At 44.7% G+C, this 70,865-nt stretch overlaps 1 protein-coding gene across 1 annotated transcript; it reads left to right on the top strand.

The window, feature by feature from the left end:
* Positions 1 to 4,668: 4,668 nt before the first annotated feature.
* DCLK3 (doublecortin like kinase 3) lies at positions 4,669 to 38,367 on the top strand. The gene is made up of 5 exons (XM_060280606.2): positions 4,669 to 4,914; positions 27,574 to 29,441; positions 33,217 to 33,349; positions 35,295 to 35,462; positions 36,507 to 38,367. The coding sequence occupies exons 1-5, from the start codon at positions 4,827 to 4,829 to the stop codon at positions 36,701 to 36,703; spliced, it is 2,454 nt and encodes an 817-aa protein (XP_060136589.1). The 5' UTR covers positions 4,669 to 4,826; the 3' UTR covers positions 36,704 to 38,367.
* The last annotated feature ends 32,498 nt before the right edge of the window (positions 38,368 to 70,865 follow it).

A 70,865-nucleotide genomic window follows, 5' to 3' on the forward strand; every position in this document is an offset into this window, starting at 1 on the left:
ATGAAGGCATCCAGTCGTGCTGCTGCAGATGACCCAGGGTGTTTCTTCTCTCCATGCTCCTCCCAGGCGTCATTCCTTCCCTGGTCCCTGTTGTGGATGCACAACCCGACTGACTGTCTCTGTAAGGGATCCCCACATTGCAGGGTTTTGCTGCTGCCTAGTCTGCAAACATCCACAACTCTATTCGAGCATTAAAGGTAAAGGAGCCCTGACATTTAAGTCCAGTCGCAGACGACTCTGGGGTTGCGATGCTCATCTTGCTTTACAGACTGAGGGAGCTAGCATTTGTCCGCAGACAGTTTTTCCGGGTCATGTGGCCAGCATGACTAAGCCGCCTCTGGTGCAACGGAACACCGAAACCAGAGGAGCGCATGGAAACGCCATTTACCTTCCTGCCAGAGTGGTACCTATTTATCTACTTGCAGTTTGATGTGCTTTCGAACTGCAAGGTTGGCAGGAGCTGGGACCGAGCAAAGGGAGCTCACTCCATCGCGGGGATTTGAACCGCCGACCTTCTGATCAGCAAGCCCAAGAGGCTCAGTGGTTTAGACCACAGCACCACTTGCGTCCCTATTTGAGCATTACTTTATTTTTTAAAGGACACAGGAATGTCATGAGCCAGCCCTGCTGACTCCTATGTTGAATGTCATCATCATCATCATCAAATTTGTATACCACCCTTCATCTGTAGATCTCAGGGTCATTCACCTGCTGTGGAGCAGGTGCAGATGGGGCAGACTGAGGTGGGGGGAGGGCAACATTTTTCAAGTTGTTTAAACAGAATAATATCTGAATAGGTGTTAGATAAATCCTTTTCAGCTGGCGGTATTTCAGGGCCTGTGAGGTGATTGAAGTACAAGACAGCTTGTTGAAAAGCAGCAGTCAATGCACTCTGAACAAGATTATATGATTCATAAGATGTCTATAGCACCCAGTGTGTCATCGCCACCAGGCACCTTGCTGTTGGTAGGATCAATATCATAGTACCAAGGAGGATTAGAGCTGGCAGGCACTGATATCACATTGCAACTTGTGAAGGCAAAGATATTGCACCAGAAGAATTTGTATAGCAATGAAATTCCCTTCTGTGTTTTTTAATGCCATAACTACGTATAAATTGGTTTACTACTGAAGCTAATATAACAGACAAAACAACCACTTTTATTTTTATATTGTATTATGTGTCAGGTGTCTGCTGATCAGCAGGGCAGGTGGTAGCTCCCAGGAGCTGCAAAAATTAAATGGGCTAGCTTTAAAGTCGCATCTTGCACACATAGACAGCGGTACTGTATTTTGTAAACAAATCAAACAAACCAAACCATTTGGCCCGTGCTGAGTCTGTAGGCTTGATCTCTGCAAGCTGCTTTCCCCGCTCTGTTTTGGAACAACTATTTGCAATAGGCAAGCTCAAAACAGAGTGGAGGAGGAATTACGGAGGCTCTCCAGAGCACAGGTTTATTTGTGCAGCTCAGTTCTGTTGTCACATTTCGGTCTTCCTGGGTGAGCCTCTTCAATATCGAGGTTATGGCTCAGTAACAGGGTCGACAAAGGGCTTGCCCTATCTCGTGCCATTCTGTTTGAACCTGTCTTTTTGTGGCCATCCTACAGCAGGGCTGGGGAACTTGTGGTTGCCCAGATGTTGCGGGACTCCAACTTCCATCACCCCAAGCCGGCACAGGAATGATGGGAGCTAAGCTCTAGCACAGGCATCCCCAAACTGCGGCCCTCCAGATGTTTTGGCCTACAACTCCCATGATTCCTAGCTAACAGGACCAGTGGTTGGGGAAGATGGGAATTGTAGTCCAAAACATCTGGAGGGCCAAAGTTTGGGGATGCCTGCTCTAGCAACATCTGCGGGCCACATGTTCCCCATCTCCATCTTAGCGGGAGATGAAATTACTGCCTTTCCCGCATCCCTGTCCCCTCCAGAAGTAGCCAGAGATGTGGCGCTGACACAAACCAACAAAAATACCTGGTATTTTCATTCTGGTGGGGCTTCACAAGCCAACACTGCATGGCAATACAGTGCAACACTCTTTGTTTGACTGTATTGTACAGAATGGGGGGAGTAACAGTGTTGTAATTAGTCATCCTTGGAAGGAGAGGAGAGCAATGAAGTGACCGTGAGATGCTGCGTAGAGAAACAGAGGCAGGCGATTGCTATAGTAACTATGTAGGTCAAACAACACCAGGGCATAGCTGCCAAGTTATCCCTTTTTTTAAGGGAAATTCCCTTATGCTGAATAGGCTTCCTCGCGAGAAAAAGGAAAACTTGGCAGCTATGCACCAGGGCCAGCCTTACCATTAGGCAGGGGAGGCAACCCACCACAGGGAGCAGATTCTTTTTGAAGTATCAAATAGAAACAGTTTAATCTATTTACCACTATTGATTGTGCAAATTAGCTGCCCTAGAAACCCTTTTGTGGTTGCAGAATAGTGTTTATAATATTCCTTTAAAGCACATTCAAAACACATTCCTACCCTCAAAGAATCCTGGGCACTGTAGTTTGTTAAGGGTTGCTGGGAATCGTAATTCGGTGAGAGGTAAACGGCAGATAATTCTCCAAGGAGCAGAACTTCAAATGCTTTAAGGTATATCGTGTACACAGGCTAAATAAAAGCTGGATTTTCTACTTGAGTCTCCAAAATGTCTTCGGCTGCCTCTTAATAGCAACATGAAACAGGGCCTTAATGTACATAGATGGGTATTTATTTAAGTTCCAATTAAATGCTGGGTAAATGACAAAGCAAATTTAAAAAATGTTAATGCATAGCCATCATTGCTAACCAGCCTCTGCTCATTAGAAACCGGACAGGTCTCTCAGTGCTGCAGGAAAATGCCCACATTTTACAAGTGGCAATTGAAAATGCTTTAAAAGATTTTTTTAAAAATGTTTCTCTTTTTAAAATTGTGAAGAAGTGAAGAAGAGTTTTGAAAACATGGAGGCTTGGAAACGTGGAGGTGCTGTGTGGCAATTTCACCAGCGGCTAGTCCCTGAGTCGGTTATTTATGGAGCTCCACATTCCTCCAGTTATGTTCCCCAGTCCTGGACTGTGGCTTCAGAAAGGGGTGAGATCTAAGTGGGGGAGAAACAGCAGCGTGATGGAGAACAGAAAAGGTTTGAACTCCCATTCCCATCATCTGCAACTCAGGTTGTACAATTTCACAGATTTTTAGCCAGATTAAACTGATGGATGGGCAAAGTTAAAGGTCCTTTCATCACCAAAGCTGGGTTAAGCCATTCTGCTGCTTCTCGAGAGGGAACAGCACAACACCCATGCGAGTCCGGGTGCCTAGTACTCAACGTCAGTCCAGTCATTTTTGACATTTGAGGGGGAAAACAACCACCTTACCCCTCCATAATAGTCAAAACAAATCAACAGGAAATTAAATAACTAACCATTTGCTGCCCATTTGTGACACCCAAAATCCAGTAGCTACCTGAGGTAGCTGCTTGACTGCCTACTAGGTGGACCGGCCCTGAAGTGCTTGCCTATAGGTCAAATGCAAGCAACTATTCATCAGCAAAATGTTTATTTTATTCACTCATATTCATCATAGAGGATTTATGAGGTGTACTGTGAGTCTTTCAGTCTGGCATTTCAAAACAGCAGGGCAGCTACAGAAAAATAAGAGGGCAAGGGGAAGAAAGGGTCTTCCTTCTCTGCTGTGTCTGCCATGTTGCTAATTTTAAGTGTTTTATTGTTAACTGTTAGTTAATGCATTATCTATATTATTACACACTGCCCTGGAGTATGTTTTGTTGAAGGGCAGTTGAGAGGTGTTTCAAATTAAGTATTGTCCGGTCACACAATTAAAAGGTGGAAATGCTGTAAGGTGAACTGAGTCTTGGCATTAAAATAAGATTGTGTGGCTGAGCAGTGGCTCAAAACACAGGGTTGCCATATTGCTGCTTCCATGAAAGGGAATAAGGGAAACAGGAACAGTTGCTTCTGAAAGTAAACAGCTGTGTAAGAGGCAAAAATTGCTCAGGCACTGGGGAAAGCTGTGCCTCAGCCCTGTTGAATTTCTGCCTGCCACACAGCTGTTGAGGACCCAAACAACAGGAACAGGAAGAAAAGGGCAGCAACCCTACTGCTCAAAATTATTCATCATTGGTTACATTCACAGTCTAACTTGGGCTCATTCATAGAATTGCAGAGTTGGAAGGGACAAGAGTCATCCATGCTTCCCAAACTTGGGTCTCCCGCTGTCACTTCCCATCATGCCTGACCACTGCTTCTGCTAGCAAGGGATGATGGGAGTTGTAGTCCCCAAGCAGCCGAAGACCCAAGTTTGGGAAACACCGACCTCCTGCAGTGTAGGAATTTATTGTCCAGCGTGGGACTCGAACCCACGACCCGGAGATTAAGAGTCTCCTGCTCTACCGACGGAGCTACCCTGAGTGCCTTGGAGCTTTGCTGCAATCTGTGTGTGTGTGCCTGCGCGGTAGGCAGGCAGACATTCAACAGGTTCAGAAGGGCAGCTTTTCCTGGCAACGCCAGAGGAGGAAAGCTTCACCTGTTGGAATTCCGGCTTGGCGCCGGCAGGGTACCGACAGCAACCTGCGCAAAGAACCCCAGCGAGAGGCTGGATGAGATTTCGGAGCCGGGCGTCGAAAGAAGAGCGGTAGGAGGCAGCCAGCCTCCCGGGAAACCGACGCTGCCGGGCGGGGCGCCGCCTCCGCGGGGAGCGCCGGTGCAGCCTCTGGGCGGAAGAGGCGCCGCCTCGCCATCTCGTGCTCGCGTCTGCCGCCAGAGCGCGAGGAGACGGAGGAGGAGGAGGAGGAGAGCGACGAAGGGACCGAGCGCAGCCAGCGGGGACCATGCCTGCTGCCGTGCCGCCGCCCCCCTTGCGCTCCGCCGCGGGGCCCGCGCCCTCCTGCGGCTGCCCCTGCTCCCGCCACCATCCCGGTGAGTGGTGCCTGCCTTGCGCGCGCCGCGGGAAAAAACGCCCCACGCCCCGTTTCCTCAGCAGGGCAGCGAGGGCGACCCCTTTGCCGCCCCTGTGGGACCCCCGCGCGCCCCGTTTCCTCTGTCGCCCCCTCTCCCGGTTTTATATCTGCTGCGTGAGTTTTTCGCACGCGCTCCCCTCGACGGGAGTTTCGCTGGCCCGCGCGCGCGGCCAACTTAAGACGGAACGAGAGAAAACGTGTGAAATCCTCGTCCGCCTGCGCAGGATCCCTTTGAGACTCTACTCTACCCCCTGCCCTACCCCCACCTCACCCCTCCTCTGCCCTCTACCCACACCCTATCCCTTACCCCACCCTTCCTCGCACCCTCTACCCCCATCCTACCTCCACCCCTACCCCCTCTTACCCTCACCCTACCCCCGCCCCTCCTCCTACCCCACCCACCCCTCCTACTACACTCTACCCCCTACCCCACCCCTCTCCTCCTACCTTTTACCCCTACCCTAACCCCCTCCTTATCAGCCTCCTTTGACACCCCCACATTTATCTGCCCTCATTCCGTGTTACCTCAGGTGGTTAAGGTGGCGCAGATTTTATTTATTTATTTATTTTAAAAAGAGGATCCTCGGCTTCAGCAGGTGGTGGGGAATACCCGGTAGACCTGCTCCTTAGAGAATTGATCCACAGTATGTAAGGCTGTCTTTTGAATCCTTGGGAGAATCTTCTCCTGAGAAGGCAATGCCTAGCTGGGGATCGACTGGTTTCTATCCTGGGCAGAGCTTGTTTCAATGCAGGAGGTACCACAATAGTTAACAGAATCAGAGAATCATAGAGTTGGAAGGACCCACGGGGGTCATCTAGTCCAACCCCCTCTAGTGGACGAATATTTTTGCCCAGCATGGGATAGCTAGCTAGCAGGAGTGTGTCAACTTGAATAGAGTATTGGGGGGTTGGGGCATAATCGATCGCATGACGCAGCACACACACACACACAATTTGAATAGCAATGCCCATCAACTTGGAGGGGGGGGGGAAGCCCGCTCAAATATTTTATTGGGGGGGGGGTAGAGGGACCTTGGCCCCCACAAGCTGACTCCTGTGCTAGCAAGAAGTGAGCACACTGACATGCTGTCATTTCTCCATTTATTGCCCATGAAAAGTATGCTGCAGTTGCAAAACAGCGGCAACAGCAGCAAATGGTGATGTGAACTCAACGTCAGCTTCCTTTCGTTGACTGGGATGGGAGTTGGAAAAAGTTTTGTATCTTTTTGGTTTTGGAATCTCTAGTATCCTGGGATAGGAGGAACAAAAGAGCCCTCCTCCCAGTGCTCCCTGATTCTTGAAAGCATGTCGGATCATAACTCGGACTTTCTTCCCCAGGTGGCTGTTAGTGGTGATCAGATACAGTAGTTGTCAAAATTAGGAGAGTAAGCAAGAATGGGCAGAAGATGGACTTTGTGGTCCCTCGGTGACTTACGGTAATCGCCAATAGGGGTAGCAGCACCTGTTGGGATTTTTTTGCAAAAGGATGCCAGACCAGATTAATATTGGCCAGTTCCAGAAAGCCACATCTCTTGTTGCACCAGATTCCACTCTCAGGAGTCGCTTTACACAAATTAAGTGTTATGGAGATCCTTTATATGTTTTCCTGCTTTATAAAAATTTAAAACGCATCAGTAGGCTACGTGGCTGCTATTTTTGGGGGTCACTGTTTCTCTGCCTGCTGCTTATTCTGCTTCCATGTGATAGGCACAGGATAAAGTAAAATTTCTAAGACTTGTTGAAACCAGAAAGCTCTTCCCCTCCTAACTACTGTACGCTACTTGCCCCATCTTGATAAGAAGCTGCCTTGATCTCCCTAGCTACGCTGGCAGGCCCTGTCTACAATGATTGGCCTTCTACATGCCAAGCAGGTGCTCTGTCACTAAGTGATGGCCCTTCTGCCAAGTGTGACTCAATGAGGACCCTTTGTTTGGGAATATTCAACCTTACTAACTAGGTGTAGGCTGGGAGAGGCACCAATCAGAGCTTGCTTCAGGATCCCGCTCTGTCCTAGAATTTATTTCTCACTAGCTGTACCCGGCCACACGTTGCTGTGGCTCCGTCAGGGCCCCCGTTTACCAGGACAGACGTATGACGTAACAACACCCTTCCCTCTGTTCCCCCGGTGGGTGACGTCATATTCCCCCTGTGTGACGTCACCCTCCAGCCCGAGCCCTCTCTCTCTCCCCCTTGCATACCATATGGACATGTTAGGGAGGGTCTGCCCGGTTCTCCCGGTGGATTCTGGCAGGCAAGGGGGCAGGCGGCCCAGCTGCAGGTCCTTAGGGAAGGTGGACATGTCGAGGGTGGAGGGAAGAGCCGAGGCGGCGGAGGGGATCCTGCCCCCGCTCTCCCAGAAGGAGCCGCGGCCACCTGCTCCCAGCACCCTCTGCACACTCACGTCGGAACAACGCCACCACGTTCCCCGCGGTGTCCTGGGAGTAAAGAATGTACTATAGCATCTGTTGCTTTGACATCCAACAGATGGCGCTATTTTTACACAAAATCATGTTTTTACCTGTCACAGGCGTGACATCTATATAATCTAAGTATATGCAAACACTCGCACATTCACATCCAACGTTGTGTCAAAATTTCAAGGCAATCGGTCAAGCACTTTCAGAGATTTTTGGTTATGTACAAACGGACATTTACATTTTTATTTATATAGACTATTAGAGGGTCCTTAGTGGCAAAGTTGTTCTCATGCTGTGAAGGGCAGGGACTGTTTCTGTCAGAAATGTAGGCCTAGGCCTCCATCTTTGCAAGGTAGTGAAGTTTGTGTGTGTGTGTGTGTGTTATGGAAATATCTCATGGATAGTTCTTCAGCAAAGTGGTTAAGACAAGAGGCTGGTCCTTTTTATGTTGCCTCCAGCTGGTTGCATGTTAAAATGGATATTAATGATGTTGGTTGTGTTCAGCTTTGTGCTTCTTAATGAGTTACTTTCTCCAAATGTTTGTATATCTTCCTTTTCAAAACTTGGGAAATATTTAATTAGAGAATCTTTAAGTTGGCTATAGCTGTGGAGGGTGAAATACTTGTGGTTGGAGAGCGAGCTGAATATTATTTCAGAGACTTTTAAAGTTAAGTTTGCATTTAATGAAAAGCATCACAGTATTCTCATTTGCACTGTTTCGAATTCAACAGCTGTATTAAAACTCCTTTTGTGTGTGTGGCAAATCTGAGCCAGGGACACTTGTCCCAGTTCGCATGTCACATTAAACTACAGTTTAAAATTATTATTTTAATATGAATGTGACTTGTGCTAGTAAATGCTACTCAGAAGTTCTCGCTCTAGTCCTCCCTTCTTGCTGTTTCACCAAGAAACATCCACTCTGACTTCTTGTGATAAACAAACCTTGACTCATGGTTTGTTTCTCTCAAAGCCAGGCATCCCCAAACTGCGGCCCTCCAGATGTTTTGGCCTACAACTCCCATGATCCCTAGCTAACAGGACCAGTGGTCGGGGAAGATGGGAATTGTAGTCCAAAACATCTGGAGGGCCGAAGTTTGGGGATGCCTGCTCTAAGCAAACCATGATTGGTAGCCAACAGTTTGGCTTTGGTTTACTGCTTGTAGTTTGAAGAGAAACAAACCATGAGCCACGGTTCAGACATCACAAGCCAGGTTTTGGGAGAAGAGTGAGAACTTTTCAGCAGTGTGGGCGAGCACATTGTTTTTAAATACGTTTTAATGTGAATTTGCAAACGACTGTATGCTTTAGTGTGTTATGAGAATTCGACCACTGTATTTATGTGTTCTACAAAAAAACCCACTATGAAAAGCAACTTTAAAAAAGTTGTTTTGGCTTGTCGCCATGGTACACATTCCCATGGTCTGTGATGGGAGTTCATTGGAGTTCATGTTAGCAACCCTTTCAGCAAATGAGCAAATCATTTATTGCAGGAAAAATAGAATCTGGTTTGTGTATACTGTTGGTTGAGTGCATCATGCTATTCATCCTTTTTTGTTAAGAAAGAACAAAGCGAAGACTTTTGATAAAACTTAGGCAGGTGTAATTCAATTTGCAGGAATCTGGTGGATTGGAAAAACAACCAAACCTTTCAAAAATCCAAGTTGTTTCAGCATTATAGGGAAAACCAAAGATATCTTGATATTTCAATCAGTGTTTGAAATTCCCATTGTGGTGCATTTTGCAATAGAGAATTAGCGCAAGCAGTTTCTGAGCTCTGGGTGCAATTTCAGAGTGGAAGGAAAGGAGGACCGTTTTCTGCCTCCCAACTTCCAGCTACTGTACTCTCTGAAGACTGGAGAAGAGACCCTCTTAAGAATATTAAGGGGGTGGGCAGGGGAAAGACTAGACCACGTGGAAAATGAACATAATATTTTAGCTGCAGTTCATTCATTTTCAGATTTCTATTTTTCCTATTATAAAGCACACCTACCGGTAGACATTTCTTTGTTGCGCCCATAACCTAGGTTTAAGGTGCCATTTAGCTCCTAGCTTTCATATTTCTAACATTGGTTTCAATTCTGCTGAAAATAATCATTTTTATGTTTTTAAAGCATGACTTCTATAATTCAGTAGCTTCAACTGAGAAGAGAAAATGCCATACTTAAATGAGAAAACAGGTTTGGGACTTGACAGTCATTTTTTTGGGGGGGGAGGGGGCATATTTGCACTCTGCATAAAATGAATGTGTTCTAGTTGCTTGAGAAACAAGCAAACAGCAGACCTTGTGAAGGGGCAAGCTCCAGCTGTGTATTTTGTCAGTCATGCATATCTGCCTTTGGAAGAAGCTTAGGTTGTTAGTTTTGGCTTTCGCTTTCAGGTTGCCTAGGTTTTAAATGTTGAATGACTGGAAAGGAGAACACAGGGACCAAAGGGAAAGCATTCCGCGAAGAAGGGGAGGCGGCTGCCATGTGCAGTCTGGGAGCATTTAGCCTGCAGAACTTCTGCCTGGATCTCTCAACACTGACAGTGTTGTCTTTTCGCTTCTGCCATAGTCCTCCAAAAGTTGAAAAGTCATCTCTCTTAGGGACGTGGGTGATGCTGTGGTCAAAACCACAGAGCCTAGGGCTTGCCTCAGTCCCTGCTCCTGCCAACCTAGCAGTTCAAAAGCACGTCAAAGTGCAAGTAGATAAATAGGTACTGCTCCGGCAGGAAGGTAAACGGCGTTTCCGTTCTCTGCTCTGGTTTTGCCAGAAGCGGCTTAGTCATGCTGGCCACATGACCCAGAAGCTGTCTGCGGACAAACGCCGGCACCCTTGGCCAGTAAAGCGAGATGAGCGCGCAACCCCAGAGTCATCCGCTACTGGGCCTAATGGTCAGGGGTATCTTTACCCATAGCTGCCAACTCCCGGATTGAAAAGAATTGAAAGGATTGAAAAGAAGCGACTTCTGGTGCCGGCGCTGCCCGATTTCCGGTGCCCAGACATGGGCAGAGTGGCACCAGAAGTTGCTTCTACACATGTCTGGACATGCGCAGAAGCGACTTCCGGTGCCGGGCTGCCAGTGTCTGCATGTTTGGGCACCAGAAATCGCTTCTGCGCATGTCCAGACATGCGCAGACAGCTGGGAGATGGCCGCCGGCAGGAGCTGCATTCCAAATCCGGGGGATTTATGTGATATAAATCCATTTGGGATAACAGCGGGAAACGGTAACAAAATACGGGGGTTTCCCGCGGAAAATGAGAGACTTGGCAGCTATGCCTTTGCCTTTACAGTACCTTTAATCTCTCTTGGGCTTTCGCTTCTCACTAATGGAGCCAGTTGCCCCTTAGCAACTTGTGCGAATGATGTATACATGCTAAGCTCAAAACTGTGACGTAGGGAGAGGGTGGAAGCTTAAAATATTATAAATAGATGCCTGAACATTAAAGAATCAAGTTGCATGGATTGTGTTAGTGCAGTGGGCGGATAGTTAACATGAGTCTTTTATTTCTGTCAAACACTTCATAAAGAAATGCATAACTTTTTCATTATTTGGAGGTTCGATAGATGTCACCATGAAAAAACCAATGTGAACAGTTAATATGCTTCCTTTTAATAGGGTGCTTATGCTGTGCAAATATTTTTGGTCTTGACTTCAGAGCTATGAGTTAAAGGGGGGAAATGCTCCCTTTTAAAAAAGGCGTCTCCTTTCTGAAAGCTATCCACTTCTCTTTTAATCCATACAAGAAATGTGTACTTAATAATAATAATAAGAATGGAAATTTACTTTGGTATCGTGTTAAAATTTAAGTCGTGCCAATTTGCAAGGGATGGGTTCCTCACCACAAGAGAGAGATGTGGCTGTATTCAGGGTCTGTGTTCTGATTCATCAAGGTAATAATGGTTTGGAGCATTTCAAACATGCCATGGATTTAGGTGCTTTCACCCTCATTTCTGGGTTTTCTTTAAACAATGCCATAATCGCTGAATTGGGCAAACAGTAATTAGTGTTAGTCTTCAAAATGCAATTTGAAACCATGGTTTGAAATAGCATTGCACTGTAAACCAAGGCTTGGACTTGGGAATTGACCATAGCTGCCTTATCAATCACCACTTCAAACTATGGTTAGAACAAATGGAAGAAGAAATTGGCATGTGGGACAGGAAGAAGGATTCTGGTTCAGCCAGACGGAGTCTATGTAGACTCCTTTCTCTTGAGACAGTTCAATTAACAACAAAGAAGAACTGTTGTATGGCGTAAGTTTTTGTGGATTAGAGTCCACAGATTTATCAGAATCTTAGAAATGATCCACTTTTACGAAAGTAAAATGAGCTTCAGTTGTAGCTCGAAGGGGTAGAAAGCTTTGGGGTGTTTCACCTCTAGACTCCAACATGCTTAGAGGTGGTCCAGGCCTCTTCCTTTTGTTTTCAGGGGGAAAAGTGTCTTGTTCTTATGTTTCTGGAAGAACAAATGACCAGGCACAGTCAAGGCAGTTGCCCACCCCATTGTTCCTGGCTGTTTCTGATCCATGTGAAAAGACTGGGATAATTAGCAATGGTTTAAAGTGGTTTTGAATTAAAATGTTTTATTACCTTTAAATAAAAAACACTACCCTTACTGTTTTGCACTGAAGTAAGATGACCCAGTCAACTCAATTTCTACTTACAAGCCCGAATATTTACTTTGTGTAGTGCTTTTGTTGGTGGGAGTTGCCACTGTTCCCCCCCCCTCTCTCTCAGCAAGGTACGGTACTTGCCTTTCAAATATACCAACACATTCCTTTTTTTGTTCTCGAAAAAGCTATGCAAGGAATGGCAATTCACTCATAATGGATTGAGTAGGAGGGTGCTTGAGATTTGTTGAGGCAGACAGAGGGAAATATGAAGAAAAATAAGTTCTAGTAGATCAGTTTGCAGATGGCTTTTTACATGATCTGTTATTCCAAAATTTGTTGTTGGCGTCTGTCTGTGTTAGTAGCACCAAAGTGATCTCTCCTTAGCCTCTTCTCCTCCTCCCAAAGATATCCCGCAAGGCAGCGGAGGTTTAGGATCTGAGTTTTCCTTCTCCTAGATGGGCTACTTTCCCAGGTGGACGAGCCCCATCTGCCCCTCACTTCCCTCTACAACAGGCCTGTCCAACAGGTCGATCGCAATCTACCGGTCCATCGTGGGATGTCAACAACTCTGGTCAACCCAATGGGTAGATCACTGCCAGTTTTTTAATAGTGGGAGTAGATTGCAGTCTCTTTGAAGCTGGACAGCCCTGCAGTCTCCAACATGTGCAGAAACCACCTTCTTGACCATTGAACCCACTATTGGTCTCGTCTATTCATCCTCCATCGCCCGTCTTTGCATGCAAGGGAAGTCCCTGACTCACCAAGGGTTTGAGACCCATCAGCTACCCTCACCTGGTTTAGCTGGCCAGTGGAAGCCATTCCCGGGATGTGACCACTGTCGCATGCTGACAACTTCTAAGAGCCACGGGTGAGAGCTGAGTGCAGGGTGATGACCAAAGGTGGACAAACTACGCCAGAAGGAGCACCCTATTCCAAAATAACTGTGCCTTAACTAGCACCTGACCTTTTTTACAAGGGCTGGAAAAAGTGGGGGAAAGCTTTCAGAATAAATAGTGGCTTGGCCATTAACTTGGATGTGCAAAGGTAGGCCAAACAGGTGCTAGGTTTAGAATGATGCCTAGTACCAACATCTTGTTCAGAAGTCTTTCTCCACCCTCCCTGGAAGATGACAGAAACCAAATGTATTGCATGCACAATATGTTCTTTGTTATGGCGTCTTTCCCCATACCTTATTGTAAGGGGGAGGGGTTATAGAGAACCCCCCCCCCCCGGTCATCCGAAGCAGCCCGTCTCCAAGCAGTCAGGAAAGCACAGGCTCTGAAAGGGTGAGTCAGGAGACGGAGATAGAGTGCCAGGGCTCTGGCAGCATTGGAGAGCCACTGCTCCACAGGCAGGAAGAGAGTGAGGTGGGAAGGGTGGACCAGCAGAAGGCAGACAGTAGACCCTTCCCCCCCCCCGACACCAACGTTGAGGAGGAGGAGAAAAGGGAGGAGATTCACTGTCCCGAGGCTTTTATGTTGGTCTAAGTCGCGAAAAGGGGCAGTGCCGGATTCTGGATCGGAATGAGCAGACATGCAACCAACAGCTTGTTACACTGTAAATAAAGTGCACCAATAAAGACTGTTAAAAGACAAGCATGTGGAAAGTCGTTACTCTGGAGTAGTCGCAAAAACCCTGACACTTATGATTAAAGGTATAAATAAATATGAAGAAAGGGGTTGTGCCTTTCTGCATATGCATATGTAGCCATATTCTGCAAACACAGAGGAATGAATGTGATTGCTAGAATGTGTTATTGGCACGGCAATTGGGGCCCGTTGGTTATCTGCATTTTGCTTAACCTGGGCATTTAATGCAACAAACTTTGTGTTGTTTCTTGCTAACTGCCACCCACGTAATAGAAAATTATGGATGTCAGTAAAATAGAATTCAGTGGATGCTTGGGTTGCGAACGTGATCCGTGCGGGAGGCACGTTCGCAACCCACAGCGTTCGCAACCCGCGTCTGCGCATGTGTGGGTCATGATTTGGCGCTTCTGCTTTGCGCATGTGCAGAAGCCCGGAAGTAACCCGTTCCAGTACTTCCGGGTTCGGCACGGAGCGCAACTCGAAAAGACACAACCTGAAGTGGCTGTAACCCGAGGTATGACTGTAAAAATAAAATCACAAACTGACTGCCTCTGGTGTCACAAGAGCAAGATTATGCCACTTAGCCCCCCTCATCCCTTACTTAACATTTGCGATCTCTGAATAATTTTTGTATCCCTTGAGGGTTGGTCTGTATCAGGCATCCCCAAACTCGGCCCTCCAGATGTTTTGGAACTGCAACTCCCATCATCCCTAGCTAACAGGACCAGTGGTCAGGGATGATGGGAATTGTAGTCCTAAAACGTGTGGAGGGCCGAGTTTGGGGAAGCCTGGTCTATATCATCCTTTAAATGTAATTAGCCATAGAACAATGCAGGGTGTTGAATAGACTCATTTAGAACCTGCTCCTCTTTTAACAACAAAGCCCCGAAGCCAGAGAGGCAGTCTGACTCAATGCAGGCTTCCTATGTTCCCTTTACTTAAATAGTTTATTGAATTATATACAGTCTATGGTGCCTGAAAGTTGTTTATCTTACCTAGGAATAATTTGCTTCGCTGTAAATTAAAATAGAACATTTCCTGACTTCCTTCTGTCCCTAGTATAATTTTATTTAGTCCAATTATGGCGCTAATGTGAGCAATTACCTATAAGCATAAAGGAGGCTTTCAGTAATCCTTGTGAAAATGATCTGTCACTCAAGCAGCTTATTTGCAGAATTCTGAGGTCTAGCAACAATAAAACCACAAAGTTAAGAGAGAGATACAAAGCCTGCACAACAAAACAAGCTCAGTATAATTCTGTGTACAGCACAGAACCGAAAACACCTGCAGGGAGCAGACTTTGGTAATAGGGTGTCCTGAGTAGACAAAATTTGGTGTGTGTCCCCCCCCCCCAAGTATTTCTTATTTTCACAACAATTCCTTTTGGTCCATTTGCTTTTAAAAAGGATCATATCAATAGGTACCCGGATAAATATAGATGTTGTATTATTATATTGTATTGTATTTTATTATGCACCCCCTTGACTTGGTGCCCTGTGTGTGCGAACCACCAGCACCATCCTAAATCTGGCGCATAACACCCGTGAAATGCATACATCAAAACTGCTAACTGTATCATGGGGACTTCAAAATCCAGTTCTTAAAAGACCCTGGAGAACAGAAGAATCTTAACTTAGTGCTTAGTGGTATCTGAGGAAGTGTGCATGCACATGAAAGCTCATACCAATGACAAACTTACGGTAGTTGGTCTCTAAGGTCCTACTGGAAGGAATTTTTTTTATTTTGTTTAGTGCTAAGAAGGCAACAGTTGGGGAGCTTTGCTAGGGAACGCATTCCATAGTTGAGGGGCTGCCACTGAAAAGGCCTTTAAACTGGAAAATGTCATCTTTGGGTAGAAGGCACAATCTCTGTTTTTTTTTATAATATGAATATTCCTGTTTTAACAAATGTGTCCTTTTTGTGTACAAATATGTTAATGTTAAAGCCTATTTCAATATTGCCAGATGTTTTTATTCAGACTGTCTCTATGGATCTAGATAAAATATGTTCCCCCTGAAGAAATGATGAATTACTTGTCCTGTCGTATAAAATTAAGTTGGTCTTGTTCGGTGTATAAGGAGCTGATAGATCTGGAGGAGTATTAAGACCGCTTTGCAAGTTAATGCATAACATAGATTTCCCTTTGTAAGCTGCCTTGTTAGCAGTGTTTGACCTGTATCTCCAGGATTTAACCACTTAGTCCACTTAGAAAAAAATTTATTTTGGGAGTTACACTTCAGTTCTTACCAGGTATTACAAGAATGTGTTGCTCTGGTCTCTTAAGGCATGATGTAGTTGGGACTCTCTTAACAAGTAATCTTGAATGGGCCGCAGAATCATGGGCTCACTACCCGCCCAGGTCAAATTTCTACCCTAGGATTCTTAAACAAGGATTTTGAGCTATACTGGTTACGCAGCAAACTTGCGGCCAAAGTAAGCAGTCTGGCAACCATGGAATTTGCTTGGTTACCTGTATTAATGAAAGTGGGGTGTGAGTTTTCCCCCCTGCCTCACTTGCATTCTGAATAGTGCTGAAGGCTTGGGGGTTAACCACTTGTAAACTGGTCATGATCTGTATTAGTGGTTCATGACACATGATAAAAGAGCAGAGGAGGTATATTATCTGAACTATGGAGTCTTGTGTATGGGTAGGCAACCTAAGGCCCGGGGGCCGGATCCGGCCCAGTTGCCTTCTAAATCCGGCCCACGGACGGTTCGGGAATCAGGGTATTTTACATAAGTAGAATGTGCCCATTTATTTAAAATGCATCTCTGGGTTATTTGTGGGGCATAGGAATTCTTTCACCCCCCCCAATATAGTCTGGCCCCCCACAAGGTCTGAGGGACAGTGGACCAGCCCCCTGCTGAAAAAGTTTGCTGACCCCGAGTAGAGTTGTCTTTAAAGAACCAGGTTTTCAGATTAGAAGTTTAATAATATTTCAGATTAGTGTTGCACATGGTGGGTGTGTGGGTGTGGAGAGAGAGAGAGAGAGAGAGAGAGAGAGAGAGAGAGAGAGAGAGAGAGAGAGAGAGAGAGGTTTAAATATTTGCTTATGTTTAGCATTTGGAACATTCAGTTATGCTTTCCTGTTCTAATAATAACATAAATTGTAAATGTAATCTAGACTTCATTGCAGACCGAGGAGATGTCTGCTGAAATATACAGGATAGAGAGGAAGACTAGAGATGGGATTTTGCTCTCCAGCATCAGCCATCTGGCAAATTGGTACACCTGCATTTGCCCTTGGGCAGCCTTAACCACATTTAGAGCAGGTGCGCTTTCCACCTTCTGCTTTAATCACAATTAAGGAAGTGGACGCAACTCTCTGGTCTGCTCCGGTCTCTTAAATTTGATTGACACCCAGCATTAAATTGGTACAGAGCTACAAGAGACAAGACTGAAGCAGTGAATTGAACTGTTTTGGCAGGATCAGGTTACTCTTCTTCAGACAGGAGTCAGTCTCAGGTTATACTAGCAAGCTCTCAAGCTCTCAGCACAGATGGTTTCCCCCTCCTTCCAGACCCTGGACAAATCTGGATTTATCCATTGCAGAATGGTTAGCTTAGGTAAGTAAATACGTTGCAGGGAAGTCTCCATCTTAAATTTGATCTTGGAAAACTGTGGGTTGGGTGGGAAGCCCCACGTTGCATGCAATCTTGATGTCTTGGTTGTGTTCATAAGCCACTGCAAAGCCAGTTGTACTAATTCTGTATCTGCATTCTAAATATGGCATTCTTAGATGGATAAAAGTATATTTGAGCTCTCAGATTTGCTTCTGTGTGCATTTCCCTCAATTTTAATAATTTTTAAATTATTTTTTTTGAAAATTAAAAACCTTAATGTTTGCTTTCTTAAATCCCTCATTGCTGGCTTTTATTTCTGCTTGCTGACCTAAGGTAAGAAGGCAGGTTTCCATTTCTAAGGTGCCGGTAAACAATGCCAGTGTAAAATTCACGTGCTGTAAAAGGATGCCTGTGGTCACATTTTGTTTCCATCTGACTAATTCAATACACTTGCTGCGTAGTGTCCTGCCTTCTTTGCTCCCCTTTTCTGTACAGTCTCGTGCACACACAGTGTACATTGGCCTTGCAAGTTGCCATTGTGAATAATTTACTTTAAGGAACAAGAGACCGAAGTCAATACAGTTCTAAAAGACTCAAGTTACATCTTACAGATAATGGCTACTTGCGCATTGCAAACCTGTGTACGTTTACGCAAGGGAGCCATGTCATACAAAGGGCTGTTCTGAACTGTGCTCAGCTGAGGCATACATTTGCCAGTGTTTTCTTCCTTTAGTCTGCTTTTACACATACTTGTATGCAGTGATTTGTGGGTCTGTCACAGGGCATACCTTTGTGTACTATAATTTTAGTATGGTTGGGATTAATGCACTGGCTTTAGTTGGGGAAGGGGCAAGAATCAAAGGCACTTGCAAATTCAGTCATCAGCCTCGTAAATTAGCCAATGAAAGGTCTTTTGCATGATAATGAAATAAATAATGGATCACTGGTAATATAAATTCAAACGTCGTTTCGGTAGCTATGCTCTTTCAAAGGCCTTCTGCATAATAAGAATGTGTTTTGAAGGGTTTGTCTACTTGAGAAACTATTAGTAATAGAAATCCCCCCTCCCCCGCTCTAAATCTAAGAAAGCCTCTCTTCCCCTGACCCCACCTTCAGTGAATTGGAGCAGGACTATAAAGAACTGGCTTCACTGTTTTAAAAACAAAATGCCACGTCTGACTGAAAATAGTTATCCTTGTGCCTCAGCACATGCGCCGGGTTCCACCCAACTTTTTTTGAGGGGGGCTTGTCGCACATGTGTGACATCATGTGTTGGCAGGGGGACCAGCAGGGTCCTTTGTAGCCACAGGAAAGCCCAATGGGTACCACTGTGGGAGGGCCTAGCAGAGCCTGCCGCAGCTATGCATGCCCTGCCCCCCTGCTTGAATTTTTTGGGGTGCTTCTGCCTCCCCGTTTCCCCCGGTGGCACCCCAGTACCTGGTAGACGTTTTGCGTGTATTTGAGCAGGCGTCTCAAGTGATTCAAGAAAGTCATGCAGGCAATGCCCAGAGTGTCTTCCTGTTTGTAAGGCTTCCTCTGTCTGTTGGGTATGTCTTTCAAACTTTTTAAGGAAATGCTCTTTGTGAGAAACGTTCCCTAGGTGAACTGACATTTTTGGGCTCAATATATGGCCCTATTTGGGACCTTTTAACATACGTACAATGAACATGCAGGATGAAGAAACTTCACCCCTAAGACTGTACATTCGGACTTCTCTGTGTAATTGGGAACTTGGTGAAAGTCATAGCTCCCAGTTGTGTATAGAGGTCCCTACTTGCATTTACTTGTGTGCTCACAGGTTCTCTTCAGATTTTTAAATGTACATGCTTAGGTGTGAGGTGGAGTCTTGCCTCCACATTTCTCTTCTCCAACCCACGCACTTTTGTTCTTACTACACTGAAAATCTGAAGAGGGTTTGTGTATTGACTTACCGTAGCACATCTTAAAGTTGGGGTATGTCATTCAAATATGGGCATTATACCTAGGCTGTGAGGAACGAAGTATTCCTCCTTTGAGAACCATGTTCACAAATTCTTAGTTACAAGTAGGTAGCCATGTTGGTCTGACGTAGTCGAAACAAAAAATAATAAAAAACATTCATTCCAGTAGCACCTTAGAGACCAAATAAGTTTGTCACTGGCATGAGCTTTTGTGTGCATGCACACTTCTTCAGATACCCCCTCAAAAACAACAACAAAAACCATATATACTACACTAACAAAGTTCATTTGAGAAGAGAAGCCAAATTCTGCAGCCAATGTAAAACGCACACATGGATTTGCTTGAATTTTCAGATTTTGCATCATCTATTCCATAGTTTTAGCTGCTTGGCACCATTTATTCTATTGGTCATATGTAAAAGGTAAAGATATCCCTGACCGTTAGATCCAGTTGCGGACGACTCTGGGGTTGTGGCGCTCATCTTGCTCTATAGGCCGAGGGAGCCAGCGTTTGTCCACAGACAACTGCCGGGTCATGTGGTCAGCATGACTAAGCCGCTTGCCGCTTCTGGTGAACCAGAGCAGCGCATGGAAAGGCCGTTTACCTTCCTGCCGTAGCGGTACCTATTTATCTACTTGCACTTTTGAGGTGCTTTCGAACTGCTAGGTTGGCAGGAGCTGGGACTGAACAACAGGAGCTCACCCCATTGCAGGGATTCGAACTGCCGACCTTCTGATCAGCAAGCCCCAGGCTCTGTGGTTTAGGCCACAGCGCCACCCGCATCATATGTAGGGGTAATTATTTATGAGAGACAGAAAAACCTCACCCTCCCTGTAGAGAAGTGTGTGCAACAACTTTTGTTGTTTGTTGTTGTTTAGTCGTTTAGTCGTGTCCGACTCTTCGTGACCCCATGGACCATAGCACGCCAGGCACTCCTGTCTTGCACTGCCTCCCGCAGTTTGGTCAAACTCATGTTCGTAGCTTCGAGAACACTGTCCAACCATCTTGTCCTCTGTCGTCCCCTTCTCCTAGTGCCCTCAATCTTTCCCAACATCAGGGTCTTTTCCAAGGATTCTTCTCTTCTCATGAGGTGGCCAAAGTATTGGAGCCTCAGCTTCACGATCTGTCCTTCCAGGGAGCACTCAGGGGTGATTTCCTTAAGAATGGATAGGTTTGATCTTCTTGCAGTCCATGGGACTCTCAAGAGTCTCCTCCAGCACCATAACTCAAAAGCATCAATTCTTCGGCGATCAGCCTTCTTTATGGTCCAACTCTCACTTCCATACATCACTACTGGGAAAACCATAGCTTTAACTATACGGACCTTTGTCGGCAAGGTGATGTCTCTGCTTTTTAAGATGCTGTCTAGGTTTGTCATTGCTTTTCTCCCAAGAAGCAGGCGTCTTTTAATTTCGTGACTGCTGTCACCATCTGCAGTGATCAAGGAGCCCAAGAAAGTAAAATCTCTCACTGCCTCCATTTCTTCCCCTTCTATTTGCCAGGAGGTGATGGGACCAGTGGCCATGATCTTGGTTTTTTTGATGTTGAGCTTCAGACCATATTTTGCGCTCTCCTCTTTCACCCTCATTAAAAGGTTCTTTAATTCCTCCTCGCTTTCTGCCATCAAGGTTGTGTCATCTGCATATCTGAGGTTGTTGATATTTCTTACAGCAATCTTAATTCCGGCTTGGGATTCATCTAGTCCAGCCTTTCGCATGATGAATTCTGCATATAAGTTAAATAAGCAGGGAGACAATATACAACCTTGTCGTACTCCTTTCCCAATTTTGAACCACTCAGTTGTTCCATATCCAGTTCTAACTGTAGCTTCTTGTCCCACATAGAGATTTCTCAGGAGACAGATGAGGTGATCAGGCACTCCCATTTCTTTAAGAACTTGCCATAGTTTGCTGTGGTCGACACAGTCAAAGGCTTTTGCATAGTCAATGAAGCAGAAGTAGACGTTTTTCTGAAACTCTCTAGCTTTCTCCATAATCCAGCGCATGTTTGCTATTTGGTCTCTGGTTCCTCTGCCCTTTCGAAATCCAGCTTGCACTTCTGGGAGTTCTCGGTCCACATACTGCCTAAGCCTGCCTTGTAGAATTTTAAGCATAACCTTGCTAGCGTGTGAAATGAGCGCAATTGTGCGGTAGTTGCAGCATTCTTTGGCACTGCCCTTCTTTGGAATTGGGATGTAGACTGATCTTCTCCAATCCTCTGGCCATTGCTGAGTTTTCCAAACTTGCTGGCATATTGGGTGTAGCACCTTAACAGCATCATCTTTTAAAATTTTAAACAGTTCAGCTGGAATATCATCACTTCCACTGGCCTTGTTATTAGCAATGCTTTCTAAGGCCCATTTGACTTCACTCTCCAAGATGTCTGGCTCAAGGTCAGCAACCACACTACCTGGGGTGTACGAGACCTCCATATCTTTCTGGTATAATTCCTCTGTGTATTCTTGCCACCTCTTCTTGATGTCTTCTGCTTCTGTTAGGTCCTTACCACTTTTGTCCTTGATTATGGTAATCTTTGTACGAAATGTTCCTTTCATATCTCCAATTTTCTTGAACAGATCTCTGGTTTTCCCCATTCTATTGTTTTCCTCTATTTCTTTGCATTGCTCATTTAAGAAGACCCTCTTGTCTCTCCTTGCTGTTTTTTGGAAATCTGCATTCAGTTTCCTGTATCTTTCCCTATCTCCCTTGCATTTTGCTTGCCTCCTCTCCTCCGCTATTTGTAAGGCCTCGTTGGACAGCCATTTTGCTTTCTTGCATTTCCTTTTCCTTGGGATGGTTTTCATTGCTGCCTCCTGTATAATGTTACGAGCCTCCATCCATAGTTCTTCAGGCACTCTGTCCACCAAATCTAAATCCTTAAACCTGTTCCTCACTTCCACTGTGTATTCATAAGGGATTTGATTCAGATTGTATCTTACTGGCCCAGTGGTTTTTCCTACTTTCTTCAGTTTAAGCTGGAATTTTGCTATAAGAAGCTGATGATCTGAGTTACAGTCAGCTCCAGGTCTTGTTTTTGCTGACTGTATAGAGCTTCTCCATCTTTGGCTGCAGAGAATATAATCAATCTGATTTCGATGCTGTCCATTTGGTGATATCCATGTGTAGAGTCGTCTCTTGTGTTGTTGGAAGAGAGTGTTTGTGATGACCAGCTTGTTCTCTTGACAGAACTCTATTAGCCTTTGCCCTGCTTCATTTTGAACTCCAAGGCCAAACTTGCCAGTTCCTTTTATCTCTTGATTCCCTACTTTAGCATTCCAGTCCCCTGTAATGAGAAGAACATCCTTCTTTGGTGTCATTTCTAGAAGGTGTTGTAGGTCTTCATAGAATTGGTCAATTTCACTTTCTTCAGCACCGGTAGTTGGTGCATAAACTTGGATTACTGTGATGTTAAAAGGTCTGCCTTGGATTCGTATCGAGATCATTCTGTCATTTTTGAGATTGCATCCCATTACAGCTTTTGCCACTCTTTTGTTGACTATGAGGGCCACTCCATTTCTGCTACAGGATTCTTGCCCACAGTAGTAGATATGATAGTCATCCGAACTGAATTCGCCCATTCCCTTCCATTTTAGTTCACTGATGCCCAGGATGTCGATATTTATTCTTGTCATCTCATTTTTGACCACATCCAGCTTACCTCCACTCATGGTTCTTACATTCCAGGTTCCTATGCAATATTTTTCTTTACAGCATCGGACTTTCCTTTCGCTTCCAGGCATATCCGCAACTGAGCGTCCTTTCGGCTTTGGCCCAGCCGCTTCATCAGCTCTGAATCTACTTGTACTTGTCCTCCGCTCTTCCTCAGTAGCATGTTGGACGCCTTCCGACCTGAGGGGCTCATCTTCCAGCATCATAACTTTTATATGCCTGTTGTCTTTGTCCATGGAGTTTTCTTGGCAGGGATACTGGAGTGGCTTGCCAGTTCCTTCTCCAGGTGGATCACGTTTAGTCAAAACTCTCCACTATGACCTGTCCATCTTGGGTGGCCCTGCATGGCATAGCTCATAGCTTCTCTGAGTTATTCAAGCCCCTTCGCCACGACAAGGCATTGATCCATGAAGGGCCTTTCTTTATATGCGAACTGAATTCCTCCCCCATTCGAAGGGAAACGCAGCCTCCGCCGCCGGCCAGGCCTTGGAAGAGCGAGCCCCTCCCACGCGCACCCTCTCCCGACGCCTGCGTCGTTGCCTAGGAGACCGAATGCTTATTACTGTAACTCAACAACTTACATTCAATTTATTAAACCAGTCAACGTATCTCTCAAGCAGAGTTACACAGACCTCCCTGGCTTCAAACGTCTCCAGGCATTACTGAAACTCTCTCAGATATAACTTTACAAACAAAAAGGCTACTGATTGTTATTGTGTGTGTGTCTGTGCTATTGTGAAAATATTGCATTACCTACATGGACAATGTTCTTAAACTTTTGTCCTTAGCCCTTTTAAATGGGAGTCTATTCTGCTCAGGACTAATACTGACATACCAGTGTACAGCTGGATTCATAATATTTTGCATGTGTCCCAATTCTCCAAATGATGAGAACTCAAGGGGCACAGTGTACGCAGGTCCTATTCCCTTGGAACGAGGTCACTGGGGGAGACTTGCTAGTGTTTGTGGTGTTTGTGTTGGTGATATATACACATATATACAGGTTGAGCATAGGGGAATATATACCGCTTAACTCAAGCAAATGCCCTAAATTCACTGCTCCCTCTTCAAATTCCGAGTGAAACCACAAGCTCCTGTAGGATCATTGCATAAAGCAGTCCACCTTTTTCTGTATGTCTTCTCTCAGCTTAATTTAACTACCGGTAAACTGCTTCTTTCAAACAGACACTGAGTTTGGACATTCTACAGCCAATTTCCAAATTGCTCTCCCCGCCAGAAGGGTCTCCAACAAATCTCTTGTACTTGGCCACTTTTTAATAATAATAATAATAATAATAATAATAATAATAATAATAATAATAATAATAATATTTTATTTATTATTTATACCCCGCCCATCTGGCTGGGTTTCCCCAGCCACTCTGGGCGGCTTCCAACAGAAAATAAAGCACAGTAGTCTATTAAACATTAAAAGCCTCCCTGAACAGGGCTGCCTTCAGATGTCTTCTAAAAGTCTGGTAGTTGTTTTCCTCTTTGACATCTGTTGGGAGGGTGTTCCACAGGGCAGGTGCCACCACCAAGAAGGCCCTCTGCCTAGTTCCCTGCAACTTGGCTTCTCGCAACGAGGGAACCGCCAGAAGGCCCTCGGTGCTGGACCTCAGTGTCTGGGCAGAATGATGGAGGTGGAGACGCTCCTTCAGGTATGCTGGACCGAGGCCATTTAGGGCTTTAAAGGTCAGCACCAACACTTTGAATTGTGCTCGGAAACGTACTGGGAGCCAATGTAGATCTTTCAAGACCGGTGTTTGTGGTCTTGGCGGCCGCTCCCAGTCACCAGTCTAGCTGCCGCATTCTGGATTAGTTGTAGTTTCCGAGTCACCTTCAAAGGTAGCCCCACGTAGAGCGCATTGCAGTAGTCCAAGCGGGAGATAAGTAGAGCATGCACCACTCTGGCGAGATAGTCTGCGGGGAGGTAGGGTCTCAGCCTGCGTACCAGATGGAGCTGGTACATAACAAAGGAAGACATGTTTGGCAGGTTTGACCAATTACATAGTCCTTCACAGCCTCCTTTTTAGAATTTACATTTTTAATATACTGAAATAAGAGGTTTGGGGACCTTCAGTTGGCAACCACAATTTAACAGAACACCTTTTATGCAACCTTAAGTAAACATATCATATACTGTATCCAAGAATTTCCCTTCCTGTTTCCATTTTTTGAAGAGTTACTTTCTCATATGCAGCTAGAGTAGTCATATTCTCTGATCACTGTGCAATTGGAGAGGATGACTGTTTTTTCCCCCCAGTACCAGAATGCTTATCCACCATAATGGCCTTTTGTCCCTCCATCAGGTTCCATAGGGTTGGAATATAATTTCACAAGATATTGATGTCTGAACCTCAGATATTTATCTGAGATATATTAAAACGGCTGACAGTCTCTGCCCCAAACTCTGTAATTTTAGGGCAGGACCACATGTGATCTCTGAGTGGGTGGCACATGGGCAGCATTGCCTGTGCTTCATATCGTTTTGGAAAAGCCATTGTGGGGGTTTGGTAAGCTCTGAATATGACTTTTCGCTGTATAAGGCCCAGTCTGATACCCAGAGAGATCAATCTCATGGATGCCAGCATTGCTTTCCAGGTACCTGATATTCCAGTTGACCAATCCTCTCTCTTTCCATTGAGGTCAAGCTGCCTTGTCCATTCAGGTTCAATGTAAAGATGCTATTGACTTAGGACGTTGTCAAAGGTTATTTAAGACGGGGGTTTCAGAGGCACGTGGTGCTTCCAGCTCAAAGAAAATGGTCAATGGGTGTTTCAGTTGTATATGTAGCTAGCCTGTTGACTGTGGGAGGGCAAGAGTTTCCACTAGATTAGGAAAGGAGAGAAATCACCGGAAGCAATCAGTTGGTCCAGGTCCAGGTCCTAACTTTACAACTATAGAATCTCTGGAGTTGGAAGAACTACAATATATGCTTATAGCCGGGGCTTTTTTTCCAGCCAGAACTTGCTGAAACTCAGTTCTGTCCCCTCTCATGTGGGTGCCATTGCCATTATAAGAGAACAAGGAGGCGTTCGTGGTGAGTTCCAGCACCTCTTTTTCTATAAAAATAGCACTGCTTATAGCCATATAAATGATAGGCCAGAATGACTAAGTTGTATTTTTATTGCGGCACCAAAGTCATGCTGTGGTAGAAAAATGGCTTTATCACTTCTCATTGCTTTGTTTCCATAGAGGGGATTGTGATATTTGCAGTGACCTTATCTGTAAGAACTTCTGAGTTAGAGATGTGCATGACATTCTTTGAAATCCAAAAACATGCTGGTTTCTATTTTAGAAGAGTTTGGATTCTCTTCCTGCCTTTTATTTTGGGAGTGGATGCTTTGTTTGAATTGACTTCTTTTCTTGGGAGAAATATTGTATATTCCTGCATATAAGACTACTTTTTAACCCAGGAAAATTTTCTCAAAAGTCGGGGGTCGTTTTATACGCTGGGTTGTATTTCTTATACGGCGAGTATATCCCAAACTCTATATTTTAACTGGAAAAGTTGGAGATCGTCTTATAAGGCCAGTTGTTTTATACTCCGGAATATATGGTATCTTTACTATACATGTAGGCTGCTGGGAAAAAACCAGCAGGTCTCGAGGGCTGCCTCCCACCAATAGCCTTAAAAGTAGAACAGGGTACTGAAATGTGTGTATGTGTGGTGTAGTGGTTAAGAGCGGTAGACTCGTAATCTGGGGAACCGGGTTCGCGTCTCCGCTCCTCCACATGCAGCTGCTGGGTGACCTTGGGCTAGTCACACTTCTTTGAAATCTCTCAGCGTCACTCACCTCACAGAGTGTTTGTTGTAAGGGAGGAAGGGAAAGGAGATTGTTAGCCGCTTTGAGACTCCTTCGGGTAGTGATAAAGCGGGATATCAAATCCAAACTCTTCTTGTTCTACTTGTTTTGTTTCCCTAAATAGCCGTGTTGTGGCCACTGGGTTATAACTTACATGGACAACTTTTGTTTGTTTGTTTACATCTATGGTACTTGGTTTTATAGTGTGTCAGGGCCATCTTAAGCATATCTGGCGCTGTGGTGCAAATATCCCTCCGACGCGCCCCCCCCCCCGTTTGCCAGTTGCCGACCTTTTTTAGGGAGGACGGCCCTGGTGGCGACGTGCCCAGCTTTGCAGGGCTGGAGGAGGCGGGCAGCCGCTGGAGGGCAGCTCCTCTGGCGGGGAAGAGGTGGAAGCTGGACGCGGTGGCTCCCGGCTCAGCTGGACGCTTCGTGCCGTGGTGGCCACGGCAGGCAGAGGCTCCGGGCGCAGCGCTGCTTCAGCGCGGCATTGTGGAGGCGGGCAAGGGTGCCAAGCTGATGCTGGGAAGCGCCGCGTCCAGCCTCCGCCTCTTCCCTGGCGCCCTCCAGAACCTGGCGCCCTGGCACCCTGCGCCACTACCCTCTATGGGTAAGACGCCCCTGTAGTGTGTTTTTCTCCACCAGAAAATATTCCAATGAAAGTTAGCCAAAACCCCCCCCCCCCACCAAACAGCAGCTCAACATGGCACAAACACTAGGAAATAGACTTTAAATTCACACCATTGGCTTTCTAATACATATTTTGGATCTCTCTGTGCCATTCAAATGCCTCAAGGTATATTTTTGGTGCGAGACAACATATGTCAATATCTTCCTTGAAAATTGGGGTTCCAAAATGGACAGACTTATTCCTGACATGTTAAGTGATATGAATATGCTAATAGTGATCAGTTAACAGCAGCTCTCTGGTCTGAGTGTCTTAGTTTTTGCGTATTAGGCCCACCCAACTTGCAGGAAATGTTCACTAGAAGTTCATGGTGAACAAAAGTTCAACGGCTTTCTTTTCTTTTGCAGAACCTCGAGGATTTTTTGACCACTCTTTAAACTGCATAACGGAGAGAAGACTACAGGGCACTTGCCCACCAATTGGCCGTGGAAGTTTTGGAAAGCCGTTCTTTGGTACAAACTGTTTCAGTTCCCCATTTATTAATTCCCGGACTGGTTTCCACACAATTCATTCCGAGAACAGCCCGGTAAAGCCGAGGATTGTCACTGTGGTAAAACCTTGTGGGCACACAGTGAGGAAGATAACACTGCTCCTAAATCGTCGATCTGTCCAGACATTTGAACAACTGATTGCTGACATCTCAGAAGCCCTTGGGTTTCCACGCTGGAAGAACGACCGTGTGAGGAAACTGTATAATTTGAAGGGAAGAGAAATCCGAAGTGTTTCTGACTTTTTTAGAGAAGGCGATGCCTTTATAGCTATGGGAAAGGAACAGCTAACCCCGAAGAACCTGGAAGCGGCAATCCAAGAGCTTTTCCCTGACAACCCCTATGCACCTCGCACTGGAACCACACAAAACTGGGAACAAACTCAGAAACCCAAAAACAGGCTGTATGAAAAGTCTTCCAAATTGGAAAAGAGCCTTGAGCCCATAGCTGCCAAGAACTGTTTGGATGCCATATCTCCTAAACTAATTAATAGGCATGAAGTGACCAAGGTCAGGCAAGAGGAGAAGGTGAGGACCAAAAAGAGGTGGCTCAGAGATAACTGGAACGAAGAGCAAGATGCAAAGCCATCTAGGAAAGCGAGAGAAAGCGAGAGATATTTTAATCCAGAGAAATGCCTTGAAAGTGAAGCAGAAAAGAGTTTGGACATGATAGTGAGATGTGAGAAGTGCCAAAGAGAAAGGGAACTCAGGCAAAAACTGCAGAAGGAAAGACAGACTGATCTTCCATTTGAGAGCAGGGACTTGAGTATGAGAACGTGTCAGAGATATCATGTAGAAAGGCCAGTAAAATTGAGAAATTGCAGGAAATTGTCAGAAAGCTCAGCGGAAGAGGGCAAAATTACATGGAACGATGCTGCTTGTCAAAGTACCTGGACAGCCCCTCTCAGCCATGCCAAAAAAGACTCAGAGAAGCAAAAAAGGAGCGTTGACAGAGAGCAAACTCTGGAAAGCCATAAGCATCACGATGAAGAACTGGGAAAGATGAAGCCCATAGAAAGTCAGCGGACCACAGTAGGAGATGCCTATGAATTAAAGAAGGAGCACCGAAAATGTTCTAGGGTGAACCAAAGTTGTTGGTTGATCAAGGGCTCTCGGACAGATACTGAAAAACCATTGACAATTCAGGGGAATAGGGAAGAGGTGCGGAAATCGAATGAGGAAGCTAATGGAGAAGAGAAAGTAGGTCATAGTGAGGGTGAACTGATTAGGCATGGAAGGGAGGAAGAACCTAAAGTCAACAAAGAGGTTAACAAGACGCGTAGGGCCAGTGACGCAAAGCTGAGACATGATGTCTCAAGCAGAGCAGATGTGGAGAAGAGCTATGAGATTGGCAGGACCATTGGAGACGGGAACTTTGCTGTTGTGATGGAGTGTCATCAACGCGACACTAATCAGAACTATGCTATGAAAATCATCGACAAGTCCAAGCTGAAAGGAAAGGAAGACATGCTTGAAAATGAAATACTGATCATAAAGAGCCTTTCCCACCCAAACATTGTCAGTTTGATTGAAGTGTTTGAAACCGATGCAGAAATATACCTAATCTTGGAGTACATTCCCGGTGGGGACCTGTTTGATGCCATAATCGAGAGTGTGAAATTCACAGAACGCGATGCTGCTCTCATGATAACTGATCTGTGCGAAGCTCTCGTCTATATTCACGGCAAGAACATTGTCCACAGAGATCTTAAGCCAGAAAATCTTCTGGTAAGTATTGGGAAATGCACTGCAGGGGGTGGGGTTATTGGGTGGTTGTTTTTATTTTGATTATATATTTTGTGGTTTTATATTCTGATTTTGTTCTGTGAACCGCCCTGAGACCTCTGGGTCTAGGGTGGTATATAAATTAAATCAAGTAATCAGTCAACATAATAATAATAATACAGTGGTACCTCGGTTTATGAACACAATTGGTTCCGGAAGTCTGTTCATAAACTGAAGCATTCATAAACTGAAGCGAACTTTCCCATTGAAAGTAATGGAAAGTGGATTAATCTGTTCCAGGCGGTCCGCGGAGTACTTAAACTGAAGTGTTCATAAACTGAAGCGAACTTTCCCATTGAAAGTAATGGAAAGTGAATTAATCCGTTTCAGATGGGTCTGCGGCGTTCGTAAACCGAAAATTAATAAACCGAGGTGTTCATAAACCGAGGTTCCACTGTAGTAGTAGTAGTAGTAATAATAATAATAATAATAATAATAATAATAATAATAATAATAACTGAGATAATATTAACTGGATATACACTGTAGGGTGTGAACGTTAGGATGCTATTTCTGGAATGTGAGACACGGAGTAACTTCTAGTATCCTTGCTTGGGACACAACTGACACCATATTGCACTCAGAGTTATACATTGATGGTACTAAAAATGCAACTTACCGTGCTTATAAACCACCCTTGCAAATAAGTCCACAAAACCATTTCTGGCCTGCTTATCCATGCTTCTGTTGCTAATTAGTGTCAGTTATAGTGACACCTTGAAAATTAACAAGAATAACCAACCCTCTTTTCACTATACAAAACTTCCTCTGTGCCCTGTCACCTGTAGGTAACTTGTACCTTTCTCTGTTATTCAGGCAAGTGGCTTTTTACAAGCTTGCTATAAATACCTGCTTGATATGGGTATGCGCTGCATGGAGCTTCTGACCGGCAGTGGTCCTCTCTAGTTTGTGCACATATGGGGAGATTATTCAGTCTTCAGGCTCTATAACGTGAAGACTCCCTCAAAGCACATTATTCTAGGTCTTGCCTAGCAATACTAGATGCTGGGGGTACAGTTTCTGTTTGTTACCATATTACATATTTTTGTGTTCTTGTATTGTAAATCACCCTGCCATCCTCGGATGAAGGGCAGCATAGAAGTTTAAATAACATCAACATCAACAACAGCAATTTTATTGTTTGTACCCTGCCCATCTGACTGGGTTGCCCCAGTCACTCTGGGCAGCTTCCAACATACAGTAGAACCTCTACTTACAACTGCCTCTACTTGGGCCCAATCCAAGTCGCGACCGCGGAAAACCTAAATACCGGGTTTGCCACGATAAGTAAATACCGGGTTTGCCACGATACATGCACACGCAGAAGTGGTTTCTGTTGTCTGCACATGCACAAAACGGTCCTTCTACCAGCCTAGCGATCTGTTTCACCTAAAGGACGGGCCATCGGAATGGATTATGGTGGTAAGTAGAGGTTCCACTGTATATAGAAACATAAAACATTATACGTTAAAGAGCTTCCCTATACAGGGCTGCCATCAGATGTCTTCTAAAAGTTATGCAGTTATTCATCTCCTTGGCATCTGATGGGTGGGCGTTCCACAGGGTGGGTGCCACTACCGAGAAGGTCCTCCCTGTATTGTCACTTCTTGCAGTGAGGGAACCACCAGAAGGCCCTTGGTGGTGTTTAATAGTTTAACGTAAAGGTAAATAGGCACATTAAAAAACTTATTGTGTGTCTCATTGGCTTTGCTTTTGTTCTTTAATGAAAAATCCACAGGTTTCATAAGAGAATAACTCATACTTGCAAGGAAAAATACTGACTAGAACAGATACCTTATGTACTGGCACCTCATTTGCTTTTGTCTCTTTCTTTTTAGTCTGTGATACTGAAGTTCAGTGATTACATCTCTTTTCCTCCCACATATCTCCTCTCAAACTCGTAGCTGTACTTCTTCTTCCACCCCCTTTCTTTGAGATTGATTTTCTGTACCCAGGCTTGAAAATTCAAGGAAGCTAAAACAATAAACAGCAGATTTATAGCCTCCCTCAGACAGAAAACCTTCCTAGCGAACCAGAAACCTGAATGCCCCCCATCCAAAACACATCCTTGATTCATCTGAGTGTTGATTTAACTGCTTGTTGAGGCAGGAGGCAGAGCAGGCAGATTCTGGTAGTCTTCAGCTCTTGTCTAGGCTGGCTTCTCCCTCCCCTCTGCTAGTTTTTGCAGCTGAAAACAGCCACATAGGTAAATTGAGGTGCTGGGGCCTTTCTAGTGATTAGCAGTGAAGATGGATGGCCGGTTGGGGACCAGGAAAAGGAAGACAGGAGGCAACGACCACCACCACCAGTCTGCCTAAAAGCACCCTTGGTGTGGAACTGGGAAAGCCAAGGTGTTTGAGGTCCATCAGTGATGGGAGGGGGCATGGATATGTGGGTAGATGGGCAGAGGTTGACAAGTGGAAAGTAGGACCAGTTGGGTTCTGATGAGGCATATGCGTGTAGTTCTGCTCTCCGTTACAGGAATATATTTGCTAGTTAAAGTCCCTCCTTCCGTCTAGTCTGCCTGATTCTTCTTTTGAATTTGAATCACCCGACACCACCTGTTTAATAGTCATTCTGAAAATACTTTTGCATGGCATTTCTGCCCCTCGCCCGCGCAAACTTGTACAAAAGAGAATGCAAACGATGAAACACATTGCCAGTTACAGAACCATAGAGTTGGGAAGGAACGCCAAGGGTCATCTAGTCTGACCCCCTGCAATGCATGAATCTCAACTAAAGCAGCCAGGACAGATAGCCACCCAACCTCCGCTTAAAAACCTCCAAGGAAGGAGAATCCACCACCTCCCACACTTGAGATTAATTTGCATTACATAAGCACACTTCAATTTCTTTGACAATAGCAAGCTTGGAAATGGAGATTACACCTAGGTGCTAATAGAAGCTTAAGCGGTTATAGAGAAAAGAATAGTGACAAGGCTTTGTGCTGTTCCATTGGTTTTATGCAGGCCTGGGAATATAGAGGGAGTCTTGTTCCTGCAAATGTTTTGAAATAATAATGTTGTATTGCCATCTTGTGTTGTAAAGAGATACAGCATAGGGAAATGCAAAGATTCCTAGCATGCAGCCATGGGCACTTGTTCTTTCCCTGAAATCACCAGGTTACTGTAATGACACACACATAAATTCATACTGTAATTTGGAATATAATTTTGTCATTTGAGATATAGTTACAAGGACCAGCCTTGTACAAATGATTCACCTAGCTCATTATAGCCCACTCTGACTGAAATTAATCTCCACAGAATCCTAGGGAGATGTTTTCCCCAATATGCTTTTTATCTGTAGTCAAGAGACTGAATCTGGGACCTTTTCATATACAAAGCTTTACCACTTAGGACTAAGATATGATCATTGCTTCAGAAGACTGTCCAAGGTATTAAAAACCCCACTTGGAAAGGCCTGATGAAGTATAGTTGCTTACTTAAACTACAGGGTCAGTGTTTACAATAAAAAAAAAATGGCAGGGGGGAATTGTATATGTGGACTTTTACTGAACCAGCAAAGATATTTATAACCACTTCATGACATCACAGTGTGTGGCAAGGGAAAGCTCACAAGTGACAGCCAACTATATATTATGTGCTATAGAAATAAATGCTGCTCTTCATTTGGAACGGCCGTGTTAAGTTTGCGTTAAGGCGAAAGTTACTCATTTTCTTATATCCTTGTTCTGAATTTTTTTGTTCCTGCACAGGTCCAGCGTAATCCAGACAAAACTACCACATTGAAACTAGCAGATTTTGGCCTTGCAAAACAGGTGACCAAACCCATATTCACCGTGTGTGGAACTCCAACTTACGTCGCTCCTGAAATACTGGCTGAGACTGGTGAATATAAAGTTTATCTCTTTTAATACACTCCACGTAACCTAGTGCATTGTCCTATTACCCACATATTTGTTAGATGCAGTATTGAACAAGAAATGTAATTGGGCTTCTCATTATGATTTTTTCCAACAGTTTGCTGTCTTCTGGATGAGAGCTTCTACAGGCTAGATAAACATACTCCAGGATATTGGGATCATCACTAACTTCTTTTTACCTTTTTATGTATCCCACTCTCTCCATATTCAGTTCCTTAATAGTGTTAGAATTGATGGACAGGCAGTACTGGGTTTCTTTTGAAAATCTGCTTGAAAACCACTGCTCTGTAAGCTGTGGGGCAATCTTCCCTCTTGACTTTGTAGCATGAAAGGTTAGGTTGTGATGTTCTAAGAAAGGGTAGAAACCTGAAGCTTTCTAGCAAAGTCCAGGGTGGATTGCATCCTGGAAGAATGCAATCACTGGTCCACACTGGATCCCCCCCTACCCCCAGTAACAGCACCCTCACTGCTCCATCATCCTAATGTGATTTGGAAAAAAGAGCTTAAAAAACTGATGCTTATTCTTATGATGTTTCCCGGCACATCCTATTTCTTCACTAAAGGTGAATCTTTCAATATAGCACCAGCACATTCTTTGCCCACAACATTCGTGCATGTTGTGGGTGCTGTCCCGGGAATGGGAGATGATAGAAAAACTTGTTGTTTAGTCGTTTAGTCATGTCCGACTCTTCGTGACCCCATGGACCAGCGCACGCCAGGCACTCCTGTCTTCCACTGCCTCCTGCAGCTTGGTCAAACTCATGTTGGTAGCTTCGAGAACACTGTCCAACCATCTCGTCCTCTATCGTCCCCTTCTCCTACTGCCCTCCATCTTTCCCAACATTAGGGTCTTTTCCAGGGAGTCTTCTCTTCTCATGAGGTGGCCAAAGTATTGGAGCCTCAGCTTCAGGATCTGTCCTTCCAGTGAGCACTCAGGGCTGATTTCCTTCAGAATGGATAGGTTTAATCTTCTTGCAGTCCATGGGACTCTCAAGAGTCTCCTCCAGCACCATAATTCAAAAGCATCAATTCTTCGGCGATCAGCCTTCTTTATGGTCCAGCTCTCACTTCCATACATCACTACTGGGAAAACCATAGCTTTAACTATACGGATCTTTGTTGGCAAGGAGATAGAAAAACTAGAGAAAGTTTAATGGGGATTCCCAAGTTTAAAAATATTAAGAAGCACACAGACTGCACTACTATTGTCAGGATGCTGTCATCGGCTCCCGGCTGGTTGCCCAGGAAAGTATAAAGACAAGGAAAAGTTTCTTACCGTCCTTTTTTATTTCAGCCTTTACAGGGGAGAGGCTATAGAACCTAGCCTCTTGGATAATGGTGTCATCCTGAGTGAGTCTCCACCCACCCCGTCTCTCCCACTCCGTCATTCATCTCCTCTACCGGTGTTGCTACGTGCCCTCTGTCTTTGAGCTCTTTGCTCTCCTACTTTCAAGGCTCGCCAAGTTCTGGGAGATGGAGGGTCTGGAATGCTTTCTAATGACAATGTGTCAGCCAGGTGTCGCTCTGGTTCTCCCGCAATTTCCCAAGTTTTCCCCTCATCTGCCTCTGAGCTGCAACCTCCCTCAAACCCCTGTTGTAAATCTATACTGCCTTCCTCTTCCTCCTCCCTGGAAGGGTCAGGATGGGGAGGCGGTCTCCACCATTCCTCCTCTGCCCAGTCCCTGACAACTGTGCGCCCTTACATTTGAGTAAGTCCCATTGAAGACCAACATAGCTTACGTCTAACTAGGCATGTATGTGGACTCCATGAGTATAATCTCTGTGCGATTTCAAATGATATTTTTCATTTTACTCCAGTATTTCATTTACATTGTTTAATGAAAGCTGCTGTTCCTTATAAACTAGTTGCATATGTTAAAGATTCTGGATTTATCTTTCTGCTCCCATAGGCTATGGACTAGAAGTGGACATGTGGGCTACTGGCATTATACTCTATATTTTGCTTTGTGGATTCCCCCCCTTCCGGAGTCATGAAAGAGATCAAGAGGAGCTGTTTCGAATCATACAACTTGGGCATTATGAATTTCTCTCGCCATACTGGGACAACATTTCGGCTGGTAAGGTTCCTAAAAGCAGCCTGGGGAGTTGATAGCCACGGCTGTGTGTGTTGGCCAATTCTGTGATTTACATTGTTGGCATCCATCTTTCTCGAGGAGTGCAGAATTTAGTTTCATTGGTCTTTTTGGCACATACCATTAAACTAGTGTTATGAGTTTTGTTAGATCTGATAAGAAAATGCTGTTTTTTAAAATTGCCTTGAGAACTACTCTTAACACTGCCACGGGCAGCAAAAACCTCTCCCATGATCTGCCTACAAGTCTCACTTGGTGTGGTGGTAATAATAATAATAATAATAATAATAATAATAATAATAATACCCCACCCCAGTCAAGACCGGGCTCAGGGCGGCTAACGACAAGAATATCAAAGCAAGCATAAAAAACAACAACAATTCAATTAAAATGCAGATTAAATACAATGTTAAAATTCAATTTTAAAATTAGGAATCTACAAGTGCAACCTCATTTAAATATCTGTAGGACAAAGCCTTAGGGGAGGGTAACACTGAGTCAATCCAAAGGCTAAGCGGAACAGCTCCGTCTTGCACGCCCTACGAAAAGATGACAACTCCCGCTGGGCCCTAGTCTCCTGAGAGAGAGCGTTCCACCAGGTCGGGGCTAGTACTGAGAAGGCCCTGGTCCTGGTCGAGGCCAGTCTAACCACCTTGTGACTCGGAATCTCCAGTATGTTATTATTTGTGGACCTTAATGTCCTCTGCGGGGCATACGGGAGAGGCGGTCCCGTAGATAGAGTTTGCAGCCGCCGTGTCTGTTGAATATTTTGATGAATTAGTCCAGGCATCCCCAAAACTTGGCCCTCCAGCTGTTTTGGGACTACAACTCCCATCATCCCTGACCACTGGTCCTGTTAGCTAGGGGTGATGGGAGTTGTCGTCCCAAAACATCTGGAGGGCCGAGTTTGGGGATGCCTGAATTAGACCTACTAGTGTGTGGCAATATACTGACTGATAGCTGCCACCCCCTTTGTCCAGTTTGTTTCAAACAACCTCATGCTCACTGCTTTGTTCCTGCCTCCGACAGCTGCAAAGGACCTGATCAGCAGACTCCTTGTGATTGACCCCCAGAAGCGCTACACCGCCGAGCAAGTTCTTCAGCACCTGTGGATCCACACAGCAGGGAAAAACAGCAGCAGGAACCTCCAAAGGGAGGTGACCATCAATCTTGAACGCCACTTTCTGAGCCAGCGCAAGGCTGAAGCTAGCAACAAAGACTCGTAAAAGGTGCATCCAGGTGTACTTAATGAGCCCACTGTAAAAGCACACTTATCATATATGCTTAAGGACTGAGCTCAGGGGAAATCCATTATTCCTGTATGAAGACAAAGCCTGCTGTGCCCCCAAAGTGATTGGCTAGTTTCCTGTGATGTTATGTGCCCCATTTCCTTCTTTCTACAGAGTTGGTTTTTTTAAAAAAAAAAAATACTTGGTGAACAGCCTGTTTGAGCAACCTTGGGAACCCAACCTTGAAATATTTTGGTGGAGGACTGAATTGGCCTTCAGTTTTCTGGTTAGCACATCTGTCACTGGCTCTCCAGATGCAGAAGGAAGCTGGGCTGGTCATAGCTTCATGGTAGAGCATCTACTTTGGACGCAGGAGGTCCCAGGTTCGATCCAGAGCATCTCCTGGTAGGACTTGAAGCCCCAGAGAGCTGTTGCCAGTCATTGTGTTCAGCACTGAGCTAGGTGAACTGTGGGTCTGACTCTGCATGAGGCAGCTTCCTCAGTTTCTGGCCCATGAAATACGCAATTTTTGTTCTTTTCTTTTTGGTACGTCTGTGTGCACCAAAAGGCTGCCTTAATGTTAATCTCGTTCTCCGAATGCTTCCAACTTTTTCACCTGCACCTTTTCTTTGGAGTGAAGAAACCACGTTGTGGTGGAAGAGGAGGCATATTTTAAATAGAACTCACTTTGAAAATGCTACCTGCAAAGTCCTTGTTGAACTGTTAACTTAAATGGGATAAGATTGATTCTGTTTGTAATCTGTCCACAGGTTATAATAAGTTTACATCCTGGTCAGGATCCTAAGAACTACTTTTAAGTGTGCATGAGGACTTGTGAATGTGTGTGCCCAATGACATTTTTTTTACTTAAAAGAGTAAATGTCCGTACAGTTGTACCTTGGTTGATGAACTCCTTGCGACTTGAACGTTTTGACTCCCGAACACCGCAAAGCCGGAAGTGCCTGTTCTGGTTTGCAAATGTTCTTTGGGACGCGGCTTCTGCGGCTTCCAATTGGCTGCAGGAGCTTCCTGCAGCCAATCGTAAGCCCTGCCTTGGTTTCCGAACATTTTGGAAGTCGAATGGACTTCCGTAATGGATTCCATTCAACTTCCGAGGTACCCTCAATTTACAAAGTGCCCTCAATTTACAAAGGCAGCTTGCCAAGGGGCAGTGATAGGGAACTTCCAGCTTTCCAGTCTAGTTAGATCTGCCAGGCTTCAGAGCTTAACCTGCCAGGCTTTTTGGAGCAAAACCACGGCCACCTTTCTGATGTTGTATATGATGTCAGGCCAGGGCAAGTTCAAGCGGCAACTGGAATAATAGAACTGTAGGATTTGGAGTTTGTAGGGAGTCCAATCCCCTGTAATGCAGGAAACTCAGCTAAAGCATCCATGACAGAAGCTATGGCGAAAAGGAAGACAAGTAATGGGAGAGTGCTCGCAATTCTTCCTTTGCAGGGACATCGTTTCTTTGTATCTCTGGCTTGAATTCAAACCAGGCTATAAATGAAGCATTGGGAGCTCACGTAGAGAGCACTCTTGGTTCCTTTCTTTGAAAGTTCTTGCCCTCCTGTCTGTGACTTGGCATGGGTGAGGTTATTAAGGACCTTGCCCCCAGCTGGATACAGTTTCCTGGGCCTGCCACAGGGCACAATTGGCTGTTTGAGAAACATAAGAAAAAAGCTTCCTTTGGGAATCTAAAACGAGTTGCTGGTTCTTCGGATCCTGGCTATTGAATTCAGCCTTGGTGTTATAATTTTATTTGTAGATTTAAAGCATTTGTATCCTTTATTGTTGAAGAACTGGGACAGTTCTCTCTGTACGTGTAGTGTATGGGGGAACCTTGTTTCAAGTGTATTTAGATATATATATATATATTTATAAATAGATAAATAAATAGATATATAGAGATATATACAAACACACACACATAAAAATATAATATTCTGGACACGTAATAGAAAATATGAGAAAAGTTAATATGATATTGTGCTAATAGGATGTGAATTATCTTCATAGCCTAAGAAATTTTATCCCCTTATAAATAGTGAAGAGTTGGAACATATAAGTACAGGATTCCTTTTCTTTTAGATATGGTATCAAACACAGTCAGTCCACAAATCTATGCTGCAACAGATATTTCTATTTCCAATATTAAGCAATTCAAATCTTTAATTTCTCATACTTTCTTTGGGACATCATATTTAAGTTGTTGCTCTGTACAGCCCATGAGAGAAAAAAACAACACGAGTATTTCCTGCTTCAGTATAAACTTTAGCACTGAGTCTGGCACTTCAACCAGGAAACTTTAAATTCTGAGGTTGCATGCATTCCAGCTTCAGGGGTTTGCAACATCAGCATCTAAAGCTGATGTTGCCAGATTTGGTAAAAACGCTGGGAGGTTTGCCATCTGCCCTGCCCTGTTCACTCGCTTCTGTCTCCTTCACGTCAAGCTCCAGCTTCTACCTTTAACTGAATTATGACCAAGGCCAGCCCACCTATGAGGCAAGGGGAAGCGACTGCCTCAGATGGCAGCATCTGCCGGGCAGCAGATCCAGCCTCCAAGGAATGTATCGCTTGCAGCAATGGCTACAGCATGGTCTTTGGAGGCTGGATCTGGTGAATAGAAGTGGCCTCAGCAAATAGGTCTCTTTCCACTACTAAGGAGGAAATGTCAGGGGCTGCCTTCTGGAGTCTCCCCGGGGGGGGGGGGGGTCCTGTACCTGCTTGGTGTGATTCAGACTAGGCCCTTTTCTCCCCCATTATGCCCTTTGATTCCCACTTTTAGTAAGGTTGATTTGATTCCTTTGCTTTCCCCCCGATACAGATCTTCCCTCCCCCTTTTGCTTCTGATGTAGATATTTATTCCCCACTTGTTCCCGATGTAGATCTTTTGCTCACCTTTTCCTCCCAGGTGGGCAGGATGACGCCATTTTGTTTTTCGCCTCAGGTGCCAAAATGTCTTGAGCCGTCCCTGGTTTTGACTGTCTGTATCCCTGATAATATTGTGAGAAGCTAGTGATATGTAGGGAGAAATATGAAGGCTGATCAATCAATCAATCAAATTGATGTTCACTCTAGAGAAACCAATTTTTCATGTTTCCAGAACAAAGTTCCAATTTCCCCAGCAACTCTGGTTACTACTTACAAAGGAAACAGATCTATATGTGTAGATTTAGCTAGAGCATGGAAATGGATGGAAATTCACATGGAGCATGGAAGTGGATGATTGCGACACAACTCGTCCAGAGCTTCACCTTTGTTCCTTCTCCATCTTCAGTTTCACGGGGTGGGAAGAATCAAAGCCTGTTTCTAGGTCTCTCTCCGCTGCAAATTTGCCAGCACTCTTTTTGTCTCTTTAACTTTTCATCCCTTGTTTTTACTGTTCTAGATTGTAACACTGAAAAATTAAACAAAAACTCAGGAATATCTTTCTTGGTGGTGTCTGTCTGTTAAACAGTCCCCCCCCCTCTTTACGGAATAGCCTCTGGTGGGGAAAGCTCGTTTTGGGAACTTTGAGGAAGGAAGCTGTGTATAGTAGACTTGTAAATGCTATGGGCCTTATTTAAGCCAACATGGATTTACATTCCTGATTACTTCTAGCAACGGGATTAAAAACACGAATGATAGTTAACAATATAAATACTTTCCACTAGATTTTGATGTTTGAACTTTGAGAATGGGACAGTTCACACTTCTCACAAACAAGCTAGATCAGTGGTTCCCAGGCATTTCTCTCCATGGAATTGCTTAGAGTCTTGGCAGACCACTTAATATTTTTTTCCCCTCCGTTGTAGCATGCTTTGTTAGATGCTGTATGATTTTTCATTGTATTTTTTAGAGACATACCTTGGACCACCTGAATCGAGTTTATGGTGATCTGCAGTCCATAGTTTGGGAAGCCCTGACTTGGACAGCTAAGCCTGATGTAGTCATGTCCAAAATGGAGTACATGAGTTTACTTTAGTGTATTGGCAAGAGTGTGTGGGTGAATATTTGCCCCTCCCCAATTTTAGTTATCTGCTCCATCTTTCCAGGAACTTGCCTGCCCAGCTCAATACTTGTACCAGCTCAACCTGGAAGAAATTTGAAGTGATACGGTAACTTAAAGCAGAGGTATCTCCATACACCAAGTGTTCCTTTTGGTGTCAAAATTAATCTCTACCCCTCATGTTAATTAAGAATGGAAAACACCTGTTTTCCATGATGAAACAGCCACATTTGCTTATCTTGAAAACATACAGACAATGGTCTATTTGGCCCGCAAGTGGCATTCCGTGTCAGTTTATCCATTCTAACGCTGCTCCTAAGCTTTCGTTTCAGAACGCTATTAATGGGGCTTCACCTACTTGGCTATTTGGTGTTTCTGCATTAAAAAAAAGTTCCTGCTTGATTAGTAGGCATTGCCAAAGTGACTTTTCTCCATCGAGAAGTATAAGTTTTGTCCTTCGTGCAAAAAACTTGTAAGTCTGGCCCCTGAAATTCTGCACAAAGTACCAGCATTTTGCACATCTATAATGGGCACTCACACTTTACATTGTGGGTGCCCTATGCAGGATCGTGCGCGGTGCTACAGTTCCCAGGGAACTTAATGGCAAAAGGGGCTGGCCTGCCTCTAGTGTTATTATTTGGAGGTTCACACCCAGCATCAGTAGTCATGTTTCATTGTTGGGAGGTGGGGCCAGTCCCATTTATATATAGGGGGGGGGGAGCCGAAAGTAGCCAGGCAGTCAGCTCAGGAGATTCACCCACCCCACCCTCCCTTAGTTTAATGTTTTCTTGTTTGCAGGTTAACTTTTTCTTCCTTTTTAATGGGCGCTGCTGTGGTCTTTGACTGGTTGCTGTTGAAGGACTGGTAAGAAATTTTCCTGCGTGGGCAGGTTTTGTCTTCCTCATAGCAATTCATCTCAACTTTGGCGGTTTGGGTGGAATCCTTTTGTCTTTTCTTCCCTATAATGGGGGGCGTGCGTGCGGGCGTGAAGGGGTGTCTCACCCCTCTGCGTTGTCGATTCCAGGGTCATAAAAGGGGTTATATATGGGTGTCACTGGCCATACACTGAAAGGCTGGGCTGCCTGCGTACACTTACGTCTCGCAGAGCACCCCCATATCCCATTTACCCTGATGTTCCCCAGTTCCCCCGGCTGGGGGGGGGGCTGGGAGGGGTACACATCCAAGGCCTAAGCTAAACTTCTACATTCAGAAGTTTAATAAAGTTGTGGCCTAATTTTAATCCCATAACACGTTGCCAGAGTCTTTATTCCTTTCTTATGATCCCTGGGGGCTGGGGCTGTCGCTGCCTGGTCACGCAAAGAGATAGGACTGGGAGGAGAGAAAGTGGCACGACTAAACAAGATAATTTACAGCTGATAATGGCCCCATCTTTGTAGAGCAAGACTATAAAGAACAAGATTTCCATGCCTGCGCTGTGGGGGAATAAAGCTTTGAAAGCTAGGATGGACCTGAAATGGAAATTTTGCCTCCAGTATTAAGAGAGGATTCCTAGCTGCCTTGCCTTAATTAAGTGTGGATTAGATGTCTGCTGCGGAGTTCAGCTGCTTATGAAAGTTCTCAGACCCGTGAATGATCCAAGGATGTGGGGAGCTTTGTGCCATGTTAATCTTGAAAGGTCATAGTTGGGCAAGACAAATGCACGTGCTCAAGTTCAGGGCTGCTGGCAGCCTGGAGCTCAGGCTGCATTCTGTTGTCCTTCAAGAAGCACCCTATTGAGACTTTTCATAGTGCAGAGGAGGAAAAGACTTTTGGGATAATCAATTATTGACTAATGTGCTTTGTATCACCTGCAGCCCAGATAGGACCCGGCCATTCTCTTGGGCTGCTTAACTCCTGGTGGAACTAGGCAGACAAAAGACTTAAGAAACCAGAGTTAAACCTGACACTTTCCTTTTGCACTGCTCTTCATTCTCCTTGCCCACGTGTCTGATTTGGATGTGATCCTGCCCTCTTTAACAGGTCTGAGACTCTCAATTTAAGGCAGGCAGCAGGGAGGAGTTTCTGGTAGCCATCTCATAGTCTGAGTGTAGCAAAAAGGTCAATTGTGCACAACAGAGTAGTAGCAGTCTTGGGAGAACCCTGAGGTTTGTAGAGGTACAAAAACCTTGGGGGCGGGGACCCTAATTTGTGGGGAGGGGTTTCCAGACTGTCGCAATGAGGCCACAGAACGTGGACTACCAGGTGGGGAAGGTGCTGGTGGAACAGGCTATCTTGGAAAAGAGTGTGGCTGTCTTGAACCCTGAGCTGGGCGCAGCAGGGCGATTTCACAATGCAGTATGTTGTTTTTGATCCCACGTCTAAAACGCACAGAACAATGCAACAATTTGGATGTTAAGACTTCGTCTAAATATGTATGAGCTGGTGGCAAGCACCTTTTCAATAAATGAATCGAGGATTCAGCTAAACAGGAGGGTAGCAAACTTGCTTTGGTGAAGACATAAATCTAGGCTTTAGACACCTCTGAACCATTGAAGCAATTTATAAAACTTAGTCTTTTTCTGTGAAAAATAATTTCTGCAGGATCAGTTGCGACACCTCTCAAAGGAGGGTTTCAGATCAGATGGGATGATTTCTCAGTAACACTGTCGTCGTCATAGTAAGTATAGTCACTCTTATCAACGGAGACTGCCAGTCAATAAAGGTTCTTAAAATATACTCTTTTTTAGGGTGCAATTCTCTGTGCATTTGCTTGAGCATAAGCTCCCATGGGATTGCTTTTGCATAAACACACACAGCAGGGTTGTAGTCCTAGATCTGGTAGGTTGGCCAGGCTGTTATCTCCACCACCCTTTCACTGGCCAAGTTCAAAGAGGTTCACTAGATTGTCCTTTGTGAGCCCTTTCCAAAGTGGCATCTTACGGCACCACTGTTTGGTGATCTCTGCAAACCAGCTTTTGGCTGAGCCCCACACCTGGTGCCAAATATTACCAGTTGCTTAGGGTTGCTGAACCTCTTTTTTCTTTTTTAGGAACACCCCAAAATTGTTGAGCTTTTTCTAAGGAAACCACCGAAATTGTAGAGGAGTTTTTTTTTTAAAGCCACTCCCACCCCCCAGAACCTGTGATTTTTCATTTGACTTGCCTAAGACCCTGGACAAAGCGCCACCTCCTTGTGGGCTTCCCACAGGCACCTGATTGGCCACTGTGAGAACAGGATGCTGGCCTAGATGGGCCATTGGCCTGATCCAGCAGGCTGTTCATATGACATCAGGTGTAAAACACGTGGGTGTGGTCTGGATGATATGGCTTGGTGGGCCAAATGGAGAGGTCTTGTGGGTCTAATTTTGTGCTTTCATATTGTGTTTTGTTTTTTGTTTTTATGAACCTCCCCAAGATCTACAGATGAAGTGTGGCATACAAATTTAACAAACAAACAAGACAGCAATCCCACAGTTCTTCACCTTGATTTATAGGATTGCACTAACAATCTTGATTATGTACTCTTGAATCTTGATATAAAGCTGTCCCACCAGTCTCTCTGCTCCCTGCAAAGAGAAGGTAGTACCGGCATAATAACTGATGCTGATAGTTATAGAAGCTCCACTTCTGATTAAAACAAACGGGAGGAAATCAAGCAAGCCCTTGGTTAATGAAACTCAGCAGGCTTCCTTCTTTGACAGTTTTGACACGGGTGGACACATCAGTCTGTTTTCAGACCATATCAATTTTGCATATGCTCATTTATAAATCTATTCTGTCCTGTTTCTGCATTTTTTGTGCGCTAAATGTTTCTTTCTAACCACAAAACATGAATTCTAAAAGTATATAGCCTCATAATGCATTTCTAAAAATGGACATTTTAATGTCCATTTTTGGTATTCTGTTTTTGCTGACAACCGCACCTCAATCGTTGGAGAGGTGCAAAATCTCAAGGGATGTGGGTGGTGCTGTGGGTTAAACCACAGAGTCTAGGGCTTGCCGATCAGAAGGTTGGCGGTTTGAATCCCCGCGACGGGGTGAGCTCCCGTTGCTCGGTCCCTGCTCCTGCCAACCTAGCAGTTCGAAAGCACGTCAAAGTGCAAGTAGAGAAATAGGTACTGCTCTGGCAGGAAGGTAAACAGCGTTTTTGTGCACTGCTCTGGTTCGCCAGAAGCGGCTTTGTCATGCTGGACACATGACCTGGAAGCTGTACGCTGGCTCCCTCGGCCAATAAAGCGAGATGAGCGCCGCAACCCCAGAGTCAGTCACGACAGGACCTAATGGTTAGGGGTCCCTTTACCTTTAGTCTGTAAATTAGGTGGCGTGAGTTAGCATCTTTACTGGCTCTGCTCCTGTGCCTTTAACAACACTTTGCTACACATAAGATAACCAGGTCAAGCTTTTCTTGCTTAATTTCTGTGCGCTAAAAAGGTAAAGGTAAAGGACCCCTGACAGTTAAGCAGGGCAGTCTCGAGCAGGTCGGGCGCCCTGGCGCTGAGGGGCGGAGATCGCTCCGGCGCCCCCGCCCTCGCAGGGTGTAGAATGGTTTCCGTGCGGCTTTGCCGCGCAGCACCCCACCTACCAGCCCGGCGCACTGGCACACCGCGCCACCGGGGCTCTACCTAGAGCTGGCCCTGCAGTTAAATCCAGTCGCAGACAACTCTGGGATTGTGGCGCTCATCTCGCTTTACAGGCCAGGAGAGCCGGTGTTTGTCCACAGACAGTTTTTCCAGGTCATGTGGCTAGCATGACTAAGCCACTTCTGGCAAAACTAGCAGCGGCGGAGAGCTGGGACCGAGCAACGGGAGCTCACTCCGTCACAGGGATTCAAACCGCCGACCTTCTGATCAGCAAGCCCTAGGCTCAGTGGTTTAGCCCACAGCGCCACCTGGGTCCCTTTATCCAAAATAAAACTGCATAAATAAATGAATAAAGATTCAGCCGAGCAATAATTCTATTGACATTTACTTCTAAGTGCCTGCAAGATTGTCACTTTTAATTCTCAAAGGGCTGGTATGCCGGACAAAAGGAGCAGCATGTGATATTGAAATTCCTCTGGCTTGGAAACGGGGTGGGGTGGGGCATATAATTTGCTGGATGCTGTTTTCAGATGTTTGGTGATTGATACAAAAGGAACAGTTGGGAGAATGGACCAAAGCTAAAAAGAAAACTGCTAGAAAATGAGAGAGGCTTCAGTGTTGCTTTGATTACTGTCCTGTTAATGAAGGATAGCTCTGAAGGTAGAGGATGTGTATCTTAATCAGGGTCGTGAGCAAAAGATTCCTGCATTGCAGGGGGTTGGACTAGATGATCCTGGTTGTCCCTTCCAACTCTACAATTCCGTGATTCTAGATCAGGGGTTGGAGGAAGGGGGGTGGGCTTTGTTGGTGCCAGCAGCAGCAGCCGCAGCACTCGAGTGGCCACCATTTTAAGAAGCCCCTCTCCGGAGCCCTTTCACATGCCACTGATTGTCCCTCCGCCGCCGCTGCCAGCCCCTGCCGCTCGCAAGACACAGGAGCCACTGTTGGCTGAGCGCCCCTCTCGAGTGGCCACCATTTAAAGCAGCCCCTCTGCGGAGCCCTTGCTCGCACCACTCATTTTTCCTCTGCCGCCGCCGCCAGCCCCAGCTGCTCACAAGACACAGGTAAGCAGCCACCAGGGCTCGTGATGCTCTTGCATAATTTTCTTCCAAAATATAGTCTGGCCCCCCACAAGATCTGAGGGACAGTGGACCGGCCCCCTGCTGAAAAAGTTTGCTGACCCCTGTTCTAGATAAATGCTTCTGAATACCAAGGTCTAGGACAGGCAGCCCCAAACTGCGGCCCTCCAGATGTTTTGGCCTACAACTCCCATGATCCCTAGCTAACAGGACCAGTGGTCGGGGAAGATGGGAATTGTGGGCCAAAACATCTGGAGGTCCGAAGTCTGGGGATTCCTGGTCTAGGACAAAGGGGGCCAGATCCACCAGGCCAGATCCTGAACCCCTCCCCCCAACTTCATGCACATTTGCCATTTTCTCCCATTTATTCTGTATCAGTTGTCAAGGACTGGCTGGACGCAGAGGAATGGTGGCAGGCACTAGCTGGGAAACGCCCAAGAGAAAAAGGCTCAGAGCCCGGGGGATTGGTGGTGGGACAAGGATAAATGGTCAGAGTAGGAGTTGTAGCGCAGCAATTGCCCTTGCTATTGACGAAGGATTTCACCCTCTCTTGATTGTGCAGCTCACTCTCAGTTCTCAGTTATGTCCGGCAGATGGAGCCATTGGCAAAGGAAAAGAAAACTTGCTTTTCTAGCTGGGTATTTCTGAGAACGAAATTGCTTTTCTATCGTAGGCTTAGTGTTTATGAATGCAGCTCCCATTTTGATTTCTGGGGAGAAAACTGTACTTTCTCTCTAGCATTCAGTTTTTCATGGAAACTCTCCAAATGGTTATGAGGTTCACATCCCCCCAAAGCCTATTCACTGCTGTTTTCCTCCCAGTCTGCTACTACTTTGGCACGATTACTCACCAACCCCTCGCCCTTATATTTACTGAATCCACATTGGGGGAATATGCCCAAGATTCATTCTGAACTGCCTGGCTGCCCCTGCACTGCATGATCCATATCTAGGGACATTGTAGACTACGAATCACATCGTCCATGATTCTTGACTGCCTCATATATAGTGAACAGCCTGATGCTATATGTAGTCAAAGAGATCTGGCTACATGATAATATCTCTGAGAGTAAACAAAGAAGATTTTGGTGACATTTTTGGGTGGCCTGCCAGCTTCCTCTGACAACTGGGCATTCTCTTCCTTCCATTTTCTGTGAAAAGTTGCTTCTTCTTCCTCCAGACTTCTCTGTTTGGTCCTCAGACGTTTTCCCAAGGTGATGGCCCTGATAGACCCTGCTTTATATATCTCAAGGGATTCTTCCTGACGGGAACGTTCCCTTGCACTCTTGCTTGCCTGGATGAAAGTGGGTGGGTGAATGTTTGCAGAAGCAAGTCTACCACACAACGGTAAAATTTGCATTCACTGCTCTGCCCACATTTGCCTCTGCCACAGGCACCAACTCTATGAAGCTGAATACCCCTTGGTGCTATTGTGTGTATGGAGATAAATGGAAGGGACCCTGGAAGGGACCCAGGTGGCGCTGTGGTTAAATCACTGAGCCTAGGGCTTGCTGATCAGAAGGTCGGCGGTTCGAATCCCTGTGACAAAACATGAATTCTAAAAGTATATAGCCTCATAATGCATTTCTAAAAATAGACAGTTTAATGTCCATTTTTGGTATTCTATTTTTGCTGACAACCGCACCTCAATCGTTGGAGAGGTGCAAAATCTCAAGGGACACGGGTGGTGCTGTGGGTTAAACCACTGAGCCTAGGGCTTGCCGATCAGAAGGTTGGCGGTTTGAATCCTTGCGACAGGGTGAGCTCCCGTTGCTTGGTCCCAGCTCCTGCCAACCTAGCAGTTCGAAAGCACGTCAAAATGCAAGTAGATAAATAGGAACCGCTACAGCGGGAAGGTAAACGGCGTTTCCATGTGCTGCTCTGGTTTGCCAGAAGCGGCTTTGTCATGCTGGCCACATGACCTGGAAGCTATACGCCGGCTCCCTCGGCCAATAATGCGAGATGAGCGCACAACCCCAGAGTCGGTCACGACTGGACCTAATGGTCAGGGGTCCCTTTACCTTTACCTTTTTATGGAGATAAATAGATATATGATATGCAATATCCGGACTCTTTATACTCAAAGTAACTTTATTTTCATGAATGTATAACTGAGAAGAACATATGTACAATGTCATGCTCATTCACTTTGTCCCTTATTAACATTTAGGGATCTTCCTTTGTCTGCTTCACTTCAGACAGATCCCACAAACACACCCTGTCCCGAGTGGTATCCTGAAAAATCTCTCTTGGTAGCCATTCTCCCTCTCACACACAAATAGAACAGAAAACAGTTTTAAAAATGACAGTTCCTGGAATAACTGTCACAACAGAAGGCAATGCCACTCTCATGTGACTCACAGTCAGCCAATCACATGAGAGCTACTGCCAGAGGAGAAACCCCGTGTCAAAAACACAATCATTTAACAGAAGCAAACATTTCTATTTCAGGATGTTAAACCATTATCCTTAACAAGCCCCCCACACAATACCTTGGTGGTACCTTGGTTCTCAAATGCCGAAAACCCAGAAGTAAGTGCTCCGGTTTCGGAAGCCAAACGTCTGATGTGGTTGTCAGCTATTGTTTCAGAAGCCCCACCTTGGTTTTTGAACATTTCGGAAATCAAACAGACTCCCAGAAGGGATTAAGTTTGGCGTTTTTGTGGCTTTTTTGGTTCATTTGTTTTTGTGACTGTGTGGGACCCAGTTCAGCTACCGATTGACTGATGGTGTGACAGCGGAAATAGATAAAAGCCCCCCATCCAAACAATGACTACCATTAGTGCAGATAAGATTTTTTTTTAAATTTTAATTTTTATCATCTGCAATACTGTCTTTTTTTATTTTATAGTACAGTATATTGGTTATTGCTTTCATTTTATGGATCAATGGTCTCGCTAGATGGTAAAATTCATGTTAAATTGCTGTTTTATTGCTTGTTTTTAAAAGTCTGGAATGGATTAATCCGTTTTGCATTACTTTATATGGGAAATCGGGTCCTCCCATCAAGAGAGGGCATGCGTTGCGGTGGGGCTCGGCAATCAGGTCTAGGTGTTGGGGTGGGACAATTGAAGCGGCCACAGCACCCTATTGGTGTTCCCTCTGACAGGTGCAATTGGGCTGAGGCCATGCCAATCAAAAGAGTCAGAGGGAACACTATTTAACTGCTGCACGTGACCTTTGAGACTCTCTTCTCAGACACAGTGCATTGGAACAACCGCCCACCTCTCCCTACTTTAGGGCTTTCGCTTGACCTTGCTATGCCGTCGTGTGTTGTTTGCTATTGGGACAGGGGCACGGCAGGAATTTTTCCCACTTGGCTGATTGGCTGTTGCCACTTGGGTGTCGCCTGCCGCGTAGCAATTCGTCACAACTTGTAAGGTTGGCGGATAGGCTCTGGTTCATGCTGATAGGGGTGGCATGATCCCTTGCCACCCTATCCACAGGTATTCCTCTTAAAGGAATCCCATTGGACTTCTGGTTGGTATTCCCCCAAGCGGAATTGTGCCCTCTCCAGAGTTCTGGGCACACATGGGGGAATCAGGGCCTGGCGGTAGTCAGGACTCCCGTCCCAGATGTTGACCTGGCTGCTGACTCATGGTGCACTCAGAGTCGGCGCTACCGTAGGTAGCTTTGGGGACCAGAGCCTATGCAACCACTCACTTGATTTGTAATCAATAAAGTTGTGGTCTAAAGTCTGCCAAAAACCAAACCAAAAATTTGAGTCATGTCTGAATTTATTTCTAGGCCTAGGTTGAAGGGTCTCCACACACAAAGTGTGCCTTGGTTTTGGATCACTTTGGTTTTGGAATGGACCTCCGGAATGGATTAAGTTTGAGAACCAAGGTACCACTATATATTAGGTTGGGGTTGATTCCCCAGGGGCTGGGCCTCGTAGTGGTGGGCCCTGTCAGGCCTCCCCACAGCTGTTGATGGGCCTCGCCAGGCCTACCTGGTGCCTATGCCTCTTGGCCCTACCCACCCCAGGCATGTGGCCCTCAAAAGGTTTCCCAGAAGTGAGTGCGGCCCTTGGATGGAAGAAGCTTCCCCATGCCTCACAAAGACCTTCAGGCACGGCTGCCATGACGGAGGGAGAAGAGCAAAAACGTCTGAATGTAAACGGAAGGCCTTTCTCCCCGCTTACAGAGCTGAGACGGAAGGAGAGGAGCCTCTCCTCCTAGTCCACCAAGCAATATGGAGAAAAACTGACTGAGCCCCTGAAGGTGGAAAGACAGAGGTTTTCCTCCCCGCTGCAGCATGAGGCTGGTAGGAAAGGGCCTAAGACAAGGTCTGTGAATTTTGCAAGATTCTTCATGCACGGTACCACATAGCTCAGTATTGTCCACACTGACTACATCAGGAAGTTTTTAATGTTTGAAGTTTTCCTGTGTTTTTATATGTGCTGTAAGCTGCCCAGAGTGGCTGGGGAAACCCAGACAGATGGGCGGTGTATAAATATTATTTTATTATTATTATTTATTTTTATTGACTGGCATCAGGCTCTCCATGGTTCCAAGCAAGGGGTATTCCCAGCCCTGCTTGGAGATGCCAGGAACCATTTCCATATTTTACACTGGCAGGCTAAGCTGGAGCAGTGGCAAACTCAAGGCTCTCAAATTTCAGCGGTGCCCTGTGCAATGCTAAAATTCAGCGCCTCTCGCCTCTCAGACTCCATTCCGCAGCATTGTTGTGGCTCCCCCTGTGGTGTGGCACCCAGTGAGGCCAAACCAGTCGCACTACCCTAAAAGTGCCTCTGGCTTGAGGGTAAAGTGACCGACAGTCTTCCCAACAGTGTCCCCTCTCCTCTTGAGACAGGTCATGAGTTCTAGATACTTGAAGGATACAATATAAGTTGCATTTTCTCTGAAAAATACTGCCCTTTACTGAACCAGTTGGCTGTCATTGGAGAAAACATTCCGTGGGTTTTCAAATAGGTATGACGTTTCTATGTTGGTTTTGAACCATAAAGAAGGCAGATTACCAAAGAATTGATGCTTTTGAATTATGGTGGCTGGAGGAGACTCTTGAGAGTCCCATGGACTGTGAGAAGATCAAACCTATCCATTCTGAAGGAAATCAGCCCTGAATGCTCACTGGAAGGCCAGATCCTGAAGCTGAGGCTCCAATACTTTGGCCACCTCATGAGAAGAGAAGACTCCCTGGAAAAGACCCTGATGCTGGGAAAGATTGAGGGCACAAGGAGAAGGGGACGACAGAGGACGAGATGGTTGGACAGTGTTCTCGAAGCTACCAACATGAGTTTGACCAAACTGCAGGAGGCAGTGGAAGATAGGAGTGCCTGGCATGCTCTGGTCCATGGGGTCACAAAGAGTCAGATACAACTAAACGACTAAACAGCAATAATCGGCTGGTTGTCACTTCTCTGCAAAATGGTGGCTGTAGCCTGCAGCCCTCCGCCAAATGCAATTCCAGAGAAGGCAAAGTGGACCAGTCAGATGCCGGCAAGCGAACGGGTTTGTCTATCTTTTGGCCAGGCAAGAATGTTACTTTAGGATTGCGGTGCAAAGTGTTGACGGTGCCTGCGTGGAAGCAGCAAATGCTCTGAGACGTCAGCTGGCGAACCGGTGCAAAAGCTTAGCAATGCTGACCCAAAGCCTGTTTTTAGCACGCTTTCCCCAACATTAGCTCCGCCTTCAGTTCTAACCCCTTGACGTGCCCTGCTGTTGGTTCGTTTCCGAGAATGTGTTAGGCTAGCAGCCATACCTTGAATGGACATTCATGCCAATGCCTGTGAAAGGAATGAGGCTAGAATGAGGAGACAGCCAGCACTGTGAGAACACTGCGCTGCCTATATGGCTTTTGTCTGAAGCACGCTCTGTTGTCCTCCAAATAAATACTCAGCTGCCAGTGCCTGACAGGCCTGGACAATAGCACTTTGCTATAATGGATTCAAGGCCTTCTCCTTCTAACAATGTACATGTGTTGCAAGTACTTATCTTTTCGTGGCAGTAGCATCATATTGTTGTTCTGCATGGGTTTTAGACAGCCCTCAGGCATGAATTCATATAGGTGTGTGTGTGTGTGTGAGAGAGAGAGAGAGAGAGAGAGAGAGAGAGACTCCAAAATGTCTTTCCTGCTTTCTGTCACATATTGTCTAGGTTATTCATTTATCTATGTTACTTGCCTCCTAATGTTGGGGTTCTTTTAAAATAATAATATTTTATTATTTTTCCCATATACTGTAGAAAGTTACATGTGTTACTCAACGGTTATATTCCAATTCAACAAAACCCGTGACTTCCCGCTCACCCGACATCGATGTTTATAACCCAAATTACATACAATTGAGCTTTAAGGTTCCGTCTTATCTAATTTCATCCTCTTGAACACGTTTCTTAATACATTCTGCTATTTTCTTACACTTCCAACCCCACTGTGGTCTTTGCATAGGGGACATAACTTTTTATATAGACAATAAAGGGTTTCCAGTCTTCTTGAAAAGGTTCTAAATTTGTATCCTTCATCAGTGCTGTCTGTTTTGCCATCTCTGCTTATGCCAAGATTTCCATCAACCGTTCTTTGTCCTTGGAGGGCGTTCTCTCTTCCTTCCATTTCTGTGCATTCTTTTCTAGTCACATACAGAAATACCGCTGAGGATTCCTTTGGGATTTTGCTGTCCAGTATCCCCAGCAGGAAGGATTCTGGCCTTTTGGGAAAAGGCACTTTAATTCCCATCCCCCCAATTTCATTGTAGATCATGTCCCCAAAGGCCTTTGCCTTCCTGCAGCTCCACCACATATGATAGAATTAACCCTTACAGTTCTTACATTTCCAACACTTGTTTGATACATTTTTGACAATTTCTGCTGGCTTCTTTGGGGTAGTCATAATCTCTCAACCTAATATACCTCACAGGGCTGTTGTCACGACAAGATGGGGTAATGAATGTATGCCACATCTAAATCCTTTATTTCATTTATGAACTTATAATACACTTTCATAAAAAATAAATAAATAGGAAGGTGGAGTAGAGCATATAAGGATAAAATCGAGAAAAGATCCAGGAAAACACCTCTAAAAATGTCGATAAAACACCAATAAATATAAATAAATAGTGATACTGTACATTTAAAGAGAAGAAACCATGTTGTAAAGGCCTGTCTGAACAAATAAAGTTTTCAAAAGACATCTGAAGGGGGGGAGGGGTGGTTGCTGCCAAACTTCTAGTGGCAGGGAGTCCCACAGGGGCAGCGCCTGCCACAGTAAAGTCTCGGTCCCTAGTGATGGATGACTGAACCTTAGGGGGATACGGGAAAGGTGAGGAGGTAAAAATATAACCAATAAATTAATATCAAAAATTGCCAAATCCTATTAATTTAATTTTATCTGGCTGTAACAGGAAAATAAATATAACCATGAAGGGGGATTTTTTTGGGTTGGATAATGTATACCCATGTGGTTCTGTTTAATTGAAACCGTCTCTTTATTTCGGGGGGTGGGTGGCTGGTGCCTGGAGAAACTTGAAACCAATGTGGCTCAGTCGGAAGATCACAAAATAGTTTTTAAAACAAAGAAATGTCTTGGTCGATGAGGCGGCATCCCTGATAATGTTTCCTGATCTTAGAAGAGAGGCCTTTGTGAATACATGCATACAATAGGGATGAAAACTACATGCAAAATTTAATTTACTTTACAAGCCTCGGGAATTATAAGGCCGGAACATGTTGAAATCCAGATGGAGACCCTCAGAAGCAGGTCACTGCCACCTGACAGGAATACTGTTATGATAATTTTTTAATTTTTTAAAAGAAGGACCATAACTAACCTGCGAGACATCCCATGGCAGCTTTTGGATAGCAGATCTTGCTGCCGCCATATGTTCGTTGATGAGGCTAAGCCATATGGGATTCACAAACAGGGAAGTGGCTGTAGCTATTGCTAGTTTTGCATTTTGGAGTTCAAAATGTGAGGCTGTGGTAAACAGCTCTCCGAACATAATATTCATTGAAACTTCAGAATGCTCAAAAAAAATAAAAGTAAAAGTAAAATAAAATCCTCTCTAGGCAAACAGAGCTAACTTTTTACCAGAGTGGGATACTTTTGGTCAGTGGCCAGGGTTTATGGGATTTATAATCCAGGAACACCTGTAGGTACATAGATGCCCCACCCCTTTCTAAGACAAAGAAGTCCTGTTAACTTAGTGTGGGCTTCCAGCGTGTTGTAGTGGTTAAGAGCAGTGGACTCATAATCTGGTGAACCGGGTTCGCTTCCCTGCTGCTCCACATGCAGTTGCTGGGTGACCTTGGGCTAGTCACACTTCTCTGAAGTCTCTCAGCCTCACTCACCTCACAGAGTGTTTGTTGTGGGGGAGAAAGGGAAAGGAGATTATTAGCCGCTTTGAGATTCCTTAGGGTAGTGATATCAAATCCAAACTCCTCCTCCTCCTCCTCCTCCTCCTCCTCCTCCTCCTCCTCTTCTTCTTCTTCTTCTTCTTCTTCTTCTTCTTCTTCTTCTTCTTCTTCTTCTTCTTCTTCTTCTTCTTCTTCTTCCATCCATACAGTCTGGACTCTGTTTTTCCCTATACCACTTCAGGAAGATCTTTCTGTATTCCTGTTTTTCTGCTCCCCATGGCTTAACATTGCTGGAGCCTTCAGCCAGCCCGGGGGTGAGCGGTTTGCGATTTAAGTAGCCTCGATGGGGCAGTGTGCTTTCCATCAGCTCCCTGTCTGCACAGGGATAACACTAGTATCCTCAAGGGTGGATTGCTGCAATGCGCTTTACGTGGGGCTGCCTTTGTTTTGATTTATGCTGCGTGTGTGTTTAACAGTGTTGTAAGACACTTGAAGACTTTTGGGTAACAAGCTACTAATCTAATGAACAGCAACAATAAGCCTTCTTTTCCTGGCTCCCCTGGGATACTTACGAATAAATTGAAGAAATTCTGCTCAAATCCATTGTGGAATTGACTTGGATTATTTCCGCTGACAAAATATGTTTGCAATACAGTATATGGGATGTTTGAGAATGAGTCTGCAGTTCGGAATCTGGATTGCTTACTAAAAAGGCTTAAAAATGCTGCAGATGTTATGTAACTCCTCTTTTGTCGAGTAGCAGGATGGGATACTCACTTGGGCTCTGATGTATCTGTCCTAGTAGGCGATGCTGAGTTGCATGGACCCAATGGATGGTCTGACTCAGCCACCCTACATTATTGCTTCGCAAGATGAAGCAGTGTGTCTGCATTATGAGATGGGGCAACAAACTCGTAGAAATGGTCTAGATATGAAGCAGCCTTTCACAATAACTTACATTTCAAAAGATACTTCTAACTATGGAATGGATTAGTTCATTTTTTGAAATTGCTGGGTGGAAGAAGAAGAAAGAAGGAAGAAGAAGAAGAAGAAGAAGAAGAAGAAGAAGAAGAAGAAGAAGAAGAAGAAGAAGAAGAAGAAGAAGAAGAAGAGAGCATACAGAAAGGAGTCCACCAAATTGGCCTTTGTAACATCAGCTGAGTGGCTGTTGAGGTGCAGAAGTGTGTGCCGAATTTGGTGTGTGCCTTTTTAGCTCTCAAGAGCCTTCTCTGAATGATCTACGCACAGAAGCCTGTAAAGAGTTCATTTTATCTCAGAAGGGTAAAAGGCCGAGTCAGTTCCACTGGGATATGACCTTGTGTGGCCCTAGCTACTTGGTCTGGATCTGCCATCTGTTCTGCTAATTAATTGCTTCTCTCTATGGAGTGTGTTGCTAAAGCTGTTGCTCTTGCAGAAAAGGGACTGGTCTTTCTGGTGCCAGAGGTCGTGAGTTTGAATCGCAAAAATGTGAACCTATAAATATAATGTATATGTACAAATATAATGTATATGTATCATCATGTAAAGATTTCATAAATGTATGGCAACATTAATAATAATATTTTTTTTAAAAAGAGTTTGATTCCTCCTGAGGGGTGGGGTGGGGGCATACAGATACTGGTGCCTGTACATTAGTTAAAGGTAAAGGGACCCCTGACCATTAGGTCCAGTCGTGACCGACTCTGGGGTTACGGCGCTCATCTCACTTTATTGGCCGAGGGAGCCGGTGTACAGCTTCCGGGTCATGTGGCCAGCATGACAAAGCCACTTCTGGTGAACCAGATCACATGGAAACACCGTTTACCTTCCCGCCGGAGTGGTACCTATTTATCTACTTGCACTTTGATGTGCTTTCAAACTGCTAGGTTAGCAGGAGGCCTGTACATTAGGTCACCCTAAATCTGGAGGCTTGGAAAAAAATGCTATAAAAACAAACAACAAAGCTAGCAAGAATTCTTCTTTTGTTTCAAGTGCTTGAGGCCTTTCATTTTGGGATTCACAGACCCAGGTTCAAGTCTCGACCGGGATAGACTCTGGTGGCCAATTAATGGGCAGTGTTGCTTGACACTGATTCTGTTCTAATTGAAGTTGTACGGTTTTCTCATAATGCTGCAATTACACAGGTTTCAGTTAACCATGGAGACCAGACAGCAAAGGACCTGACGGGATTCACTTCATTTCTCTCTGTGTGAAGTTTTTTAAATTAAGTTTTCCAAAATTTCACACAGGCATTTCGATACATAACAAAAACTTTCCCCCAACTTCCCACCCCCTTTTCCATGGTGTTTCTGTTTCTCTCCTTGTGCTGCATCCCATCTTCTATCTCTTAAACCTTAACAAAACTATTATAATCTTTAACCCCTTGTGTTGCTCATAGTTCAAATCCTGATCACGTGTTCGTCATATAATAATAATAATAATTTCAATAATCCAAAAAGGCTTTCCATTCTTCCCCCAAACCTTCATCATTAGTTCTCTCTTATTTTAGCAGTTAACTCTGCCAATTCTGCACAATCCATCACCTTACTTATCTATTCTTTTTTAGAGGGGAATTTCTGCTTCTTTCCATTTTTGTGCGTAGAGAGTCCTGGCTGCAGTTGTAACATACATAAACAACTTAGGGTGGATCTACACACAGGAAACACCCCCCCTTAAAAATAAGTGAAAAATTAAATTGTTATAAGCAAAGGAAAAAACGCTATGGAAAATTGCTTACTTTTTTGTGTGCTCTCCAGCGCCATCTGGTGTTACATGTTTATAACTCATTCAAAACACTGTTTTTTGACTAATGTAGCTGAGTCCTTAATCATCTTTTTTGGAACTTCTGTCCTTATAATCCCAGAAAGAAAAGCTTCAGGTTTCTGATGGGATTCACTTTATCCATGGTCATCTAATCAAGTGGGGAGAGGGAAACAGTGTCAGATACAGCTCCTGGTTTTATCAAGCGCACAGAAACAATCCCAACGAGTTATATCAATGCTCTGTCAAGGCCAGCATCTCCTTTGTGGCAACAGCTTCTGCCAGATGGTCATAAGGGCATTTGCCAAGAAACAGCCTCCTGTATTGCTTAGTTCAAGCATCTGGATTGTTTCCCAAATCTTATATAAATCACCTGCCGTGGAGTGTTCTGTACTGGGTACCTGGTAAATATGAACAGTTTATTGGCACTCCTGAAGACACTTATTTCAGAAACGTGTTATTCCCTGTTTAGGGAAGTTTTTAATCTTTAAGAAATTAGTGTATTCTAATATTTCTGTTAGAAACTGCTCAGAGTGGCTGGGGAAACCCAGCCAGATGGGCTGGGTATAAATAATAAATAATAAATTATTATTACTATTATTATTATTAATTTCATTTATGAACCGCCTCCTCCGAAGCATCTCAAAACAATTTCACGACAAAGAGTAAGGACAATAAAAACATCCACAGCAAAGCATGCAAAACCCATTGAAGCAATTTCATAGACCAAAACGATGTCAAATTCAACACAGATACTAACTGTGATGAAAACCTTCACTTTGAAACGTCTTCGGTAGGCGCCACAAAGACAACACAGATGATGCCTGTCTGGTAATCTAGTGGGAGGGAGTTCCAAAGGGTAGATGCCGTCACACTGGAGCAGGCACCCCCAAACTCTGCCCTCCAGATGTTTTGGAACTACAACTCCCATCACTCCCAGCTAACAGGACCAGTGGTCAGGGATGATGGGAATTGTAGTCCCAAAACATCTGGAGGGCCGAAGTTTGGGGATGCCTGCACTAAAGGCTGCCTTTCATTTATATACTGCCTTTCCTCAGAAGATAGGGTGGTATCTGCAGGAGGCCCTCCCCTTACAGCAGGACCCATCACCGGAGGCAGAGGGACCCCTGCCTCCACAAACGTGGTGGGCTCTGAGGTGTAGGGAGCAGTGGGCAGGGTATTCCAGGAGGCTGGGACAGGCAAGGGCCCACAGCCCATCTCCCTGCCAGGTGTGGCTCGCTAGCTCTGTGTGGTGATTCTTCAGCTGGAGTAGGCTCACAACAGGTGAGGGTCACCAGCCTCATCAAGCCCAGATGCTGCAATCAGCAGGCAAAGAACAAACTGGAAGCAGAGCTGAGGTGCCTCAGCTCAACTGCTCATGCTGATAGACCTTGGCTTGGATGCTTCTAGGCCTCCACAGGATTGCTTTGGGTTTGACTCGTGAACTGTATCCTGACTGCTGGACTTTGGACTTGGCTACTTGGATTGACCCTGAACCTCCCTTCCTGACCTTCAGGCTTTCTTTACTTCTCTTGTGTGGATCGACCATCGGACTTTGAACTTGGCGCCTTGACCTTAGCCTTGTTCACGACTACCCATGATTTCGAAGTGTCTAATCACTGGAATAAGAGCCAGGAATTTGAACTTCGTTGCCGTATACAGTGAGTTTTCTACCCTTTAACCCCTTGCTTGCAAGGGTTATATATTTGGAATTACACTTGTTCCCCCTTTCACTACCCTGATCAATATGAAGTACAACACTTGTTAAATAAGGATCTGAGAATTAACCCCCAATACCTAATGGTCATTATGGTCCCTTATCATTCTATATAGTGGTTTTATAGTGGGCTGTGTTCTGCTTGGCATATCATCCAGGTGTAAAAGAAAGTTAGATCCTGCTGCTCCACAGGTACCCGTGGCTTTAAATGAGGTCACATCACCAGATTTTACAACCAGAGACATTTGCCAGGGCAGGTGAGGGAAGAATTAGGCACCTCCTTTCATCTGTAAATTGTTCCCTCAAAATGCTTTCTGGTATTTGCTTTAAGAGAGATGAAATTGGAGCCAAGGTATTTTTCTTGTAATGTCTCGTTTCCCTCTTTCCCCTGCAAGTTGAGGTGATTTCGAGGGGACATGGTCTTTTTGAGTAGTGATGATGTGTGCTTTAAACACCCCCCCCTCCAAGAGAGCGAGAGCCTGTTTAAAGGCACAGTGGCCCTCGTTACATTTAGAAACCTAGTTTGTTGTGATTATTTCTCTGGTGATATGGAAGGCATTCTACTTCAGGCAGAGTATGCAGATGGTCTGTGATTAAGCGATCTAGTGAGCTAAAAGCTTTCAAAACAGGCAGATTCCCTGAAGGACTAGGAATGGAGGCAGTTTAATTGAATTCAAATTACCATGGCCAATATATTTTGTGTGTTAACCAAGCTAAGCAGGTGTCCACATTAAGTTGTGGCTGTAGCAACAGATTCTGTGAGAGAGAGAGAGAGAGAGAGAGAGAGAGAGAGAGAGAGAGAGAGAGAGAGAGAGAGAGAGAGAGACCAATGGAGATTGCTTATGGCAATTTCCTCACGTCTCTGTGTGGCCCAAATTACTGATTTGAGCTTTTCCACTTCAGGAAGATGCAGGGTGATGTCTAAAAACAATGATAAAAAGCATAATTTTGTCTGTCATGGGAAATACTCGACAGTTCTTAGGAATGTTAAGTGCAGCTACTGCTTTCCCCTTTTTTGTTATAAATATTTACTGCAAATTCCTTAATTCTGCTGCAAGAGAGAAAACACAGCATGGGGTGGCATTCAATGAAGTTTTACTCAAAGTAGACCCATTGAAATGAATGGACATGACTAAGTTAGGCCCATTAATTTCAATAGATGTATTCTGAGTAAAACTTTATTGGATGCCACCCACTATGTGTTAGCTTATCAGAATTTATTATTCCTAAACACTGTGAACTTTGAATAAAAGGGTCACCAGGCATGTAACCCTCGTGAAGCCTTGAATAAGAAGTTGATTTCACTGATATGCCAATCGTTCACATCACATAAAATAATTATTCCAAAGGGGGAGCAATCTCCTTCCTGCAGTAGTAATTTTTGTTGCTGCAAGACAGTTCATTACCATGCTCACAAGTGCTGTTTCCATCTACCATAATATAGTTCGGAAGGCAGGTTATATTGCAGTGAGTGCAGCTGTGTTATTGTAACCAAAATCTAATCCCTAGATTGGCAGCATCTCACGAGTAGACCATGGACACACTAAATGAAACAGTTGGCTGTTCTGAGCACATGGAAAACCAAGTCCCTGCCACCTGCCAAAGGAGGGGTTTCAAAGCAGCTTTGTCCAGAGAAAGTGCTTCAGATGTGGGCAGGAGCAGGTCTGGAAATTCCAAGACACTCGTGCTTGGGGGACTAGTACCTTCTGCCTGTGGGCTTGTTTCTGCACATCAGTTAAGCATGCTCAAAATCTTGGGGTGTTTGCACAGTTCCCATTCAACACGCCAGTGGAGTGTGGCAATGGAACAGAAAAACACCAGACAGTTCTAGGTAGGGTCAGTGCCTTTACTGATAGCATAAAGCAGTTCCACAACTTATAGGTTACATACAGTTGTAATATACAGTCATACCTCGGTTTAAGTACGCTTTGGTTCGAGTACTTTCAGTTTAAGTACTCCACGGACCTGTCTGGAACGCATTAATCCACTTTCCATTACTTTCAATGGGAAAGTTCGCTTCAGGTTAAGTACGCTTCAGTTTAAGTACAGACTTCCGGGACCAGTTGTGTACCACTGTACAGTCCTTCCAGCAGCATACTTGCAGGGTTCCAACACAGACTAGACCAGGCATCCCCAAACTGTGGCTCTCCAGATGTTTTGGCCTACAACTCCCATGATCCCTAGCTAACAGGACCAGTAGTTGGGGAAGATGGGAACTGTAGTCCAAAACATCTGGAGGGCCGAAGTTTGGGGATGCCTTGACTAGACTCTAGCCAAAGCAGGGGTCAAGAGCAAACTTGCTTCAAACTTAAGTTTGTGTTGAGTCACTCTCACAAGTCTGTGTTGAGTCACTCTCACATGCTTAACTTAGTAGCAGGTGCAGGACAAACACACCCCAAATTAACCAGCACACCCCTTTTATCTGCATGCATAAACCCTTATACATCAAAAAAAAGTGTTTACGGTATTCAATAACATATGATTGGTGATGGAAGCATGCTTTCTGCTATGGAACTTTGAACATGCTTGCTTCTTTGCACCTGCTCAGCTTGAAGGTTTGCAGATAAACAGTTCAATCAAAAGCGGCAAAAGTCCCCTGGGCACTCTTCCTCCAAAGGCAAAACACTCTGCGAAGGTTGCTCAGAGCTTTCTACTCCTGCCTGAGGAATAGGAAGCATGAGAGTTTACAAAGAATCGGCACTCTTCATCTTATGGCTGTTGAATTCCCTTTGACTGGTAGGCAGCCCACCTACCTGGTGAGCCCCTATAAAATATGTAGGAACTGCTTGCATCACCTGGATGCCAACTATAGCTTGGCACCTGGAGAGAGAAATAATAAGGCAACCCAGAGGATCTATCCATTTTTGTCAGTCTGTTAAAATAAACGGAGAGCATTTATTCAGTGGAATTTACTGTATGTCACAGTTCACTGTTGGCTCCTGTTACCCATATAACTGTCAATTTGCATTTCTTAGTACAGAAAGTATTGATCTGATGTGCAGTGATATTTCCTGTTCTGCTTAGATCAAGAGGGTTCCGGAAGGTTTCTTTCTGTGTGAAAGAAACCAGCAGAAGGTTTCTGATGTTTGGGTTATTCCTTCTGGGAAGCTGAGTACAACTGGTCTAAACTGGTTCTGTTATCTCTTTCTATCAAGGTCATGCTGACTATAATAGTAAGGCCAGAAGGAGCCTGGGTCTTCACATTTTCTCTTTCTATCTCTTTGCTCTGGTGTGCTGTTCTGTATGCTTAGTGTTAAGGTTTTAATCTGCTGGATGAAATACAATTGCCTCTGGTCCACTGTTTGGTAATCTTGCAATGTGCTCAAGTTTTTCCTCCGCATGACAATAACATACTCCAATGGAGCAAGCATTTATTTATTAAATTTCTATACCGCCCTTCACACATGAAGCAACAGCGAAATAATCTTTTTGATTACGAGATATCTCTGTTCTAGGTGCTTTGTACTAAAACTTGCATTGCCTCAAACTCCTCAGACTGACCCTATGCATTGGACATAAATAACAAAGCAATCTTCAATAGAAACACAGATAAAATTGGCAAATGTGGGGGAAAAAATAAGTATATATGTTTCTGGATGGACTTGCTGAAATATAAAAGTTTTGGCATGTGTAGTGAGGGTGCCTGCCTAATATTAACTTTCCTTTCCTTGAGTTAGCTTACCTTAAGATCCAAGCCAACGTTCACCATATAAATGTGGAGTACAGTGGTACCTCTACTTATGAATAACTCTACTTATGAATGTTTCTACTTACGAATGGAGCTCCATCCGCCATCTTGGATGCGGTTTATATAGGATTTTTTTTCTACTTACGAATTTTTAGATAGGGTTGCTTCGACTTATGAATTTTTCCTCCCAATGCATTCCTATGGGATTCGACTTACAATTTATTTCTACTTACGAATGTGCGTTCGGAACACATTTAATTTGTAAGTAGAGGTACCACTGTATTGATCATCTTGTGGGCATCTTTATAAGAAGTTCAGGGTAGGAATTATACAGAAGTTCACATGAGTGTCACCTGTAAATGGTGTTTTTGATTGCTTTCCTATAAGACCAGAACCTTTTCTTTCGACTGACATATTCTGAAGAGGTTTCCCCCCCCACACCCACCCACAAGTAGTATATAATGCTCTTTACTGTGTTTTCTCATAAGGTTTTTCTCTGCATTGGCTAAGACACACATTGTTCACCACTCCTGTTGTATTTTAAGGCATTAGCTGGGGATTTGTAAAGACAAATAGTGTTGTGGACAAGAAGCTACTTTAAAGATAAGGTCTGGAAAGCCTTCCTTTCTCGAACAGGTGGGATCAAGTCAAGTCAAAGAAGCTTGCATTGATATCTCAACAAAAAAAGATGTAATGAGTTTCACAGACCTTTGCAAGAAAGTATCTACACATCAAAGGTTAAGAGGTATATTAGAAACTGAGTTTGCTCATAATCCAAAAGAGAAGTTCTCCTTATTTTGAATTACAGTTTTGGCAGAGAGTTTTCCCCAGCACCACCAATCCTGTAATTCTTGCCACTGAAAGCAACTAGAAGTCTTGAAGCTCCTTACATTTATTATGACATAAACATTCCTGGACCAGAGTCTACCTTGTGGGTTTCTTATGCTCCACAAAACCCTCCTGCTAATTTACTGCAAGCGTCTGAGTTATGTATAATCTATGATTCTACAATCTATATGAATAAATCCTAGGGATTTGTCTCCATTGCTTCTCTTGGACACAGTTCTTACAGGAAGGGGCATTGCTCACTGGAAGAGCAGATTCTTTTGTATCTACCAAGTTCAATCCCTACCGTATGTCATAGAACACTTAGAGGACACACTAACCAAGAAGCTAGATGAGAGCTTTATTGTCTCTCTCCAAGAAGAGCAGAACAAGCACAGGGAACTCCTGACTCCACCCAGACACTACTCAGTCCAGTGCCACCTAGTGACCAAACTATATAATGACACTATCCATCCACACACCCTCACATATCTGAGCAAAAGGTAGCTGTTAGTGGTTTTTGCACTCGCACTGAGTTCTCTGGGGAATCAATTGTTTGTTTGCTAACTACTCAGTGAACTTGTTTTATTTTTAGTTTGGCTGGGGTTGGAGGATGAGGAAAACCCTACACTCAATAGCTGCTTTATCGTTCAGCCTGCCTTCTTAAGTAGAAGAAGGTGATATGGCTTCTTAGTCAAACAGATGTCTTGTCAAAAAGGGACAGATTTAGCCCCCTGGCCTGGAAAGCACTTCAGCTTCAGTGGCTCTGAAGTGCTTACGCAAGGAACTCCTTTCCTGCTCACGGAGGCAGAATCCCTTTGAGGGGAAACAGCTTTTTGTTTTCTTCTGAGCCATCTCTTCCATGACAAAACTGGACAGGACACAAGAATCTTGATGAATAAAGACTGTACTTGTGGCATAGAGGAAGCATGCGGGATTTGGAAATTGTATCAAAATGGATGCAGACCATGGTCTCTCTTCATTGGCATCATCATTCCCTGTGTGGGAACTAGGTGGGATTAGTTAATTGCTTGGCAGGGAAGGGATGTTCTTCAGGGTGGCAGATGGACTGGGGAGAAAAAGAGAGCTAGACAGAATAAGGCAGCAGAAAGAGAGTGAGACAGAGAGAGAAGAGATTTCTCCACCCACCACTGACTTCGGCTCCACTCAGTTTGGCTCTGGCACTCTTCTGATTCTTGCCTCACCTTTCCCCAATATTTTTTACCCCATATTTAAAGATTAAAAGGGAATCAACTGTTCACACAAACCATAAGTGGTACTGGGGTGCCATTTATGAATTCTTCCCTGAATAATAACCCTCCAAGTGTCCCTATTTTCCAGGGAAGAGTCCTGGATTTACAGAAGCTATCCTCGTTTCTCATTTGATCCTGGAACACCCCGCTTCTCCTTAGGACGTCCCTATTTTCATCGGATATATGTCAGAGGGTATGGTAGGATGTTCCCTACCCTTGATTCTCAGTTTCATCAGAAGGGGGTGCAAAACAATAGAGCAGGGTCTCGCTTCCACAGACTCCCAGCAAGTCTGATTGCAAAGCCATTGTTGCTAATAAACACATGTCTCTTGCCTCTGGGTTTGGAAATTGGGAGGACAAATCTTTGAGTGGTTGTGGGACCTCCAGTTGCTTATCTCTGTGATAATTTCTGCCTGGCCACTCTAGGGTAAACTCACTGTGAAATAAAGGGATTTGAGTGTTCAAACATCATTACAATAGGTATACTCTGGAGCCAAACACTCACTGGGCTGTTCAGCCTCAGTAATAGGACAAAGACTAGCGAAAAGCTGGCAAACTTTGCATCGAGCAGATCTAGGCAGGCTCTGTCAAATGGAAAGTTTGTTAGAGTGGTAGAAAGGTTTATGAGCTCATTAGCTCTCAGCAAGGAGGGGTGAGGAAGTGATATGTTTATGACAGGCTCGGCTTGGAGTCCCAGTGCACTGCCTCTCTAACTTGCTTTAGCTTTTTCAGCATTAGCAGTTGTCAGTTTTCACACAACTTTGCAAAGTAGATGACTTCTGACTGAAGGGTTTTCAAAAGGAAAAGAGCTGGAAGAAATATTAGCTTCTTGCCCTCCCCCCTTTTGTGTGTGATGTTCTTGCATCCCCCCCATTGAATAGCTGATCTTCATTTCAGTGGCACCAGGCCTGGTGCTAAGATGGGGCAGGGACCAAGGGACCACTGGTTGCCCCCCACCCAGGACCACAGCAGGATGTACCGGTATTGGGCAGGTAGGCACTCCTGCCATGCCAGCACCTTCCCACTCAGGTTGGATAGCTCAGTCAGTAGAATATAAGGCTCTTAATCTAAGGGTTGTGGGTTTGAGCCACACATTGAGCAAAAGATTCCTGTATTTCAGGGGGCTGGACTAAATGGCTCTCATGGGCCTTTCCAACACTACAATCCTATGATTCCATGCATAGCTGCCAAGTCTCCCGTATTCCCCGGGAAACCCCCGTTTTACCAGCTGTTCCCAGCCGAAAAAAACGGATTTTTTTTGTTTCCCCCCGGTTATTCTGGTGTGACGGCCATTTTGGAACTGGGCGGAGCATGCTCAGAAGCGACTTTTGATGCTGCTTTGCCCAGTTCCAAAATGGCTGCAGTGCGACTTCTGGTGCGACGGCCATTTTGGAAGAGGGCAGAGCAGCATCAAAAGTCACTCCTGAGCATGCTCCGCCCAGTTCCAAAATGGCGGCAGCGCTACTTCCGATCTGCTACTTCCGGCCCAGTCCCTTATTTCTCAGGCCGGAACTTGGCAGCTATGATTCCATGGGGTGAATGCATCCATCCAGGCAGGTCCTAGGAGCCCAGTGATTCAAAGGCAGTGTAAAAATGAAAGCCATGACTGACTCTAATCCCCCCCATTCACTCACCCAGCTGCAGTCTTCAGTGCTAGGCACCTAGAGTAGTAACTGCACTTTCCGACGGGAGCTTTGCTGCTCCCATGCGAGGGGTTGGCCACCATCAAATTACCCAACATGCAATGCCAGGTTGGGGTTTTGCATGCTGGGTCATTTGATGGCCAAAACACGCATTTCAAAAACACCAACTTGCTCACCTGTGAATTGTCCTTGCTGTTGTTGTTGTAGGCCCACTGAATTTTGGACCGGGACCGTGTCTGAGCTGAGGTACCTCTGAGTACTGTGAGAACAGATGGGTAGAACTGCGATGAATTTTCAAAGGTGAAAACCTCCCTCTGTGAAAAGGGGCTTGGCGGGGTGAGATATTTCCTAGAGCAGTGTTTCCCAACCTCGGATCTTCAGCTATTTTTCGACTACAACTCCCATCATCTCTAGCTAGCAAGACCAGGGGCCAGGGATGATGGGAATTGTAGTCTGAAAACAGCTGGAGACCAAAGGTTGGGAAACCCTGTCCTAGAGCCCCCCCCCCAGCATCTGACAGCGGCCGTCATTTCCTGAATCATCTCCTGCTTCAGCAACCTTTAAAACAGAAAAACGCAAAAAGGGTCTTCTTCACACAATGATATTATTACATTGTGTATCCACTTGGATTTGACTATACAATATCATTTACACGAGGAAGAAGAAGAATCCATTTGAGAAATGGCTCCAAAATAGATGCTGGCGGGATTTGCAAAGGGGCTCATTCTGCAGCAGTTCCTCCTCAATATGAGGTAAAGAGGAGCATCTCCACAGGTCTTGCACGACAATTAGACAACTTTTGGTGCTCCTGGATGTCACAAAAGGGCAGCAAGTGGTTTGTTATTTTTTGTTACTCAATTTTTACTGATGGGAAATGGGATTTTCTGTCTCCAGTGCCAGAATAACTTTAGGGGCGTTGGGTATTAGGCACCTGGTGGGGGTGGGATGGCATTTGTTCCTCTGCCTCAGGAAGCAAAATAGTCTTGGGCCATGCTTCATGTGAATACCTTTCTTCTTTTTCATTACTTTCCCTCTCCTTTAATGCCTCTCTGTTTGTTATGAGATATATATGTATGTAACTTCCCACCAGGCTCAGTGCTAATTTTGTTAAGTGTTTATTCAGGGCCATTTACAAAATTTGTGGGTGTTGAAACAGCTAACGGGTGAGGTGGAGGAGGGAAAGAAGCAACTGTTTGAAACAAAAGGGCTTTTGAAATGTGTGAATGTAGTGTTGAAAATAAGTAGTGATATAGTGGCGGATGGCCATGCCTAAAAATATAGGGGGGGATCTATATTCAGACATGTTATGAGCTCAAGCTGTCATATTAGACAGTGCTATAGTGTTTTATATTTAGTCCTTGTTCTGCTATATATTTTGGGGAACATTGAATCCCTTGTGGAAAATTCTAAAAGCAGTACATTTGCCATCACTATTTCCAGTAGTGCAACCCTCCATTATGTATCACACTCTGAACAACAACAACAACTAATTAATTGCTGAATACTTAAATCTGGCAAAGGCAGATTTCAGACATGAGGAGGTGCAAAAAAAGGGAAAAATATATATAGATATCTTATTTGCACCTCAAATGTTGCATTTCATTTACATGATGTCATGGACAGTACTTGGAATGAACTAGTTAATTTGAACCAAGCTCTCTGAAGGAGTTCAAAAAATTCTGAATTACATCTGAAAGTGGTTACTGCAATTGCTGGATGAATTAAATTTATTTTGGGGTAGATCTTTTGATTTCTAGTTCATCTTAATGTTCTCCCTCCTCTCCACCAGCAGGAGGCCCAGACTCTTAAGTTTATTATTAAAAAGTAAGTTAGAAAGCAAAATGTGGAGGCAATGTTCTGAAGCTTTTTATGCAAATAAAGAGGCGCTGCTATTGCTAAGGTTGCTTATCACCTAATTACAGTTGCTTAGCAATTGGAAGCAAGGAATGTGACACATTTCACTGGCCTAGAGTGTGACCTATGCAGCACCTTGTGCCTTGGAGTGACTTTGTCTTGATACCCTTGGGCCTAGGGAACAGATGTGGCTCATTGGTTGATAGGGATGGGCTAATATCCATCAATTTTTCCAGTCTTAAATCCAGTTTTTCACATTGACACATCAGTGCGATTAAAAAAATAAAAATAAAAAAGTCTCATGAAAATTCACGAGCCTTTTAGTGTGAATTTCTCCCAATATATGCATGTTTGTATGAAAATCTGCCAAACTGCTTACACTTGACCTCAGTGTTTGCATTTTTGTACATTTTACTTGCTGGAGAACTACACTGCAAATTCCTGAAATGTGCAAATTAGGAAGGATAGTTATGCTTCAGTTCTTGTATTGTTTCAGAAAATGCAAATTAGGTAGGTGCGAACTCTAGGAAAGGGTATAGAACATTGCTCTGCATACATGACATCTCTTTTGACCAGCAGCTCTGGTGATGGAGGTAGTCAGAACTAAGCTACTTGCTTCCATGTTTGAGTTCAGTGGCCTCTGTCTGTGTGCTGCAATACCTGTTGTCCCCGTGCTACAAGCTGGCTATGTACTCTGCATGTACTATTTTATTAAAACTTTTTTAAATGCCACAGCCTCCTTTACTGAGCAGACTCTCCCTGTGAAGGGTAATTTATGTCCTAAAGGGAGAGGATAGTCCTTGTTGACAGCGGTGATTTGCGAATATCACCTGCTAATGCATGGTACGTGTGGATATTATGGTTACTGCACCAATTTCTGTTTGGGGGTAAAGAGCTTACAAGGCCCTAGACAAGGGACAACAGTATTGCTCTTTTGGAGAAATCCGAGCACATGAACTCCATCGCCAACTTTTGCAGATGAAACAGAATGTATAAAGACTGGCTATGAACGTCAGCAAAAGTTCAATGTTTGTTTATTACCCTTTGGGAAATTGCTTCGGCAAATTTATGCAGGTAGCTTTTCTGGCTGGATAAACATAGCAATACCACTTGGAGAAGCCCATCACATTTCTCACATCAATGGACAGCTTTCATCAGCTTTGCCCGAAACAGCCTCTAAAATGTCTGGGCAGTTAAAGTGAGCGACAGCTTTTACGGCGATGTCCATCTCCTCAGCGCATGCTGCCCGTTCCTTGCTTAAAGCCTCTGTTGCCGAAGAGCACTTAGCCAACAATGGCAATCCAGACATTATCAGGAAATAGCAATGATTCATGACAGATATGATGTATTATGGGCAGAGAAGCATTACTTAGCTACTGACTGAAAATGAAGGAGTAATGGCAAACGGTCTCTTCCTCGGATACGCAGGTAAAGGGCCAAAACCTTGCCTAGAGAGACCAACGGCTCAAAGTTTGATTCTCTTTCTCCCTTGATTTATAAATGAGAACACTTGTTTCATTATAGAAAGAAATCTATCTGCTCCGTGCCCCCGACAAAATGATTTGCTTCTAAGCTGTTCTGCCTGCTGATATGCATTTCCCAGCCACATTTGTACACCAGCTTGTCAGTTCCATAAATCATTACAGATAAGTAAATCCTTCTCTTAACCTTTTGGAGTGATAGCGTGACTAATGTTTTCTGAAAAGTATTACTCCCAGTCTTGCTTGAAGGGACGGATGTGGATGACTCCGGACTCTGCATGACAGAACCAACTCTAAGAAATGGGCCTCGCTCATTTCACAGGTCTTGCAAACCCCATTCCTTGAATACTGTGTTATGCCAATATGGTTAGTGTTCATTGTATGATGCTCCAGCAAATATTTAGAACAGGCATCCCCAAACTGCGGCCCTCCAGATGTTTTGGCCTACAACTCCCATGATCCCTAGCTAACAGGACCAGTGGTCAGGGATGATGGGAATTGTAGTCCAAAACATCTGGAGGGCTGAAGTTTGGGGATACCTGATTTAGATTATGAACTGATCTTACTTAGGTCACCAGTTACTAGGATTTTTCTGAAGTGATTTATTTCATGATGCATCACAACCCCCAAATGTAGGTACTCACCTGTTTGCTTCTCAAGCAATTTATCAGACTAGAACACAATCAATTCATTTGTTTGCAACAATATTTTATTTATTTAACATGATTTATATATACCACTTAATAATCAAAAAGCAGTTTAAGCAGTTCAAACTTCCTACCTTGAGATATTAGAAATCCTTTTCTCATTTATGTAGGTTATATAGTTGCATAGATGAGTTCCAAAATGGCAGTGGGCTTGGTTGTAGCTGGGTGGAGTCAATAGTTTTTTGTTTGCTCTGTTCTTGTTTGAGAAAGACAATAAAGTTCTTGTCTAGCTTTCCAACTTGTGTGCCTTCTGAGCTTTCCATGACATCTACTAAAAAAAACCCCTGCTTGTTGGCCACAGAACCCCCTTTATTGCACAGAGGTCTGGGGTCCTAACCTAGTGTGTAGAGCT

The sequence above is a fragment of the Zootoca vivipara genome, chromosome 11 (genome assembly GCF_965207765.1).
Source record: "Zootoca vivipara chromosome 11, rZooViv2.hap1.1, whole genome shotgun sequence".
NCBI classification, from domain to species: Eukaryota; Metazoa; Chordata; class Lepidosauria; order Squamata; family Lacertidae; genus Zootoca; species Zootoca vivipara.

Coding starts and splice junctions, on each gene's coding strand:
- DCLK3 (XM_060280606.2), top strand. CDS start 4,827: ATGCCTGCTGCCGTGCCGCCGCCCCCCTTGCGCTCCGCCGCGGGGCCC. Junction 29,442..33,216: donor TTAAGCCAGAAAATCTTCTG/GTAAGTATTGGG, acceptor GTTCCTGCACAG/GTCCAGCGTAATCCAGACAA. Junction 35,463..36,506: donor CTGGGACAACATTTCGGCTG/GTAAGGTTCCTA, acceptor TGCCTCCGACAG/CTGCAAAGGACCTGATCAGC.